Raw genomic sequence first — 60766 nt, 5'->3', positions numbered from 1 at the left:
TAGGAGGTATAGGTCTATTTAAATTGCTTATCTGTTCTTTATTTAATTTTGGCAAGTGATATCTATCCAGAAAATTGTCTATTTCCTTTAAATTTTCCAATTTTGTGGAGTACAGGTTTTCAAAGTATGATCTTATGATTCTCTGGATTTTCCCAGTGTCCGTTGTTAGGATCCCCTTTCATTTCTGATTTTGTTAATTTGCATGTTCACACTCTGTCATTTGGTAAGTTTGGATAAAGGTTTGTCTATCTTGTTGATTTTCTCAAAGAACCAACTCTTTGTTACATTGATTCTTTGTATTGTTTTCCTAGTTTCTACTTTATTGATTTCACCCCTCAATTTGATTATTTCCTAGCATCTACTCCTCCGCGGTGAGTTTGCATCTTTATGTTCTAGGACTTTCAGTTGTGCTGTTAACTCTCTAGTGTGAGTACTTTCCAGTTTCTTCATCTTGGAGGATGTTCCCTGAGACTCACGTGCAGGAATTGTTTTGTAGGTGCATTAAGAGGGCCTGGGATCCCAACCATCAGTTTATCTCCACATATTTACCAATTACAGTTTACTAGACTTGTCTGTTTGCTCTCAAGCGTTTGTTTAATGAAATGTATGGGTTAACCTTCTGTGAATATAAAGACAGACTTTAAGACTTAGGAATTATGCTGGCCTAGGAAAGTGGCTGTGGTAGGTTCTGAAAATTCATCATCTCACTATCCTGGTTCACTAGTGAGGTTTCAATAACTAGGCATGGTTTCCCCCATTGGGTCAGCCTTAAATATAATTATACAATCCCTGGCTGCCAATAAGACATGGATAATACTATTGCACTTTTATTAAGACATGGTTAATACTATTGCACTTTCATTGGTTCTTCCCAGGCTGATCACTGTTTGGGTTCATAAGGTTCTTTATAACTTTTCCATTCCTGTGAAGAGACTTTATGGCCAAAGCAATTTATGAAAGAAAGCATCCTGGGCACTAATATCTACAGATTACAGCCCATACTTTTAATGGCACACAGCATGGCAGTAGACAGACAAGAATAGCAATGAACAGAACCTAAGAGCTTATGTCATTATTTGAAAGATGGAGGAAGAGAGAAAAGTCTATCTTGGAACAGTGTGAGCATTGAAATGTCAAAGTCACCCCAGTAACACACTCTCTCCAACTAGACCACATATTCTCATCCTTCCCAACAATTTGATCCACTGTTAACCAAGCATTCAAATACAGGAGCCTACGGGGGCCATTCTTATTCAAAACACAACATAAATTACAGTTGGGAAGGGCTAGTGATTGATTGCTCTGTCACTTGGTAGCTTGCTCTGTATCTCTCACTATACAAGATGGGCTAAATGAAGGTGGTTTTGACATTAGATTAAGCTCAATTCTTCCAAGTCCTGCCTCCAAATGTGCAATGATTCTAGTAAGTATGACATACCTTTAACCCCAAAGAGATAATTAAAGGAAATAGTAATAGCCTAAATTATTTAGGGGAATTATCTAGAATATTATGAGCAACTCAGATGGAGATTTATCATGCATGGTACTGGTCTCCCCCCTCTTTTTACTTTAAATTAGAAACAAGCTTGTTTTCCATGTCAACCCCAGTTCCCTCTCCCTCCCCTCCTCCACTGTTCCCAACCAACCCCCTATCCCCTACGCTTTCTGCTCCCCAGGGAGGGTAATGCCTTCCATGGGGGATCTTCAAAGTCTGCTGTATCATTTGGAGCAGGGCCTAACTCAAAATTAAACAAAAATTCCAGAATGGTGGCAGGAATTTTTAATCCCAGAGATCCTGATACCAAAGAAAGAAAGCCAGTAATTTGGAGGCTCATGAGGGCCAGAGTACTAGTTCCAGGACAGTCAGTAGAACAAAAAGAACCCTTGTGTCAACCAAGCAAGCAAGCAAGCAAGCAAGCAAAAATAAGTAAACAGCAGCAGAGAATAAATTTAAAAGTAGAACACCTTAACATATTGAACTCTGGTACAAACCTATGCCATTTGGAATTGAATTGCTTGGTAAAAACATGCGCTGGGATTTGGAGACTACTCACTCATTTCATGGAACACGAAGTATTCCCCATCTGCCTTTTCCTTAAAGTTAGCCCCTGAAATTTGTTCTGTACATTCCAATCTCTTGCCCCAGTGAGAGACCCAGGAATAAGCAGAACTGCAACCATAGCAGGAATACCACAGCAGGATGCAGTCCCACACCACTTAGTCACTGGGATGGGACTATCCCTGGCATTAGCCCTAGTTACTGGAAAAACCCTTAACACCTCACCCACAGGGAGAAGCCAATCACAATGGACAAACAACTCCAGGTGCCTTCTGCTGAGACTAAAATGTTGCAACTTCCATGGTCACAAAGTAATCAATCAGATCAGTCCAGATCTCCTAATCTGTGCGCGAGGCAACCACAATCTGTAACTATCATTGTGGAATCCCCGAAGCACCTCCTTGTCTACCCCCATCAAAGCCCTCAGCTCATGCTGCTGAGCGTCTCTCCTGCTCTGCGGCTGCTTCAGACTGACAGGGAGACCAGAGTTAACTCAAAGACTCTGCCTTTGCATCTATTGGGGTGATATTTGGGCACATTTGGGGACTTGCCCAGATCCCTAAGCCCACCTTGACCATCATCCACTGAGTTTTGAGATGGCAACTGACAGGTGACTTTGTGAATCCCTCAGGGAAACTCTGTACTCCGTTTTCTGTTTCTGACTGTTGGAGCTCCCTCTGTGAAGCCTGTTTAAGATCTAGGCAAATGTGATCAAGGATAAGAGGCTTGGAAACCAAGGGATGCCCTAGAATACTGATGGTGAGTCAGGGGGCCCTTCACAGGGGGATTAGATTCCCCCTAGTTCTGACAAGGGACTTTATTCAGACTCTGGATAGTTTGGGGGTATCAGGTTTCAGTGAAAAAGGCACAGATCTTCAGGTCAAAAGTGACATAACTACGTTACCACATACTAAAATTAAATCAAAACAAGATAATCAATTTAAACAGACCTATAACCCCTAAGGAAATAGTAGCAGTCATTAAAAGCCCCTGCTCCAAGAAGGTTTTAGCCCAAAATTCTACCAGAATTTCAAAGAGCTTATACCAATAGTACTGAAATTGTTCCACACGATAGAAAAATTAGAAACATTGCCAAATTCTTTTAATGAGGCCAGAAATACCCTCAAACAAAAGCCACACAGAGACTCAACTGAAATGAGAACTACAGAGAAATATTCAATAAAATACTGAATACATCACATAAATCATCAAGCATGATCTAGTAGGCCTCATCCCAGAGATGTAGGAATGGTTCATCATAGGAAAATCTGTCAATGCTATCCCCCATATGAACCAATTGAAAGAAAATATGATCATCACAACAGATGCTGGAAAAAGCCTTTGCTAAAATCCAACACCTCTCCATGATAAAGGTCTTGGAGAGATCAGGCATACATGGAACTTACCTTAACGTAATGAAAGTAATATATAGAAAATCAAGAACCAACATCAATTTAAATGGAGAGAAACTCAAATGAACTCCACTAAAATCAGGAACAAGACAAGACTCTCCATTCTCTCCACATTTACTCAATATAGTACGTGAAATTCTAGCTAGAGCAATAAGACAACAAAAGGATATCAAGAGGTACAAATTAGAAACTAAGAATTCAAAACTTCATTCTTTGCAGATGATATAATAGTATATTTGACTCCAAAAATTTTACCAGGAGTCTCCTATAGTTTATAAACACTTTCAGAGATGTGGCTGGATGAAAGATTAATTAAAGAAAAAAATCAGTGCTCCTCCTAAATACTAATGATAAGTGGGCTCAGAAAGAAATCAGAGAAACACCACCATTTACAATAGCCTCAAATAATATAAAATATTTGGGGTAACTCTAACCAAACAAGTGAAAGACCTGTATGACAATAGCTTCAAATTTGAAGAAAGAAATTGAGAAAGTTGTCAGAAAATGGAAAGATCTCCCATGCTCTTAGATAGGTTTGTGGCTATTATAAAGGGGGTGTTAGTCTGATTTTTCTCAGCCCATTTATTGTCTACATATAGGAGGGCTATCAATTTTTTTAGTTAATCTTGTATTCTGCCACTTTGCTGAAGGTGTGGAGTTTTTCCATTCACTTATGCAAAATATACAATCTGCAAAAAGTGGAAGTTTGGCTTCTTCCTTTCCAATTTGTATTCCCTTGCTGTCCTTTTGTCATCTTATTGCTCTAGCTAGAACTTAAAGTACAGTATTGAAGAGATATGGAGAGAGTGAACAACCTTTTCTTGTTCCTGATTTTAGAGGAATCGTATTGATTTTTCTCTCCATTTAGTTTGATGTTGGCTGTTGGTTTGCTATATATTGCCTTTATTATGTTTAGGTATTTTTCTGTTATGCCTGTTTTCTCCAAGACCTTTTCCATAAAGGGGTGTTGGATTCTGCTGAAGGCTTTTTCAGCATCTAGTGAGATGATCATATGGTTTTCCTTTTGCAGTTTGTTTATATGGTGGATTACTTTGATGGTTTTTCATGTTGAACCATGAAGCCTACTTGATCATCGTGGATGATTTTCCTGATGTGTTCTTAGATTCATTTTGCCATTATTTTATTGAATATTTTTGCATCAATATTCTTGAGGGAGACTGGTCTGTAATTTTCTTAGTTGTGTCTTTGTGTGATTTGGGTACCCAGATAATTGTATCCTTGTTAAAAAGAGTTTGGCAATGACCCTTCTGTTTCTATTCTGTGGAACAATTTGAGGAGTATTGGCATGAGCTCTTCTTTGAATTTCTCATAGAATTCTGCACTGAAACCATCTGGCCCTGCGTTTTTGTTTTTTTGTTTTTTTGAGTCAGGAGACTTTTGATGACTGCTTCTATATCATTAGGGGTTATAGGTCTATTTAAATCATTTATCTGTTCTTGATTTAATTTTGGTGTTATCTATCCAGAAAATTATCCATTTCCTTTAAATCTTCTAATTTTATAGAGTACAGGTTTTCAAAGAATGACCTGATGATTCTCTGTATTTCCTCAGTGTCCATTGTTATGTCTTCCTTTTCATTTCTGATTTTGTTAATTTGCATATTCTCTCTCTGCCTTTTGGTTTGAAACAAGGTTTTACTATCTTGCTGATTTTCCCCAAGAACCAACTCTTTGTTTCATTGATTCTTTGTATTGTTTTCTTTGTCTCTACTTTACTGATTACAACCCTCACTTTGGTTATTTCCTGGCATCTACTACTCTTGGGTGAGTTTGCTTCTTTTTGTGTAGAAATTTCAGGTGGGATGTTAAGTCTCTAAGTGACATTCAGCAGTTTCTTCATGTGGCACTTAGTGCTATGGACTTTCCTCTTAGCACTGTGTTCAAAGTGTCCCATAAATTTGGGTATGTTGTGCCTTCATTTTCATTGAATTCTAGGAAGTCTTTAATTTCTTTATTTCTTCCTTGACCCAGGAGTCATGCCACTGAGCACTGTTCAGTTTCCATGAGTTTGTAGGGTTTCTGAAATATGTGTTGTTGAATCCTAACTTTAAACCATGGTGATCCAATACAGAGGGTAATTCCAAGTTTTTGTATCTTTTCAGGTTTGCTTTGTTGCTGAGTATGTGGCCGATTTTAGAGAAAGGTCCATGTGACCCTGAGAAGAAGGTGTATTCTTCTGTGTTTGGATGGAATGTTCTATTGATGTCTGTGAAACCCAACTGGGTCATAACTTCTGTTAATTCCTTTGTTAAATTTCTGTATGGTAGTGCTGTCCAGGAGTGAGAGTGGGTTGTTGAAGTCTCCCACTATAAGTGTGTGGGGTTTTATGTGTGATTTGAGTTTTAGTAATGTTTCTTTTACAAATGTGGGTGCCTTTGTATTTGGGGCATTGATGTTCAGAATTGAGAGTTTATCTTGATGGATTTTTCCTGTGATGAATATGAAATGACCTTGTTCATCTCTTTTGATTAATTTTAGCTTGAAGTCTAATGTGTTAGATATTGGGATTACTACACCAGCTTGTTTCTTAGGTCCACTTGATTTGAAAATCTTTTACCAACCCTTTACTCTGAGGTAATGTCTATCTTTGAAGTTAAGGTGTGTTTGTTGTATGCAGCAAAAGGATGGATTCTGTCTTTGTATCCATTCTGATAGTCTGTATCTTTTTATAGGAAAGATAAGACCAATGATATTGACAGCTATTAATGTCCATTGACTGTTGATTCTTGTTTGTTTTGGATTTGGTGGTGATGGTGGTATTGTGTGTGGATTTCCCGTTTTGGCTTTTGGTGAAGTGAGATTATCTATTACCTGTTTTTTTTTTTTAATTTAAAAAAGCTGCATACTTATTTTGCTTTCTGACTATGTGCTTGTGCCTTCAACACTTTCACAACAATATTCTACTCCTCAATGGACACACTTGGAACACATGGAGTCACCATAGGCCCTGCTGACATGCTTCTTTGTCTTAGACAACCTCACAGAAACTTTCAGTTTGACAGCACGAATCCCTCAAAGTCTGCCTGGACACACATGACATGTGGATTTAGGTGCTTTCTCAATCTTCTTGGTATAAAGGTAAACAATCCTGTTGCCAGGGGTTTGAGACATACTAATTTTGTTAGAGGCTGTATTGTAGGAAAGCCTCCATCAGTATGTCAAACGCTGGGCCATTCTGAGTGTCTCTAAGCACCGTCCATGGAAGAGTGGGAAAAAAAAAGTTAACTATGTTTTTATTAGTGTAACTTCCTTGACTTGGAGTTTTCCTTCCAGTACTTCCTGTAGAACTGATTTGTGGATATGTATTTATTAATCTGGTTTTGTCATGGAATGTCTTGTTTTCTCCACTGTATTGATTGAAAGCTTTGCTGGGTATAGTAGTCTGGGCTGGCATTCATGGTCTCTTAGTGTTTGCAGAAATCTCTCCAGGACCTTCTGAGAAGTCAGGTGTAATTTTGATAGGTCTGCCTTTATAGGTTACTTGGTATTTTTCCTTAACTGCTCTAAATATTCTTTCTTTATTCTGTGTGTTAGGATTTTTGATTAAGTAGCAAGGGGACTTTTTACCCAGATTTCGCATTTACAGCATTCCCTCAGTTTGTGTTTTCTTTATTGTTTCTATTTCAGGTTGGGAACTGTTTCAAATGTTTCCTTCATGTGTTTGATTGCTTTTTTTTCTTGGCTTTCCTTAAGAGATTTATGGATTCTTTGTTTTTTTTTGTTTTGTTTTGTTGTTTTTTTTTTTTTTTTTGGTTTGTCTTTTCCTCCATTTTTTTTTCTTCCATTTCTTTAAGGAATTTTCTCATTTCCTCTTTGAGGGCCTCTATCATCTTCACAAAGTTGTTTTTAAGGTCATTCTCTTTTGCTTCATCTGCATTGGGATGTTCAGGTCTTGCTGGTGTAGAATCCCTAGACTCTGTTGGTGTCATATTAGTCTTTTGGTTGTTGAATGTGTTGTCATACTGCAGTCTTCTTATCCATTTTTCCAGGAGGTATAGGTGGGTTCTCTCCGGTTGGTGTAGGTCGGTCCAAGACTCAAATGGTGGCAGTCACTGGATGGTCCGGTCTGTCTCTAGGTCTCTCTGGGGGATTCAGTGGTGGGATGGTATGGGGCTCAAGGATTAGGTAACTCCAATAGGGAAAGGTGGGCAGGAGAAGGCCTGGCATTCACGTCTCTCACAACTATGCCATGCAGTATATGTCTGTGACATCTTATGTGTTTTACTATGGTTTTTGTTGCAGTGATGTATAGTATGACCAAAAGCAACCGAGGCAAAGAAAGGGTTAATTTGACTTATATTTCCTGGTCACAAAGCATCACTGAAGGAAACCATGGCAAGCACTATGGAGGCTCTGGATTAATTAGCATTAAATAACAACCAATCTTTTCATTACTTTGCAATGATAATTTCTTTTGACTGGATTTGGCTCCTCTGAAAGTCCCAAGGTGCTTATGAGTGTCTTTTCTATAGCTGCAAACAAACACAATGGGCAAGGCAACTTTGAAATGGAAATGTTACATTGGAATTGTAGTTACAGAGAGTTGGAGCCTCTGTAACTGCCTGAAACAACTAGAAGCTTGTATGATAATCTACAATCAGGAAGCAGGGAGAATATACTACAAATACTAGTGTTTTTCCAAATATCAAACTTACCTAGAAGAACATGTATTCACCAGAATACCATACCTCTTAGTAATCCTCACTGTGTCCACCAATGGAACCAAGTTTCAAAAAGCTTATTGGGCCATTCTCATGTGGAACATTGCTACAACTGTTTTCCAAGCTACTACCAGAGACAAAGTAAAGGCCAAAGAATAAACAAAGACAGAAAAACAAACCAAAAACCAGTCAGGCATTATTACACATACTGTAGTGATTTTAATCCTTTATAGAGTAAAATATTGAATCAAACAATGTTTCTTTCCACATTAAAATACTGTGTTTGTTAGTTAAGTCTCCTCTATGACAAACATATTATCATTTACTCATTTGTATTTCTGTGTGTGTGTTCAATTGAAAGTGTGGGAGTGACTGTCAGAAGACCTCTTTCAGGGATTGGTTCTCTAGTGCCACCATGTAAGATCCAGAAAGGGAACTGAGAGAATCATGGTTTCTGGCAATAAACCATTACTAGCTGATGCATCTCACGGTCCACTTACATTCATCTCTCATACCTCACGATAGAAGCAATTTGACAAATGCATTGTCACAGTTAATGGTACTGCAAGTTATATATACTACGCTTTTCACTGTGAGATCATTATCCAGGGATGTGGGACACAAAAAATCAGGAATACTATGTTGAAAGTTACAATAACTTCAAACTGAATCTATTTTAAACACTTTGAAGATTTTCCCACATTTATTCCAAACATAAAGGCTTTCACCAGTGAAATACATTTTTGAGTATGATAGGAACTGTTGCTGCTAAAACATTTTGTGAATGCATACCCATGTAAGGTCTGTCTGTAGGATGGATTCTTGAGAACATTCTGGAACCAGGAACTGGTGAAGGCTTTTGCACACTTGCATTATACTTCTTTCCAATGTAAATTCTTACATGAGGGTTACAGAAATTTGAAGTGGCCAAGGCTTTTCCACAATGCTGGCATTGAAAAGGTTGCTCACTAGTGTGGGGTCTTTTATCCTTGATAAAATCACAAAAGCAAAGAAAAAGTTTCTCAAATTCTTACAAGGAAAGACTTTACATCCAGAGTGAATATTTTTACTGGTCTTGTGTCAGTTGGAACTATGGAAGGCTTTTCCAAAAGCTACCTAGCATTAGGCTACTGACTAGAGTGAAGCATTTCATGTCTGCTGTTATCAGAGTGCCTGAAAGCTTTTCTACAATGCTTAAAAGCATAAGACTTCTCTCCGGTGTGACACTTTCCATGTCTGTGATGACTACTGGAGTCACTGAAGGCTTTTCTAAAATGCTTACATGAATAATCCCTCTCTCTGGAGTGAACTTTTTGATACTTGCAAAGATCACTAGACTGAAGGAACTCCCCACACACTTTATATAACAATTGTTTCTCTCCTGTGATTTTTTTCATTCAAGTTAGGATGTGAAAGGGGTAAATGTTTTTACGTAATGTTCTATTTAGTGTGAATCCTTTCATGATTCTTAAGACTACTGGACAGGCTGAAGGCTTTTTCACAATGCTTACATGCATAAGGCTTCTCTCCAGTGTGCCTTCTTTCATGTTTCTCATAACTACTGATGTCACTGAAGGCTTTTCCACAATGCCTGCATGCATAAGGCTTCTGTTCAGTGTGAGTCCTTTCATGATACTTACGGCCATTGTACTGACTGAAGGCTTTTCCACAATACCTGCAAGCATAAGGTTTCAATCCAGTGTGAAGCCTTTCATGATTCTTATGAGTACTGGAGTCCCTGAAGGCTTTTCCGCAATATTTACAAGCATAAGGCTTCTCTCCAGTGTGATTTCTTTCATGTTTCTTATGACTAGTGGAGTCACTGAAGGTTTTTCCACAATGCTTACATGCATAAGGCTTCTCTCCATTGTGAATCCTTTCATGCCTGTTCAGATGACTCGAGGTGGTAAATGCTTTTCCACAGTGTCTACAAGAATAAGGCTTCTCTCCACTATGAATCCTTTCATGTCTGTTCAGACGACTGGAGGTGCTAAAAGCTTTTCCACAATGCCTACAAACATAAGGCTTCTCTCCACTGTGAACCCTTTCATGTCTGTTCAGAAAACTAGAGCAGTTAAATGCTTTTCCACAATGCCTACAAGCATAGGGCTTCTCTCCATTGTGAACCCTTTCATGTCTGTTCAGAAGACTAGAGCAGTTAAACGATTTTCCACAATGCTTACAAGAATAATGCTTCTCTCCACTGTGAATCCTTTCATGTCTGTTCAGATGACTGGCAGTGGTAAATGCTCTTCCACAATGCCTACAAGCATAAGGCTTCTCTCCACTGTGAATCCTTTCATGTCTATTCAGATGACTGGAGGTGATGAAGGCTTTTCCACAATGCCTACAAGCATAAGGCTTCTCTCCAGTGTGAATCCTTTCATGAACATTCAGAGTACTGGAGTAGTTAAAAGTTTTTCCACAATGCCTACAAGCATGTGGTTTCTCGCCACTGTGGATCCTTTCATGAACATTCAGAGCACTGGAGTAGTTAAAAGCTTTTCCACAATGCCTACACGCATAAGGCTTCTCTCCATTGTGAATATTTTCATGTATGTTCAGATGACTGGAGCGGTTAAATGCTTTTCCACAATGTCTACACACATAAGGCTTCTCTCCAGTGTGAGTCCTTTCATGTCTGTTCAGATGACTGGAGTGTGTAAACGTTTTTTGACAGTTCTTACAAACGTAAGGCTTCTCTCCAGTGTGAATCCTTACATGTTTCTTCAGATGACTGAAGCATGTAAAGGTTTTTTCACAATTCTTACAAACATAAGGTTTCTCTTTTGTATGAGTTACTTTATGCTTCTCAAAACATTTTGCATTTTTAAATGTTTTGCCACATTGCCTACTATTGTACCTTTTCTGTCTAATATGACTATTTTCATGGTTGTAAAGGTCACTGGAATCAATGAAGGACTCATCACAGAGCTTGTATACAAACTGTTTCATTTCTTTATGGATTCCTTCATCATTCTGAATATATGTGTTTCCCCTTAAGTCATTGTCATTGAGTGTAACTCCAGTGTGAGTTCTCTCCTGAGGCTGAACCAAGCTGAGACCCCTACAGGCTTCATTATATTCTTGACTCTCACAGGGTTTCTCCTTGGGTGAAATTTCAAGTACCTGAAGTGACTCAGAATGACGGACATCATTCCAATGTTCCTGATGTGAAAAAGCTCGTGCTATAGCTTTCTTCCATACAGACGGTGCCCATGTAGTCTGGGCTCTAATGTACCCAGGTGAGGATGAATGACCTATGATGTTTCTAACACACAATGGGCTTTTCCATACTCTTATTCCAGGATGCATGTGTTTAATGATGATATTCTCAGTAATATGTTCCTGATTTTTATCACAATCATGGTCACATGCATATCCACAGTCTTTATCAATCGCTTGAGTTCTGCAAAAAATGAGAAGAGAATTACTGTAGCCAAGGGAAATGTTGGGGGTTGGCTTTTGTGGACCACTGAAAGTATACTTTCCCAGAGGCAACAGTCACTGTGAAGGACAATATGGACCACATGTAAAGAGCCTGTCATATGTAAAGAAGTAGAGTATTGACTTTATTTCTATTAGAAAGATGAAGGAGTTGTATCACACATTTGGAGGGTAAAATCATTTTTGCTCTTCAGTAGTTCAGTTTTGGTGACCAGCACTCATGTGGAGGGCACACCAGTTCCTGTTACTCATGCTCTCAAGGATCCTTTGCCTTTTAGAAAAATTTTTATCATAAGAGTGGTATACAAACATAGATACATATTTACAAGTAGAAAATAACTAATATGCATAAGAGGATTGAACATGAAGGCTGTTCTGCTGTTAGGAGACAATAAGTACAATCAAATAAGGTGGTGAAACACTGTGGCATTTTGACATGCAAAATTCTAAGACAGTGTTGGTTCATTAGTTATCCACTGCATGCATCTAGGGACATCAGAGAATGGGTTCCCTCAAAGGAGAAAACGACTCAGATTCACTTGTAAATAAGACTGAGGGAGCATTATTACATTCCTGATTGGTGAAGGATGCCCACACTACATTGTGACCTTGGGCAAGAGGGCATGAGCTGTACAGGAAGAGTACCTTCTGGTTACTTTGGTGGAGGCGACACTAACAAGGACACACAACTGAGAGAGGGAAACAGAAAGGAGTCGATGGCTTTTTCAGGTGACATTAGGCTTGATCAGTGATTGAGAAGGTATGCGTCAGCCTCCTGCGTGTGGCATCCCCCTAGACAGGTGGGCAAGGTTTTTATCAGGCAGGCAGCTGAGTCAGGGATGAGGAGCACACTGGTGAACAGCATTTCTCCATCACCTCTGCATCAGTTCCTGCCTACAGGTTCTTCCCAACTTTACTTCCTGTCCTGACTTCCTTTATGATGGGACTGTGACAAGGTTGTGTAAGAAAAAATGTGCTCCACCCCAGAGTTGTTTTTTTTTATTGTCATAGCAAATAATTTTGACGTTTGTGTGTAATAAACCACTGATAAAGCTCTTTCAGAAGTTAATGTTGCATGACACATGTGTGATCTTAATATGTTACAAAGATGAGATACTCAAATACTGAATGGCACAATTCAATGCTCTATTACAGAAATTTATTTAGAGATTATAGTTCACTTTGTTTTCTTTAGACATTTTGATAGGCACTTAGTTGTTCTATGATTTGCAAATATATAAGATCAATTCCTTTCTTTTGAATGTGAATTACCGTGTGTTTCTGATGAGGTGTTTGCAGTCCTCTCCAATATTTTTTTCTACTGCTTTTTCTAGAAGAAAATCCAGAGAAAAGAGTATGACATATTTATATTCAACATAAAAGTATTATACCCTAGCTCGTTTGACATGGTTTTCACACTATATTGCCATATATTCCCTCCAAGAATTCAAATATCAACAGTACACACATACACAAGAAAGAGATATTCTCAGACTAAATAAACAATGAAAAAATGTTGGGATTTTACCTATGAAGATCAGGTTCAAATATGTCTCCTTCATCACATCTCTGTAGAGTTTCTTCTGACTTGAATCCAACAAAGCCCACTCTCCTGAGGTGAAGTTCACAGCCACATCCTCAAAGACCACTTTCTCCTAAGGGTGCACATATCAGGAAAGTTAGTTTGAACTGCCAGACTAATAGGAAACAGAATCATCTAGCATATAATTTCCTGAAACCACGTCTAAATTACCATGTAAATAGGAGTGACTGAAGAATATCTGTGGGATGTTATCTTGATTACTTGATGTAATAAAGGAGACCTATTCTATCAATTACTACTCAACTGCCCTTAGGAAACATCATGACCAAGCAACTATTATAAAAGAAAGCACCTTGGGGGACACTGCTTACACTTTTAGAGGGTTAGTCAATGATTTTCATGGTGGGAAACAGACAGGCATAGACCTGGAACATATTCAAATACACACTCCAACTTGAGAGTCCACATTTTGTGAACTCTGTAAGAGTTGTGATAGTGGAAAAGGAAACCTAAGACATACAATCACCCATTATTCTCTTCATAATTGTGTGCACTGTGGCTAGCAGCTTCACAGGTCTGCATTTGTGAACAGTACATACCCTTCAAAAGTGATATAAAATAATCTCCTGCCTACAGTCAGTTTTCTGGTTCATTTATGACAGATGAATAGCCTAATAGAAGTGATACATATACAGACTGAAGAGACAGCTCAGTGCTTAAGAGCATTCACACTTTGTGAAGCACATGTTAAACTCATGATCAACTCACAATAGAATTATCCCTAGAGGCTACGAGACTTGGTTAAAGCTGTTTGGAGCCTTGTCTTCAGTTATAATGGAAGACCTGGTGGGAAGATGAGGTTAAGACAATGGAACAACAAAGTAGGGATAGAGGGATGGAAATCTCCAAAGACCAGTTCCTGGAGAGCAAGATTATGCTGATGTACAAAGGCAATCTCGATATGCTGACCATGTACATCCTGGATTTATGCCACACAGCAGCTTTGAATGTTTGGGATAGAATTTGAGACGTGGGAAAGGAAATTGAGTCATTTACTAAAGTAATGTGGAGCCCAAAGGAAACTTTTACAGATTTCTTTCAACACCTGACTTCAGGAGAAAATAGAATGATACAAGATTCCAAAGCTAAACGAATAATAATTGAATCTCTGGCTTTTGAAAATGCTAATTCAAATGCAACAGGGTAAATATGCCACTAAAGACATGATTAGCACCCTTGGAGGAATGGATCTGAGATACAATCAGTATTCAATCTCATGACCACGATGATACATTGATAGAAGAGGTGATTTCCAGAGGTTTGAAGAAAAATCAAAATGTCAAGTGTTTCCAATGTGGTAGTCAGAGTCACTTAAAAAAAGGGTTTGTAAGCAGGGCATTTCTAGAAACAATGATTTTCTAAACATAAATTCAAGCAGAATGTGTCTCCCTTCTGGAGTATACAGATGGTGTAGCAAAGGCAGGCATTGTACAAGTGAATATAGGTCAACAAATGACAGTCAAGGTAACCATATGCCATTGGGTAATACCTTGAGGAGCTTCCTCCAGGATGTCATGCAAATTCTATTCAGTAATTTCTTGTAACAGTGGATGAAACTCCTTCACAAACCAATAAAAGAACCTAATACCTATTATAAGAAACTACAGTGCTCTGGATGATGGAAAAGCTATAGAGGAAAGAACAAAATACTCAGCAAACATCTATAAATAAACAAAGACCAAAATTAAAAATACAGATAACTGACATTGTCAGTGAAGGCCTTATAGACATAGATGTAGATGTCACAATTTCACCAGGATCACCAGTATTCACCAGTATCAAGAGGTAAATGTTCACCTTTTAGGGACTGGAACTTTATCTTCAAGTAAAACAGAGTGTGAGGCAGATTGAATGTATAGAGCCAGAAGGACAGAGAAGAAAATTAAAGCCTTATAACGAACTTATGGAGACATAATTTGTTACATCAATGGAATACTCAGATTAACATTCCTCCAGTCTCAGAAACAAACCACATATTAATATATGTTTCTCAGGAAAATATTAGAAGGTATTACAAAGAACTGTCAACGACCATTCAGGTTGTACAAGAATAGGGCACAAAAGCTGCTGATCCTTCAAAGGCACCAACAGCCCTACCATTGAGTGGTTGATGGACAAGCCTGTATGGGTTAAGCAATGACCTTTAACAATAGAGAAACTGCAGGCCTTAGAAGAGAGTCAGCTAAATGCTCAATGTATTGAAGAATTAACCAGCCCTTGAAATTCTCTTGTATTTGTTATTAAAAAGAAATCTGGAAAATGGTAACAGATAAGAACTGTTAATCAGGTGACTCAGGCCATGGGCTCACTACAGTCTGGAATTCTTTTACCTTCTTTATTATCTAAAGGGATGCCTCTTACAGTTATTGATTTAAAAGGTTGTTGTTTTCTTGCTGTACCATTACAAGAAATAATTTGTGTCTATAGTGCCTACTTATAATAATTCTCAGCCTGCTAAGAGATACCAATGGATGATTCTCTCACAAGAAAGTTAAATAGCCTCATGCTGTGCCAATATTTTATAAGTCACCCACTGGAAATAACATACAAGAAATTTCCTCAATCTATAGTTTACCATATATGGACAACATTTTACTAGCTGACTCAAGTGTAGGCAATTTAGAAACAATGTTTAAAGAGGTAAAAAATAAAATTATGTGCTATGGATTACACATTGTTCCTGAAGAAATATTTATTAAGGACATAAAATAGTTGTACAGAAAATTAGACCTCAAAAGGTACAAATTAGGAGAGATCAATTGCTGACTCTTAATGACTTTCAAAGATTGCTGGGAAACGTTTCCCATCTACGGCACATTATTGAGATAAAACTTGATCAACTGATTAATTTAAACCAAACCAGAGATGGTGACAAGGACTTAAATATTCCCAGGGAATTTTCAGCTGAAACAGAGAGAGAATTACCTGTGGTGGAAAAGAAATTACAATATGCACATTTGGATCCTTTTGGGATCCAAAACTTGATTGCATTTTGGTTATTTTACCATCTAAGCATTCTCCTACAGGAATATTAATATAGAGGGAGGATATTAGTTTAGAATGGATATTTTTTTCCTCATAAACAGAATAAAAACTTATGTGGGGAATATCTCTAAGTTGATTCTAAAAGGCAAATTGAGAGTTTGAAAGTTAGCAGGAACAGACCATGTAGAAATTGCAGTACGTTTTACAACTGATAAAATTAACAAATTGTGGGCATAAATTGAACCTTGGCAAACATCTTGAGTAATCTTAGAAGAGATTAACAACAAACATCCCCAAACTAAGAAAATTCAATTTATAAAAAGAAGAAACTGAATCCTTTCTCACATTATATGGGAACACCGGTATGTGGAAACCCTATATTTTATACTGAAGTAAACAAATCAAGAAAGGCAGTTTACAAATTAGAATGCCTCAAAGTGCCTCAAAACCCTAATGATTCTTTCCCAAAGTCAAAATTATATGCTATTCTTATGGAATTAAATGATTTAACAGAAGCCCTCAACATAGTTACTGATTCACAACATGCAGAAAGTTGCTTTGCATATTTAAACTGCTGAATTTATATAATGTGATAGAGGATTGACTTTATTATTTATACAATTAGAATATATATATATATATATGTTTATCACACACATACAATCCCATGTGGGTCTGCCAGGAACTGTAGTTCAAGACAATGAGGAAATTGAGTAGCTCTTGATAGGAAATGTGCCAGAGGTCCAAGAATTTCATGAAAAACATCATAGCAATAACAAAGGTTTAAACGATGATTGTTTTTCATCACTTGGCAACAAGTGGAGGAAGGAAATCCTAAGGAAATATCCTACTTGTTCTTTATACAACCAAACTCCACTACTAGCAGAAAGTAACCCAAAGGATACTCAAAAGAATGAAATCAGGCATATGGATGTGTTTCATTTATAGAATTTAGAACATTAAAATATGTACACCACACCATTTAATCCTATTCAGGATTTCAATGGGCAACTGCTTTGAGTTCTGAAAAGGATGATTCTACAATCACACATTTGCTAGAAGTTATGACCATCATTGGATACCTCTACAAATTAAGACTCACAATGCTCCTTTATTATGTCTCTAGTAAAATGAAACAGTTTTTTTAATTATCACAATATAAAATATATCACAGGTATACCACACATTCCTACAGGTTAAGCATCTGTAGAAAGACCAGATCAATGTCTAACAGATAGGCTAAATAAACAGAAAGGGGTCACAAAGTCCCCCAGAAATAGATTGAATAATGGTTATTAACTTTGAATTCTCTGTATGCTAAAGAGGAAATGAGCAACAGCTGTGGAGAAATACTGGATAAAAGAGCAAAGTATGGAATAAATCAGCCTGTATACTTTATAAAGTTGTGCTGACCTTAAAATGGAAGCCAGGACATGGGTTACATTGGGGATGGGGTTTTGCTTTTCCTTCCGCAGGAGAAAAAATGCTATCGATACCATCAAAATTGATAAAGATTATATTTGAACAGGAGACAACCATTGATTAAGAGGTGAGAGTTCATTAAACAGCATGGCCTTTTGACTCGAACACACCCTCAGGTTACCGAGGGGAGGAAATACACAACAGAGTTTCATTTGAATATTATGTATATTCTCACATCACATGTCTCACATCAACTATATTTCTAACCAATCAGCATAAGCATAATAATCATCTAACAAATAAAAAAGGATCCTAGGGGCCATGGTAAAATATACCACGATCAGATGAGTGTGATGTGGGTACCTCCGTGTTCAGGTTTTGTGTCTTCTTGTTCCTCTTGATCTGCTTGCACAGCAAAGTGTAGTGGCCAACTGGACACCAGGGCTCCGGCTCACTGCTCCGTTTTGATCTGGCACGGGGTCGCTCGGTTGGTTGGTGGAGGAGAGTCTGCTTCGCGGCTCGGACAGCGTCTCACGCTCGGCGCATCTCAGTGCTCTGCTCTGGCGTCCTCCTTTGTGGTTTTTATACGTTTCCTCTGAGCTTTCCTCTATGCTTATCTATCAGCCACACACACATCAACTTATCACTCCTGTTGCCTTCCAAGCGCATCTCTCCCTCCAGACTGTTTACAGCTTCGTTTTCACAGTCTGTTTACATGCTCCTTACACCTTTCAATTGAAACTAACTTTAAAACTAAGAAATACTTTTCATTTGAGTAGATATAACTTGCCATAAGGGAACCTCCCCAAAATTAAGGTTGGAGAAGAGTTTTGATTTTGTCTTTTCAGGAGAATGAAGGCATCCACCTAAGAAATCCACTGGACAAATGAGATGTCTCAAGAAAAGGCACAAATCATCCAGAAAAAAAGTCCCAAAAAATGTAAATTGGCCTATTGATACATCACATCTACAACAAGATAAAATTTCAAACATTTCCTAAATGTTTCTTTCTGCTTTTCTCTACAGACATATAATGCAAATGATCTTTTTGAAGTTCTAGTCCAAGTAAAAATCAAAATTGGCTTTGGCGTGGGAATGTGGCTCTTTCCTTGTCTAACTGCAAGAATGTTTGTTAAAGTAAAATCAAAAATTTCTGTTTATATCAGAACATCCACAGGACATGGGGCAGCAGAAAAACAAAAATCTTTTATTGCTACTAATCTCTTAATCCTTTGGTTCTGTTTTGAGTCTTTGAAGCTTTTCTTGAGGTATAAATATTATCTAAAAATTTATGATTAATACAAATATTTTATAAGTTTGGCATTTTATTAATGGTCATATAGAGTATTAATTCTAGAAAAAAGGCTTCATGTAACATCCTGTACATGATTTTGGCTTCAGTCTTTATTAGGCAACTAGGAACTAATTTTTTGTACTCTGGGTGTACATAACAAATACTGATCCTTTAAACTCTTTAAGATCTGCTGCATATGATATTTAAAATGATTAAATTTTCTGCAGTGAACCATGAACATATGTAACAGTGACCATTGAAGCCTCCAAAAGAAGGATGGGGCCCAATAACAATTCCATCAGGACTACGATAATACGATTAAGCTGAAAAAGTACCACCTAAATATCGGCTTTGACTGCTAACAGATCACAACAATTTCGAGGTGGCTAACTGAGATGATCCAACCTCACAGACTACTTGAGTCAGGACTTGAGACAAGCCCTGCACTTTCCCATTACTCAGAGACTGGACCATACATGATACAGGTACATCTTCAGGACTTGACAATTAATCCAAAGTTTCCTTTTCAGGATCCCCCTAAAGATGCCATCAACCCCAGACAGCAGGAAGTAAATTTAAGAATATGACACCCACATTCCCAAGAGGTGGGGTGGGTGGTTTTTGGTCATTCAAGGAGTTATGGATATTTGTATTTATTTAGGGTGATTGGCTACAAGTTGTTATTGATAATGGTCAGGGGGAAAAAAGTGAATAAAGGAGATTAGACTCAGAGTTCTTGTTTTGAAAAGAAAACAGGTGAATATAGGTATGACAGGATATAAAAGTAGATTATTAAATCTACTCTAAAAAGGGGGAGATACACAAATATAAAAGAGGTACATTACCGGATCTACTTTTTGGGGGGGAAGGGGGTTTGAGACAGGGTTTCTCTGTGACTTTTGGAGGCTGTCCTGGAACTAGCTCTTGTAGACCAGGCTGGTCTCAAACTCACAGAGATCTGCCCACCTCTGCCTCCCGAGTGCTGGGATCAAAGGTGTGCGCCACCACCGCCCGGCTGGATCTACTTTTAAACTAAAAAAAGCAACTACCAATTTTAAATATTTTACATCGGCTTGGATTATTTGTATATTGATACAAAATTGAGATTATTTTTGTTAGAACATACTATACTTGCATTTCTTTTTTTTTTTTTTTTTTTTTTTTTTTGGATTTCGAGACAGGGTTTCTCTGTATTGTTTTGTAGGCTGTCCTGGAACTTGCTCGGTAGACCAAGCTGGCCTCGAACTCACAGAGATCTGCCCACCTCTGCCTCCTGAGTGCTGGGATTAAAGGTGTGTGCCACCAACGCCTGGCTTATACGTGCATTTCTAAAATTGTTGATGGTATTATACCGATGCATTTCCTTTAAGAATGTCATGCAAATTTTAGCCCCTGAAAGTTACTATCACCAACTATTTAGGATAATAAGCAAATACAGGTTAGGAATTATTCACCTATTAAAATCAAACTAGTAGTCATATTAAATATGTTTTCAAGGTCAAACAGATCTATTTTAGATAGTAAGGTCATCTTTAATTACTTCAAAGATCTACAGAATATGGCATTTAAGATGTTTCAACAGTATAGGTTCTTTTCTTTTTTATGACAATGACACATGTTTGCTCCTGGCAGCGCCAGTCTACTTCAGAGAAGAAGATAGCATTAGAAAAACTCCACATGGAGACGACTTTCTTTGTGACAAAGGTTAGCCACTGAGAAAGAAAATGTGTTTAACTCAACTGCTGACAGTGTGCTGGGCCAACTGGACAGGGAGGACACAGAAGGAAGGACTGCCAAATTCTGCCAAGACACGTAGGACAGCCCTTAAGAATATTCTGCTTCATAGAAAAGTCTGTCAGATATGCAGGGCCTTTAGGCTGAAGATGGACGCCCCCCACTGCAGAAGTTCTGTTCAGGCAGCTGGCTGTTTCTGTCATTTCTCACATTTTTTGGAAGTAGCTTGTCTGCACTTCTGGCTTACTCAAGTAATATTATTTCCTTCTTGGGTCTCTGATGGATTTGAAGATTTCATAGTTGTAGTTATATTTTCCTTCTTACCAGACTCAAAAAACATTCACAAAAAAGGTAAAGTATATATAATTGAGAGACATAAACTGGGCATGGTGGCAGGCATTCCTAATTTATGCAGTCCTGAGACAGAGGAGGAAGACCATTCAATTGGGGGCTAGCCTGGTCCAGAGAAAGTTCAAGGACAGCCAATTCCAAAGAAATCCTGCCTCAAAAAACCAAACCAGACAACAAGCAACCAATAAAATCATTCAGTAAAAAGGAAAAAGCAAACACCTTAATACATTATTATGGCATTCTGGAATGAGCCTATTCTATTTTGGATTTCACTGCATTGTAAAACAACATACTCTGAAATTTTAGGGGCACTCACTCCCTTCCTGGCACACACAGTATCCCCCACCTTTTCCACAAAGTGGTGGCTTAAGTCGCTCTGTACGTCCCAAACTCATACCCTAAAGGACAAATTCAGGACTTTAAAGTAGGAGCAGACTCAGGAAGACTCAAGCACAGGAACCGCACACAGGGCTTGATAGGAAACAGCAATGACAGGGGAGGAGGCACAAGTCCATGTCTCCCCCACACTTCATCTTTCATTGTGTCTATTTACTGCCAAGAAATAAAACACACCACCAATGGGATACACTTCCTCAATGGATGGATAAAATAGACAGGAGTGCTTCTCTGAGGATTCAGAGTTATAAAAATCAACCCTTGACTTTGATACGGTTTTCTTTGCCTCCATTCACTAGATTAAGTACTCCCAATTACCAGGATCCCTCTGACTGCTAAGACAGAACCCACAATGGTCATTCAAGTGATGATGCAGAGACAGGAAATGATTAACCTTGGGACTTCATCATGCCCGCTATTGCTTCCAGGGTCATGAACTAATTCCTTCAACACCATAATATTCACTACAGCAATAATGTCACTCACATGTACAATAAGACTTGTATATCTTTTTCTTGAGTATATGCTTTTGTTGCATGTATATCCAGTCACCACATGTGTTCTTGGTGTCCCAGGAGACTAAAAGATGGTATTGTATCCCTGGAGATGGACTCACACACTATTATAAGCCACCATGCGGTGCTGTATGGGATACCAAAATAAGAAGAAATTCCTAACAAGTTAATAGGAGACCAAAACAGGAAAAAATATACCTTGTATGTTAAGAGTTCTGCTTACAGTTAAGCAAGTTAAGAAGAAGTTTGCTAACTGTTGCGTGTTGCATGAGTCAGTCGAAGCAAGAGGTCATACCAAGATGAATTTTTTCTGCCTGTGCAGCAGCAGGAAGTTCCAGCCTCTGGTGAACTGAACTTCCAGTAGTCAGATGAAGGAATATTTATTGATCATCCCATGCAGTTTCTTTGGGGGATAAACTATTTCCTGATCTCCTTTATATGTGTTTCTGGAGGAAAGCATCATGGCCCTGCTACTTTAGTCTTTTATCCTGACATTGGCAGTTCATGAGAATCCAAGGGGTCCAGAAACAGTGAGCAAAGTCATGCAAAGGCTGTGAAACTGCTTCAGAAAAGCAGCTCTATAAGCACAGAGAGCAACCACTGATTTCCACCAAGATTCCTTCCAAGTTTAAGCACTTCTAGAACACAACTACTCTGTTCTAATATTTACCCTTGATACAGTGACTCTCAAGATCCTACAACAAAGATCCTGTTTGTCCTGTGTTAAGTCCTTGCAAGCTAAGGCTTCTTATTGCAGCCAAGACGATCCTGTGGTCCTGTGTTAAATACTAGTCAAAGAATAAGTTCCTGTTTGTCCCATGTTAAGTCCTTGCTAAATATGTTTTCTATTTAATTAAGAATACGTTCCTGTTTCTTAGGTGTGATGTTATTTGCCTGTAATACCATTCACTTGATGTATATCTGTGGTGATATTTTTTATGATTTAATAATACTTACCTCATGGTTCAGAATGCAAAGCTAGCCACAAGCCCTAGAAGCCAGGCAGTGGTAGCACACACTTTTAATCCCAGGACCGGGAAGACAATGGCTCACAGATCTCTATTAGTTCAAGTCCACCCAGAGCTACATGAAATTGATCCAGTCTAAAAGAGAAAGAGCTCACACAAGGGTGATCTCACACTTGGGATCAGACGCCTTTAATTCCAGCACTAGGGAGGTGGAGACAGGAGTGATACGGCTGAGCAGAGAGACACGAGGAAGAAGCAAAGTCAGTCTCAGGCAATAACACTCCAGCCATGTTGAGGAGAGGTGGAAGTCTAGGATTGCAGTCTAAGGTTTAATCATTAATCAGCCTTTTAGCCTGAGGTAGACAGGCCTTTAATCCCAGCACTTGGGAGGCAGAGGCACGTGGATCTCAGTGAGTTCTATGCCATCCTAGTGTACAAGGGAATTCCAGGACAGGCTCCAAAGCTACACAGGGAAAGCCCATGTCCAAAAACAAGCAAACAAAAAAGTAGCGCCAACCTGAGGTAGAGAGTGGTAAGAGGTACAGGGCAGCTGCTTTACTTTTATCTTCAGTTTGAAGTTGAACCCAAGTATCTGTCTCTGGGTTTATTATTCATGTCACACGTATCCTTGCAGTTGCTCCTTTCCTTGTCATTGTATCCTCCTAACAATGTGTGACCTCCATTCCTCTAGGCCCTCTGCATACCATAGCTCTCCAATAAGAGGGGCTTCAAGAGGCCAGCAGAGGCTGCTCTCTCAACAATTCCAGGTGTGAGGCAGCTGACTGGCAATCCCTTTAATAATACAATCGTGGACTTGGTGTTTTCTCCTCCCAAGTCTCAGGTTTTATACTGGAAATCCACCCTGCTCCTCTGGAAGAGAATCCTGTGCTGAGAACGGCTGAGTCGTCTCTCCATATCTTATTCACACTATTCATTTAACAGAGGTAGAGAGTAAAATTCACCAGTATTTTCCTCAGTAGTCTATCAAATTGGGCCTGTAATCATGCATTTAATTGATGTGCCTAATATTAGAGGGACTGTTTTGACAAATCTCAGTCAGGATATGAGTGACTGCTCTCTAAGCTAAGCAACCTCCATCTTGTGGAGTTCCAAAGTGCCCCCTTGCAGAAGATTATCACAGGTGAGCGTGTTATGCATTTACAACCCAAAAGGCAGTGATGGAGACAGGCAAACGATTTTCACCTGAGGGTCTAGCTGGTCTGGGGAGGAGAAAGAGTATATGGAGGTAGTGAAGAACAAAGACGGTCTGTGGAGAGTCTTTCTGTAGCCACAGGGAAGCTCTCATCCCTGTGCACTTGGCTGAGAGAAGTGTGACCAACTCTCTATAAATAATCCCTATCCTATATGGCTTAAAGAATAGAATCAACACTGGAATCCTCAGAGGGAACCGTGACAGAATCCGGCCTCAGTTTGTTTTTGGGACATTTGGAGGAATTGCTTGACATCTCTCCTTCAGCAAGAACATTATTAACACTCGGTTTGTTCACAGGTAGTTTGCTGACAGGATGTGTTACCCAGAATGTCGTATTCTGCCACCACAACAGCAATAAGTTAAGACATCGCTCTTCTTTGGGATAGAAAAGCAAACATTTTCCTGAACAAGATGCATGGGAACCACCATGCTTAACGTGACAGTGGGACATCAGCTACAACTGCACAAAATGGACATCAAAAACCAGACATTTCCTGGGGAAATTGGTAGAATACAAAATTCAGTTCCCTTAGAAGACAGTCAGGTGTGACAGCACACATCTATGGTTTCAGAAATTACAGTTTGTGCAAGAAGGACTGCATTCCAGAAACCCTATGTGAAATGGAGACCTCAGTGGGAAGCTCCTTCCTCCAGTGACTCCACATGGAAACAAGTGTCAGGACTGATCCCCAGCACTTGAGCAGGGTCTGAAAGGAGCAGATCACCCAGTGTGACAGGTAAGTACCTGGCTTGTCACAACAGCTGGGCATCTCACTTCCTGCTGTAGGGTCCCAGTCTGTTGCTGTTGTTTACTGAAATGCAGATTGGAGGATTTCTAATTCCCTTTGAATACTTCCTTTCCCAAGGGTCATCCAGAAGTGTGATCGTTACTTTCCCTGAGTCTGTGTACTTTCTCTAGTGTGCATTGTTGACGATATCCACCTTTACTCCATTGTGGCCAAGAGGGATGCAAGCTATGTCCCTCTCCCTTTATTTGCTGATACTTACTTTGGGTCTTAGTACATGGTCAGTTTTCAAAAAAGATAAATTCATCTTCTGAGAAGAATGTGATCTCTAGCATCCTTTAAAATGGTCTCTAGACTCCTATAGGGCTCATTCATATAAGATATTGTCAATTCTAATGATAGTTCTGTTTATGTCCAAATGGCACATCATTTGGTGAAACTGAGGGTACTGAATACTCCTATATTATTGAGATTTTTTTCTGTAAATTTTGACACTTTGATCATGTCAGTCAAAAATTTGGGCAGAAGGAGTTGTGTCCTTAAGAAGGGCGGCCCCAGCAGGGCGTTGTTGTCCACCTCTAATCCCAGCATTAGGAGGCAGAAGCAGGAGGATCTCCGACTTTGAAGCCACCCAAGTGCAGAGCTAATTACAGGATAGCCAGGGCCACAAACACACACAAAAACTATCTCAAAAATGCAAAATGCAAAGAAAAAAAAAAGGGCCAAGCCTAGCTAAGAAGATACTGGCAACTGATGGCTTTGGGGTAGGGGTCATTTTATTCATGAAAATAGCCACTAGTGAAACCCCATATATATCTGAATAACACTAAGTGAGCTCAGTGGGGAAGAAGAATAAGAATAAGAATAAGAAGAGGAAGAAGAAGAAGAAGAAGAAGAGGAAGAGGAAGAGGAAGAGGAAGAGGAGGAAGAGGAGGAAGAGGAGGAGGAGAAATAGGAGGAGGAACAGGAGGAGGAAGAGGAGGAGGAAGAGGAGGAGGAAGAGGAGGTGGTGGCGGCGGCAGCAGTGGCAGAGGACAAGGATGAGGAAGAGGACAAGGCCAAGGAGGAGGACGAGGAGGAGGCAGTGGCAGCAGCCACAGCAGCTGGGTGGTGGTGGTGCATGCCTTTAATCCCAGCACTCAGGAGGCAGGAAGATCTCTGTCAGTTCAAGGCCAGCCTGGTCTACAGTAATAGCTCCAAGATAGCTAGGGCTGTTACACAGGGAACCTCTGTGTTGAAAACAACAACAAAACACATGACATGAGAAGTTGGGTGTGTTAGGGGTGTAAGGGGGAGACAGAATTAAAATACATCCCTTACATGTATGAATCCCCAACAATAAATGTATATCTAAAAGGTTTCTTGGTCTTCAATAACAAAACAATAAACAATGTTTTCAAGGCTAGGATACTGGTAAGCATGTTAAATGCATGCTATGTACCTGAAGACCTCCAATATCTTCAAGTGTGAATACTTACCGTTGATGGAGGTATAAAGTGCTACAGTTACCAAGCTAATCAGTGTGATCTTGCCTCAGAAAGAAAAATCTGGAAATGCCTCACCAAGATAGTCCTTTGGGCTTGTACGGAACACACTCGAAACACCACAACAGATGCATGCACACACGTGGTCACAGATGCTCTACTCCCAGAAAAAAGGCTTAGCCGGGATGGCCAGCAGCTGATGCCCACATGATGGAGAGGCAGCTCATAAATACAATGATTCCCACTCAGCAATGGAAAAATATCATATGAAGATTCCAGGGAATGGGTGTAGCTGGGAATACTGAATCAGGTAACCAAAGCCCACAAAGTCAATCACAGCCAGTTTCTCTTACACCTAGGTTCCTTCTTCATTTGTTTCGAAACTGGAGCGAGCATCTGAATAGACCAAAGAGAGGAAAGGACCCATGAGACCTGTGTGAGGAGGAGTGGACGTCCAGGGAGAGTAGAATGCAGGCAGCAGGCGAGAGAGGCGAGCGAACTGAGGGATGGAATGTACAAAACAGGAATGGGAAAGAGAATGGAGCTGGTTGGAGTATCAAAGTTTGGGGTTTCCCTCAGCTCTACGGTGACTTCCAAGTCCGCCTGGAACACAAAGGCACCCATCTCAAAAAAACACAACAGAAACAGAAACAAAAAACTGGATGTGGTCAAGGAAGCCTTTAATCCTAAAATAGACGGGGCAAAAGTGGGTGTGATCTCTGAGACCCACAGAGCAAGTTCCAGGGATACACAGGGAAACCTTGCAGCCAAACCAATAAAAATGTAATCACAATAAATTAAACATTAAACATGCCTTAAAATCAACGGTAATAAATACTATGAATGCACTGCAGATTCAAGTCAATTTTCAAATAAAGAACATTTTTTCCAGCAAACAGAAAGAATACCTGTCCTTCTCTCATATTAACTTTCTGAAGCTTTCCCATTGGTAAGAAACTATACTACCAGATGGGCGGTGGTGGAGCACGCCTTTAATCCCAGCACTTGGGAGACTAAGACAGGCGGATCTCCGAGTTTGAGACCAGCTTGGTTACAGGGCAGGCTCCAAAGCCACAGAGAAACCTTGTCTCAACCCCCGCCCCCCACTGAAGACTGAAGGAAAGAGATGAAATGTTAGTATTTTTCCAAAGAAATCACACGTTACAGAATTCATACTCCCAATCCCTTCTACTTAAATCAGCCTACAGTAAAACAAGCAGCAGCAACAGAAGTACAATTTCAATTACAGGAAGCCCTCTTGCAAGTCTCTTTTACACTCAGCAAAGTTTAGAAAACTTTGCAAAATTCCAATTTTGACCAATGCCCCAAAATTACTGTAAACAAATAAAATATGATGCAATTGAAATTTCTTCCTTTCTTGAGACTGGAAATTTTGAACAACTGTAATTGGGAAAAGAAGAAAAAATTGCTCCACATCACCTTTTGAAAAAAAGAAACGAGGGAGGGAGATTGAGACATATGTAAAACCATATTGGGCCGGGAGTTGGTGGCGCACACCTTTGATCCCAGCACTCCGGAGGCAGAGGCAGGTGGATCTCTGTGAGTTCTAGACCAGCCTGGTCTACAAGAGCTAGTTCCAGAACAGTCTCCAAAGTCACAGAGAAACCCTGTCTCAAAACAAACAAACACAAAAACAAAAACATATTGGATGGGGGAAACTTTTCTAACCCCAGCAGTCACAGGACTCAACTCCGAGGGACACCAGCTGGGGCAAGGGAGCGGAGGACAGAGGAAGTAAATCAAAGGTGATGAGGGGACTCGATCTACTTGAGCACAAACAGAAGTAGGAGAAGGGAAACTGCACAGAGCACGTGAGACCCTTCACAGCACAGTCTGCACTCAGCGGCATCAACCCAGCAGCTCCTTAGAATCTGGGCAGGGGCAGTTTCATGGCAAGGAGTCACCCAAGGATGTGGAGGGCAGAAGAGTCGGGGACACTCGGCTCAAGACTGCCTGAGGGGTGCACACTTCAGGTGCACCTGGGGATGGCCACTAATCAACCACTGGGTCACCTATCACCAGGAAAATCTTTAGTCGGGGACTCTGCATACCCCCAAAGCAGCTAATGTCCCAATGCTGCCACACAGGAATCCAGAAGCCCAAGGTACAGTGATCATTCTGTGCTTCTGATGTTTCCAGCTGTCCTGACAGCTGCCCTGAGAACACACAGTCACACAAATCTGTCCCCTCTGTACCACAAGGCCTAAGAAGGCAGCAGGGGCAGCATGGTGTGACTACCATGATACTGATCACAAGGTTTATTCCCTTTAGTACTAAGGTCTCTGAATGACTAACAGTTCTCACTCTGCCTCCTCTGCCTTGACTAAGGAAACATTGTAGGGAAGTGCTGGTGTAAACCGGTACAGCCAGCACACTTGAGGAAGCTGCTCTTCTGAGAATCCAAAGCCATTCGGGGCTACTCAGTACTCCCCCTTTCCACCAAGACACTGATGTCAGTTTGCTCTGTACATTCTAAACACATGCCACAGTGGGAAAAAAAGAACTTTAAGGTAGGAGATGGCTCCAAGTGGCTTTGAACACAGGAACTTGGTATAGGGCTGGGTAGGAAACCTCAAGGATCAGAGATGAAGCAATAGCCCATTGCTCAGATCTATTTGTGAACTCATCTTTCACAAGGCAGAATAGCCAAGAATAAGAAAACAAATAACAGTACAATTTTGTCTAGGGTTTAGAGAGATGGTGCTCTACTCAAGAGTGTTGGCTGCTCTTAGAATCAAACCATGTGGTTCAAAGTGCCTGTCAGTTCACATCCACGGGGTCTAAAACCTTTCTTGGGCCACCACTGGAACTAACACTCTTAGGTGACATAACATAGACATAACTGAAAGCTAGGCACATTCATGACAGCAAATGCCTATATAAAAATCTTAGATCTCATACTAGTAACTTGGCAACGTACCTGGAACAAAAACGGAAAATAAACTCACTCAAAAAGAATAAATGGCAAGATATAATCAAACTGTATATTTTCTGTTGCTTCTGTTTTGATGCTGTCCAGTTTTAATTTACGATTCAAATAGAAAGCATCTACTATTTATGGTAGGAATCTTTCTTTTTTGAGTTCTTAAAAATAATTTCTGTGCCTTTGACCTTGGATTTCTTTTCGTATTCCATTCCTATTATTGTATTTCCATACTGTTCCAGATTTCATGGATGTTTTGTGCCCAGAGTTCTTTTTTTTTAAATAACTTATTCACCTTTTATTTTACATGCATTGGCATCAGATCCCCTGGAACTGGAGTTACAGACAATTGTGAGCTGCCATGTGGGTGCTGGGAACTGAACTCGGGTCCATCAGGAAGAGTAAGCAGTGCTCTTAGCCACTGAGCTGTCTCTCCAGCCCCAGTGCCCAGAGTTTTTAGAGTTAACAATTGCTTTGACCTACATATCCATTTCTTCTATTGTGTCTTCAGTGAATAAGATTATCTCTTTCTTGTCTTTTATTCTCTTGGTGAGTCTTGTCTCTGAGGTAAGGTCTGAGTTCCTAATTAGTCATTTCCATATTTATTTTTGTGTAGCTTTTCTTTATTGATTCTATTTCCATTTTCATGTCTTAAACTATTTTATTCATTTTCTTCTGCTAGTTTTTCTTTTCATAGATTTTTCAAAGGCTTTTCTTATCTCATTTTAAAGGATCTATATCAATAAGGGCTATTTTAAGGTCGTTTTCTTATGCTTCAGCCCTGTTTCACTGGTTAGGACCTGCTGTGGTGGGATGGGTGTGTTATATTGGAGACACATTGTCTTGGCTGTTATTGTTGTTGTTATTGTTTTTTTTTCACTAGAGTCTAAACAACTTGGTTTGGGAAAATTGTAATTCTGGGAGCTGATACTGGTCTTGTGTTTGTTGGGTGGGTGTGCTGTTCCTTGGTTTCTGTTGTCCTCTCTGGTTCTTAGCATTCTGTGGTGGCTATGTTTTCCCTGGTCTGAAATGCCTCTGGGATACATCATCCATTGGGATTTCCAGGGAAAGTACTTCTAGGCATTGGGAGTTGGAACTTGTGAATGGAGAAGTGACAGAAGGGGGGAAGGAAGTGCTGGGGGCACAGGGGGAGGAGAGCAGGGTGCCCTCCAGGATCCGCTCCATTTCCTTAGAAACAGTGCACTAGTGAGGAGAGGCCACAGCAGGAAGTCTGCTGTAGAGCCGGGCAGCAGGATGGGAGGTTGGAAGATAGAAGTTAGAGGTGAAGATGCTCTTTGCCTGCCTGCTTAGCTGCTCAAATGATCTGCATGATGAGGTCCTGCAGTTGAGTTTTGTGCAAGGTGAGAGGTAGGATTCTAGCTTCACTAGTCTGCACTTTGAAATTACATTAAGATTCTATCTCTTCCAGGTCAACATGGCCTTCAGAAGAAATGCAAATGCCAACAGACAGTGGCATAGATGTGGGTACCAGGGAATTTTTGTACCCTGCTGCTGAGAATGCATAATGTAGCCTTTCTGAAAATCAGTCTGTAGGTTTCTCCACAAACTAGAAATAAGGTTGAGGGGTTGACTGCAATGGTTAAGAGAAAAGGCTACTCTTGAAGAGGACCCAGCACCTACATGAGACCTCACAACTATCTGGAACTCTGTTTCTCTAGGATGCAACACCCACATTTGGCCTCCAAGAACTCAGCAAATAAGAGGTACATGAATGTACATGGAGATGCAACACTCAGACACTTAAAAACAAATTTTTAAAAAGCTTGAATTAGACTTACCATATGACCTATTTATATCACTTTTTGGCATATATGAAGAGAATTCTATATCATATTATAAAGATAATTACATATACATGTTCATTGCAGCTCTATAGACAATAACTATGAAATAGAATCAACCTAGGTATCCATCAACTTATGAATAGATAATGAAAATGTGATCACACACACACACAATTTTGTATTACTGTACTGAATATAAAAAAGCGAAACCATAAAAATTTCAGGAAGAAGAATGTAGCTAGAAAAATTCTAATGAGTGGGATCACCCATGGCCAAAAGTGGAAATACTGAATGGCCTTTCTCATATATGGTTTAGTTTCAAATGTTTGGTTAATGTGTGGTTTTAACACCAAGTACATGCAGAAGAAGGAGCTAGAAAGGCTGTGGATTGGGCAGATGTATGGCTGTGTGTGTGTCGGGGAGGGGGGATGATATGGTAAGATGAAGGTAGAGAAGGGAATATTAGACACAGAGGTTTCAAGCAGGTAATGGAATGACAGGTAATGCAGAGGCCAGAAGAAGGCTTAAACAAAATGAAGTGCTCAGGAAGAAGTTACTTGGGAATCTATGGTCTTGTTACCAACCTTGATCAGATGAGCTTCTTATTGTAACAGTGGTAGTTTACACAGAGAAACACTACTGTTTCAATTATGAAAATAAGCGGCTGTGATACCCAACCCTCAAAGCTCAGTAAACACTGAAAAAGGCGACTGGAGGATGGGGAACACTGCAAAATGCCGTGCCATGCTTGACACGGCTGTTGCCTACATGTATTCACAATGCTGCGATTAAGCTCCCAAGAGCTGCATGACATCCTAGCACTGCAATCTCCCAGAATGCACTCAGGTGTGCTTTGAAGCTTCATCCCTTACTGAAATCCTAGTTTTAGTTGATGGCTCCTAGGGGAAGGAGAGTATTTTCTTTCTTTTATTTCAAGACAGGGTTTCCCTGTGTAACAGCTCTGACTGTCCAACTGACAAAGAACCCCGTCTCTGCTTCCTGAGTGCTGAGATTAAAAGCAGACATCACCACTGCTCAGTAAGAATTGCTTTTATTTGCTTAATTTTCTTCCTTTAGGAGTGTTTTAAATTATAGGTGTGTGTGTGTGTGTGTGTGTGTGTGTGTGTGTGTGTGTGTGTGTGTGTGTGTATACCACTTACATACAGGCACTATCAGAAGACAAGGTCAGATCCAGAGGCTGCATGCACAGGTGTGGGTTAGATGCCAACCTGGAGCAACATTCTTTATAGTTGAGTCATCTCTTGAAACCCTTAAGCTGTCCTTTAAAAGAGGCATTTATGTATTTCCATTTTAACTTATGAAAATATTAAATGTGCTGTTTTCTAAATAATTTACCCAGAGATCCAAAATCTGAACATACAAATAATCCAAATACACTTCAAATATGCTGCTTCATATGCAATGTAAGTATTTAACTCTTCAAGTTTGTCTTTTTTTATATGCAATTATTTTATCTATCATTAGCTGGAATTATCTAGTATACTGCTAATATCCCCTTCAAATTGAGCAGGAATTTACACTAAAATACAGAGAGAACTGAAATATATACACTATTTTTGTGCCATCTGAAAGTTCCAGTAACACAAAAGGATGTAATATTAACATTCAATACAGAATAACACTGAATTATGAATAACATTGCTCTGCTCCCATAAAGGTTAGGGTGAGTCCCCTGGAGAAGGGGAAAGGAACAAGAGCTCCTGAACAAATTGGGGGGGGGTAAGAGAAAAAGGAGGGGAGAAGAGAAGGGAGAGAGAGCATGAGGGATCAGGAAGATTGAGTCGGGGGATGAATAGAGGACAGTGAGAAAAAAAAAGACACCTTAATAGAGGGAGCCATTGCAGGTTTAAAGAGAAATCTGGCACTAGGGAAATATCTAGAGATCCACAAAGATGACTCCAACTAAGAATCTAAGCAATAGTGAAGAGGCTACCCTAAATGCCCTTCCCCGATAATGACACTGGTGACTACCTTAAGTGCCACTCTGAGCCTTCATCCAGTAGCTGACAGAAGCAGAAGTAGAACTCCACAGCTGAGCACTGAGCCAAACTCCAGGAATCCAGTTGTAGAGAGGGAAGAGCGATGAGCAAAGGGGTCAAGACCATGCTGGAGAAACCCACACAAACAGCTGACCTGAGCAAGTGGGAGCTCACAGACCCCGTCTGACCACTGGGGAACCAGCATAGGACGGAACCAGGCCCATTGAATGTGGGTTTCAGTAAGGAGGCCGGGGCAGTCTATGGTGCCTCTGGCAGTGGAAGCAGTCAGTATTTATCCTTAGCCCACAAATGAACTTTGGGAGCACATTCCTCCATAGAGGGATACTCTCTCAGCCTAGATACATGGGGGAAGACCTAGGCCCTGCCTAAAATGATGTGACAGTCATTAATGATCTTCCATGGAAGGCCTCACTCTCCCTATGGAGTGGATGGGGAGTAGGATAGGGGGTCAGAGGGCAGCATGGGAGGATGGGAAGGAGAGGGAACTGGGATTGATATGTAAAATAGGATTGTTTCTAATTTAAATTTCATAAATAAATAAATGAAAGACTGGGGTGAAACACAAAAATCAGTGACAAAATGGCATTCAGAGTAACGTGAGAAGAATCACTTAGAAATAAGTCCGAGCAAGTGGGTAAAATAGGGTGACAATGACAACCTAAGTGGTAAAGCATTTGAATAGTCATACCCATGAATGGCCAGGGATAACACTGTATAAACATAATTCTATTTGATAGAGTGCCTTCGTTGCAAGCACAGAATTCCTGTGAGATTTCAGCCTGCCTTGCTCAACCATTATGGGTCAGTCAGAAGAGGGGTGTCTGTGGAGACAGGCTGTCTCCCCTGGAGAAATAACTTCAGGAAGGAAGTTATAGCCCAGGAAGCTGCATCAACTTCCTCATTTCCAAGCCCCTTCCAGGGCGCTACAAAGGGTCCCAGGTAGCTTTCTCCCATTGCACAGCAGGAAAATCAGTGTCGTTTACTGTCTGTAATAATGACCAGTGCTGTCTGTTGAAATCAGATTCTGGCCTCTTTCTAGCCTCTTGTCTCTTCACTCTGCACCCTGAAATTTAACACTACTGAAAATACTAATATATTTTTCACCAAATAATTTCCTCCAGAAATAAAGAATTAAGTAGTAATTAAGTAACTCCTCATGCAATTTCTTCTAATTGGAGGAACAGCCTAGTGTAAAACAAACAAATAAACAGCAATTCAATCCCAAGCCCATGATCCCCTTCACAGAGATTACCAAGGACAAAGCTGACATAGCTTTGCAAAAATCCCAACTTTTACCTCAGAAACAGCGCAAAAAAAAAAAAAAAATCATATTGCCTTCCTCTGACTGTGAGTTTTGTTCCACTCTTACAGAGGGAACAACCCAGTCTTCTCCAACCATCCTTCTTAAAAGGAGAGACTACAGACACAAACACAGACACACATACACAAACACACACTCCCAATATGAGGAGTTGGGAACTGGGGGACTAAAGATAAAGCCCGTGTTTAACTTACGCCAGGTTTGGCTTTTGGTTCCGTTCTAAGAAAAACATAAAATCACAGGTTAACGTGAGGAAAAATCCCCAGCAGCACAGATGTACCTGAAGGGAGACCAGCAAGGTGGCACACACCACCCAGGTGCCTTCACACCACAGTCTGGACTGAGTGTCGCCCACCCAGCAGTACTGCAAGTTCTGCAGAGGTGCCGGTTCCCGGTGCCTCTTCACCCCAAGAAGAAAGTGGCCTGGGACAAACTGTTTCCCCGGGACAGAACAGGAGCGGAGGCCTAGTGCACAGCTGCCTGTTCTGCACACAATCCCAGTGCTTTGGGAAGGACAGAGCCAGCGCAGGACGTCAAGGCACACACTGCACCTCAGACGGAGAACATCAAGGTCCCAGCAGCACAGCCTCAGCAATGTCACAAACGCACGACACACAATTCCAAGAGCCCAGGACACACTCATCCTTTCCTGCTTCTGACGGAGCAAAGTGTGCTTCCTAAGAGCCTAAAATCAGCAGAAGGGAATGTCTTACGGGACCAACACCACACACTTCACTATCTACATAGGATTCAAACCCAAGGGCAATGATGGGGCTTCCTGAATATCTAAGCGCCTCAATGGACATTTGATGAAGAGAAGTAACAGCATTCTTGATTGATGAAAGAGATATAAGGCCTGGATATTCCTAATTCAAGATCCTTAGGCCAAATCCAATACATTCGGAGTAGAAGGAATCCCTAGGTCTGTCCTGACACCGGAACAGAAGATGGCCTGATAGGCAAACGTAAGAGTTTGGTATGATGGAAAGATATTACAGGCTTCAGCCTAGCCATTTTCAAAAGCCATTTATTAAAATATTATTTAGCAGTTGTGTGACACTTGGCTAATGCTTGGCAGTGAAAGATTTTTAAATAAACTGAAGATTTCATTTGTTCATTAGAAATCAAACACATCTAGTAGAATTTATTATCATAATATTTGGGGAAATTTTAAAGATTATTAATTACTTGAACTCTGAAATCACAGGGCTAAGTCATTTTATTAATCTTTACATTTTAAGAATCTCAGTGAAACTGCACCATTGTAGAGAAGCCATTCTGTCCTGAAAAAAAGGACATTTTAGACTTCTTGTAGATGCAGAGCTGAGGTGATGACTAACCAAATAAGATATTGACTAATGCTTCATCTAACTTTTATAAACAGAAGCTTTTTTTTTTTTTTTTTTTTTTTGGTTTTTCGAGACAGGGTTTCTCTGTATTGTTTTGGAGGCTATCCTGGAACTAGCTCTGTAGACCAGGCTGGCCTCGAACTCACAGAGATCCGCCTGCCTCTGCCTCCTGAGTGCTGGGATTAGGCGTGTGCCACCAACGCCCGGCATAAACAGAAGCTTTAATTACACTAGGAGCTAAAAGAAGTTTAGGCCAACCTGGAAGTTTTAATTAATATGAGCTCTTGATTATAAGCTAATTGTACAATGGGAAAAACATAAAAACAGAGGCACATGTAAACAATACATATTTGCATAGGTAAAATGAAGATCATTTCAAAGACAGTAATACTTGATCAGTTTTCCATTTTAGTCTAGGCTGTTGATTAGCACTTATTTTGTATTTTGCTAGCATTAGCAATCTAAAGTAGAAAACCATGGAGGGAAAAGACACAGAGCCTAAGCTCATTACAGAAAGACTTTGAACAGGCTGAACAGACTCCAAAATCTTGGTATTTCAATTAATTTTTTTCCTTTAGTTTAAATTGGACAGGATCAGAACTTTGAAAACCTTGTCATTAAAGAGGAAGGCGCAGACATCAGGTTTACTTTTTAATGTTATAAGTTAAAATTTATCTTAGAAACACAAAATAATAATTATTGTTATTTTACTACTTAAGAGCACATCCAATTTCATTAAGTGAGAAACTGATTTCTTATTAACTAAATCCATGTTACATAAACTATAACTGTCTATGTTAAATGCTAACACTGTAGTTTTATAGGAAGGTGGATGGATAAAGGCACAAGGGAAAGAACAGTATTCTCATTGAGTAAGAGCTCAGCTGCACAAAGATGTCCTATAATAGTTGTATCAAAGTCTAAAATGCCCAAAACACTTATGACTGTATGGGTCAAGACTCGAGGGAGAAAACGATGGATCCTTGTAAGGGCAAGTAATTTTAGCCGCTTTATTGTGCACAGACTTTCACTTTGGATTCGATCCTCGAGAAAGAACTTCCATGAGCCACAAAATTAGTTGCTAAAGAGAAATTTACTCTACAAGGAAGCTTAATTAAGATAAAGAAATAGGGTGGGAGGTTTAATGAAAACAAAGGAATAGAGTGGGAAGCCCCTAAGAGAGGAGACTTCACCTGGGATTTACCACTAAGTGTTCTTCATACAGCACCGAATACTACACGGGAATACACATCATCACCTGTAGTCATCACGGACACAAGCTTCATACAGCACCAAATACTACATGGGAATACACATCATCACCTGTAGTCATCATGGACACCAACTTCATACAGTACCGGCATACTACTTGGGAATACACATCATCACCAGTAGTCATCACAGACAACAGCTTCATACAGCACCAAATACTACATAGGAATACACATCATCACCAGTAGTCATTACTGGAACAAGCTTTCCATTGTCTGACTGCATGCTTCTGCTGGGCTGAAACAGCAGCAGCTGGACGCATTCTGGGGCAAACTTTTAAGCCTCATGAAGAAAGGCAGTCCATTGCCCAGTCCTCGGCAGTCATCCAGGTACACGTTCCAGCATGCACGACCACTCCCAGACACTGGCCAGATGTCAAGGTTGTGAAGAGTGTCCGCATGTCTCTATCTCAATTAAAACAACAAACCACTCTCGGTTCTCGATCCTGAGAACTGGCCAGGCTCTCAAAACAGAGAAGAGGAGTCATCTCCAATTCATGTCTTAGACTGTGCAGAGCCTTAACACAAGCCTCTCCATTTTAAAATTACTTTCCTAACAATCCTCCAGAAAGCCACTCCTAGCTATGAAGTTATGGGCAACTGACGATGGGGGGGGGGTCACTTTCCATCCAGAATATGGCCACTTGTATGTTGCTCAGGCTCCAGTCCATGACCACACACACTGGACAGAACTCAGTGGGTTATAAACAACAAAAACAAAACACACAGAAAATTAAAAGTCAGGTGTGCCGGGGGTATAAGGGCTAGATCCGTTTAAAACACGTCACTTATGTTCAGGAAATAGCCAATAATAAAAATACATTTTTCAAGGGTTTGATTGGGTTTTTAGTAACGAAACAATGAAAAGGTTGTCCACGAGGCTGGAATATGGGTGAACAGGTGAAAGCTTGTCATGAAAGCCTGAAGACCTCAAACCTTACCAAATGCGCGTGGAGGAGTGAATACTTACCTTTAGAGGAAGTTTAAAAACTGCTGACGTTAACAAGCAAACCAGGGCGAGCTTGCATCACAAAGAGAAAAACAGAAACACTACTTCATCCAGCTATTCATCCTCCGAACTAATCACTATAATGAAAAGAGCTCACACACTACAAGAGATAAATGCATAGTCGAGAACTTTGCTTCTCTAGTCCAGCCAGCTATAAAAAAGAATCAGCCTAGATGTCCCTCAGTTGATTTTCAGAAAATGGAGATGTGGCACATAAACACACTGGAATTTGAATCTGCAATGTAGAAGCCTGAAGTGAAACTTTCAGGCAAATGTATATAATTCAAGCCCACAAGGTCAAATTCTGCTTCTCGTATGTATGGATACTCTCTTTGAACTCGTACCCATCTGTTCCCAGACTCAACTGAATGTCCGTAGACACCATGGAGAAGACAGGTTCCAGGAGATTTGGGGGAAGGTGGCATGCTTCCAGTATAGTACAATGCATGTGACATGCAAACAAAGTGGTAAATACACTAGGACTTGAAAGGAAAACAACAACAAACAAACAAACAAACACAAGCACCTGAAAGAGAAGAGGAGCAAGTTGGATTATCAAAGTTTGGGACTGGATTAGCCTCAGCTACACAGTGGTGCAAGCCTGTAATCCCAAAGGAAGGTGATCTATGTGTCCAAAGCTAGCCTGGTCAACACAGCGAGCAAAAGGGCTACACAGGGAAACCTCTGTCGCCAAAAACAAGAGAGAAATGACAATATATTAAATACTAAGTATGAATTAAAATAAATTGAAAATCAAAGTAACTACAGGCACAAGCGTAATAAACATAAACGTCCGGCACACTTAAGTCACCCCAGGGTAGTCTGGTCACTATCACCACCCCGGCAGCACAAGGACTCACCTAAGAGAGCTTCACCAGGTCACAAGACTAGGGGACGCGGCTGTCTGCCAGGGGCACACTTCAAGACCACGTGGGCATAGGCACTGCTGGGCCACACTCGGCCAGGGAAAACTTCTCGTAGCTCCTAAGGAGCTGGTGTCCGCCACCGCCACCCGGGATTCCAAGAGCCCAAGGCGCACTCACCATTTCTGTTTCTCATGTGTCTAGATGTCGCCCAAAGATGCCTGCAGTCAGGAGAACACACAGTCGCCCAAACAAGTCCTCACAAGAATCCCCTTACCCTAAGCGAACCGGGAGGGGAGGGGGAGAAAAAAAAAAAGAAAACAAACAAACGTTTCCAGGAAGCGCACTATGAATATCCGTGCTCCTCATTGGACAGTTCATTCCTTTTAGTAATGCTGTTCCTGATTGACTCCGCCCTGTCAGCCTACAGGATCAAAACATTTGGGGAAAGTTCAAATGAAGTCGCCACGTAATGACAGTACACTTGAGAAGGCCAACTAATATGAATTCAAAGCCATTCAGGGCGACTCAAAATGAAACACGGAAGCCGGACAGGGTGGCAGGCATTTTTAATCACTCCGGTCCTGAGACGAAGGAGGAAGATCTCTAAACTGGAGGTTAGCCTAGACCAGACAACTAGTTCCAGGGCAGCCAGTACTACACAAAGAAATCGTGTCTCGAAATAATGAAAACAGACAAGCAAAATAAAAAACAAAAGCAACACAAAGACAAATTTTTAAAAGCAGCATATCATCCTAGCACTCTGGAATAAAGGAACTCTGTTTTGGGATTTCACTACATTGTAAAACAACGTGCTCTGAGATTTTGAGTGCATTTGCTTCCTACCTCGCATATTTACTATTCCCCATCTGCCTTTTCCACAACAGTAGCGCCTTAAGTTTGCTCGGTGCATTCCAATCTCTTTCTCCAAAGGAGAAACTAAACAACAGCAACCAAAACCACAGGACTTGAGGGTAGGAGCAGGTGCCACATAGGTTCAAGCGCAGGAACCACAGTCAGTGCTTCACAGAAATCCCCAAGGATTAGTGATGAAGCGAAATCCCATGACTTTCTCACATCTTATGTTTAAATGTATTCCTTTCCTGCCAAGAAAATTAAAACCCACCAATAAAGGAATACAGGTCCTACACAGATGCCTGAAATAGACATAAAAAGAATCACTTGAAGTTCGGAAACGGTTTTCTATCCCTTATCAACTTGACACATAAATTCATCAGTCTAAAAGCAATAACCTTAGCAGGACACGATGGTGCATACCTTTAATCCCAGCCCTTAGGAAGCAGAAACAGGCAGATCTCTGAGCTGGGACCTGCCTGGCCCACAGAGTGAGTTCCAGGACAGCCCCCAAAGGTACACAGAGAAACTCTGTCTTGAAAACCAAAAAAGAAAGAAAGAAAGAGAAAAACTTATCGTTTCCCATGGCCTTGAAGAAAGCCTCCATTCACTAGAGTAAATACTTCCAATTATCAGGATCACTCTGCTAAGACAGAACCTACAAGGCTCATTCTCAAGTGACAACAGAAAGACACAAATGCTTTAACACTGTGACCTCATCATGCCTGCTATTGCTTTCTGGGCCATGAAATAATTCCTTCAACACCATGACATTCACCAACCTAATAACGTCACTCACATGCACATTGGGGTTTATTTATTTCACTTCATGAGTATGGTTGTTTTTGTTGCATGTACATCCGTATACCTCATGTGTGCTTGGTGCCCTGGGTGGCCAGAAGACAGCGTTGTATTCCCTGAAACTGTAGTCTCCGACTGTTGTGAACCACCATACCGGTGCTGGTAAATGTCATGCTTAGCTTGATGCAAGCTATGTTACACAGCATGTTGTATTCTATTAGAGTAAGAGAAAACAGGTTAAGGCACATTTTCACCGGGATTCGTAAACCAACCTTTTCCCAGACCAAGATCCACAGAAACGACCATACTTTGAGCAGCAATGTGACAGTATGTAGTATTAAAAGAAGAAAAAAAGCCCCAAATCCCTAATGTCTCCCGTGGAAACTGATAGGTTATAAAATTCAGATGTCTCAGACGAAAGCCAGGCATGATACCAAACATCTACAGTTTCAGAAGTCAGGAAGCAGAAGGACTGCATTCCAGAAAAGCCTAGCCCATCCATTCACTTCCAGAATAACCTAAACTCCATGGTGAGACCCTATCTGTAATGCAGACCTCAGTGGGAACCTCCTTTCTAGCGTGACTCCCATATGGAAACAAGTGTCGGGGACTGATCCCCAGATTTGAGAAGTGTCTTAAAAGGAGCACATCACCTGGGCAGGTAGATTTCCATTTATTCAAGACAAACATGTTCTACAGAGTGAGTTTCAGAACAGCCAGTGCTACCCAAAGAAGCCCTGTCTTGATAAAACAAAAAAATAGTAAACAAGAGCAATAATAAAAATAGTAAAGCAGTTCAATTGGTCAATATTGTTAATAATTTCAAAGACACAAATATTCATTTTATTGATTCTTTGTATTGTTTTTGTTATTGTTGTGGTCTCTGTGTGGTTAATTTTCTTTTTTCTGTTCTTTCTTTCTTTCTTTCTTTCTTTCTTTTTTTTTTTTTTTTGAGACGTTTCTCTGTGTAACCACCCTGGCTGCCCTGGAACTCACTCTGTAGACCAGGCTGGTCTCGAACTCACAGAAATCCTCATACCTCTGCTTCCTGAGTGCTGGGATTAAAGGTGTGCTCCACCACCCTCCAGCTTGTCATTGTTTTTCTAAGGCCTTCAGGTCCATTATTGCTATTCATCTGAGATAGCTCAAATGTTTTGTTGTTTTGGTACTTAATTCTATAAACTATCTTTCTAGCACTGCCACCATTATGTCCCATGGATTTTTATGACTTGTGGATTATTTTGTTCAGTTGCCAGCACTAATTAATATATAATGTTTTTACTTTCATGTTTTTATTATTTGTTGAGAGTTACTTTATGATCCTATATGTCCCATGGGCTATTCAGAGGAATATATATATATATATATATATGTGTGTGTGTGTGTGTGTGTGTATTATATATGTATGTATATGTATTACATTCGAGTAGACTGTCCTGAAGACATACATTAGGTCCATTTTTTTTTTTTTTTGAGACAGGGTTTCTCTGTATTGTTTTGAAGGTTGTCCCGGAACTAGCTCCGTAGACCAGGCTGGCCTGGAAGTCACAGCGATCCGCCTCCCTCTGCCTCCCGAGTCCATTTGTTTTATGATGCTATTTAACTACAGTGTTTCTTTTTGTTCAGATCTTTCCCAGATTCTCATTGCAATGCAAACCAATTGAAATGCAACTCATTCAAAAAGTGAGCCTTTTAATCAATTAATGCTACCTCTCCTTCCTTCTATAGTCATCTCTTTAGTACCTGTCCTCGATTTCCTCTCTTCCTTTCACAGGAAGTGCATCTGTGATGATAAGGTTTAATGACACATTTTAGTAGATTGCGCCCTGGAGAAAGTATTTGTGCACTGGATCGCATACGTTGACTGTGATAGTTTACACTGATAGTTTGACTGTGGAAAACCTAGTCCTCTTGTGAATGTTAAGGTGCTGGAGGAGAGGTTTCTGAGCTACAGAAGCCACAGGAAGCTCCCCGGTTAACTTATTTGGTATCTGTCTCATCACCAAGAAATGTTCCTCTGTGACACTTCCTGTGCGGCATGGCGTGTGATCTTGAGTCCTGAGACTTTGTTTACCCTCGATATTGTAGGTTATCTTCTTGACCTTGGACAAAGTAAGGTCTCTGTCTCCTGAATCCTTTGTAGACTATTGTTTCCGGGTAATTCTATTTTATACATTCATTCAATAAGCGCATTCATCACAAATTCCTTCATTGACACATCGAGTCCTAGTTCTTCGTACTGTACTTTCACTGACCCGGGGTCCTTCCTGTTATGGTCATGGATTTTCTTTAGAGCACCGAATCTGGGATGTCCAGAGTCAACCTGTGGCATTATTTTATGTAGAGTAAACAGTAGGAGCCCACTGAGAGCACTAGAAAATCCCAGAGGGTGTTCCCTTTAAATGCAATTATCCCTCAGGTTTACTCTAAAGGGAACACCTGAGTTATGACTGGGTGTTGCTTTTATCAATCATTTTTATTTGCTTCCGTGAAGGGAAAGGACGTAGGTCCTGCTACTCATGAATAAGAAGGCGGGTCCAGCAGCTTTCTCCAATCAGGGACGCTGTTGCTTCCTGACTGGAGCTGTCAAATGAGGAACAAGAATGTTCTGGGGTTTCCGCCCCTGGCTCCATTTTTGAATCCCGTGTAGCTTTTGTGAGGTGTCTGACAGCTGGTTTCCCTCCGTGTCACCTATTCTGGCGGCAGGCCCCTCAGAGAGGACCCCTGCGTGCGTCCGAAGCGAGAAATGGTGAGTGCGCTCTGGCTCTGGGAGTCATGGGCGGCGGCCTTGGTACAGCCTGGCGCCGCCGATCGGACGGTCCCCTGGCGCTGTGCTGCAGCCCGAGGTGGAGTCTGACACCCGGCAGCCGGCAGTGGGGAGGCCCCTCCTGTACTGTCGCCGTAAGAGTGCTTCATCGCAGTCCCCAACCTGCCATGGGGAATCCGCGATGAACCTGCGCCTCTGCAGACAATGCCGAGCTGGCGGGTTGGTGACGCTGAGTCCGGGCTGAGCTGTGAAGGGACGTGGGGGGTGAGCGCTGGTGCCTGTCCGCCCCTGCACACTCGCCTTTGATCTGTTTCATTGTTGCCTGTGATCTCTTTGGGGTTGCATTGGTTTTGCTCTATGTCTCCAAGCCTAAGGGGTCTGTAAAGTGAGTTTATTTTTGTTTTGTTTTATTTTCCACTTTTCGGTTTTTCTGTCCTGGAGCTCCACGCGTAGCTGTGGATAACCTTGAACTTGTGATCCTCCTTCGTTCACATCCCAAGTTTTGGGGTTGCAAGGCATGAGTCGCCACACTTGCTTTGATGTGGTGCTGGGGAGGAAAGCGAGGGAGGGAGTGCCTCCCTATAGTAAGCAAACACTCTGCCAAGTGAGCCACACCCTCAACCCTGCTATACCATTTTTAAAGTGGCTCATTTTCTCCCCCAAATTCTGACGGGAAGATTCCACGGTCTGCTTAGGTTCCTGAGCGTCAGGTGTGTCATTGATGGCTTAGCATAACCCGCTTTTGTGGCAAACACTGAATGGGTACTAATTAGATTATTGGGGATTTTTTTTTCCGAGACAGCGTTTTACTATGTAGCTTTTGCTGATCTGGAACTTGCTGTGTGGACAAGGCTGTTCTTGCACTGACCAAGATCAGCCTGCCTCTGCCTCCCGGGTGCTAGAGTTAAAGGTGGATGCACAACACCCAGCCTTGGGATATAAAATGCCCAAGGATATTATCATGATTCTCCGAATTTTAGGGTGTCTATTGTAATGCCTCCTTTCCCATCTCTAATTTTTTAACGGGGGGGGGTCTTTTCTCTCCTTTAATTTGGCTAAGGGCTTATCAATCATGTCTCTCTTTTTAAACACCAACTCTTAATTCTGTCGATCCTATTTATTTATTTCTTTTTAGTTTGTTTTACATATGAGTGAGTTTTGCCAGCAAAAAAAGGGGGTTATGCAGCATGTTTGTCAGGTGGACAGAGTCAGAAGGAAGCACTAGGCACCCCCACCCCACAGTAAATGGAGTTGGGCTGGTTCTGACCCGCTGTGTTGGGCCTGAGAAATGAAGTCAGAGCCCGTGCAAAAGCAGCGCATGCTCTTCTGTGCCATCTCTCCACCTTGGTGGGGTTTTGTTGTTGTTTTCTTTCCACTTTTGTTTTATTAATTTCAGCCTTGACCTTTGATGCTTCTTCCATTTAGTGATTTGGAGTTTGGTTTCTTGTTTGCCAATACCTAAGGTCCCTTTTTACATTGTTCATCTGAGATCTGTTTTTTTTTTTTTTTTTGGAAAAATATATTTCATTTTGCTCAAGGGTGTGTGTGTGTGTAGAGAGAGAGAGAGAGAGAGAGAGAGAGAGAGAGAGAGAGAGAGAGAGAGAGAGAGAGAGAGAGAGAGAGAGAGCGCATATGCCAGGATGTTTGTGGAGGGCAGTAGAAAACTTGCTGGAGATGGGGAGGGGTCCTCACCTGTGGCGAGCAGGATGGGAGGGGACAAGTGAGCTTCTGCTACCTGGTAGGCTCACGTCTGAGCAGAAAAGAGCCCTGATCCCACACTTCCAACTTGCAGGCCTAAGGGACTCTACTGCCTGAGGACACGTCACAGGTCCAGAGTTTTCTTTGGGACATTAGGGGGACTCAAGGTATGAGTGTGAGGTAAATGGCATGGTGTGTGTGTGTGGGGGGGGGGTCGTCACAGTCTTAGACAAGAGTCCTTTGAGCCAGAGGTAGTGCAGAAAGATCCACTGTACTCTGTGACATGGTAGGAATTGGGTGGACCAGGGTAGACAGGGTACCATAATGTGGTTAATACTATTCTTAAGTCATTCTCCTTATCATTGAGACCCAGGGGCAACCCCCCAAACATCAGGAGGTATCAGAGGCAGTAGGAGGGAGGATCCCAGGCTCTGAGCTCCAACATTAGGGGCCCCTAGCGCTCTTCTAGGATGGGCAGCTCGTGATATGGAGGTTTTCCTGACCAGCACAGAGAACAGCAGCGTCAAATTAGGTCATTTTCAGTACGCTGTGCTCTGAGACCCCCAGAGTGAAGAATTAGGAGTGGGGAGAAGAAGTTCCTCTTGGCTGATTTTTGTGTTGTTGTTGTCTTTGTGATTTTGTTTGGTTCGGTTAGTTTTGTTTTGTTTTTTAGGACATGGTGTCACTGTGTATCTCTGGCTGCCCTGGAGCTCAGCTCTGTAGACCAGGCTGGCCTCGAGCTCAGAGATCCTCCTGCCCCTGCCTCCCAAGTGCTGAGATTAAAGGTGTGCACCACCACTGACCAGCCATTCTTGTATGATTTTGTTAACATAGGAAAATGAAGGGGAGGGGAAAAACATAGGAAAATTAGTTATAAATGTTCCTCTTAGTACTGTCTTCATTGTGTTTTCTCACATTGTGTCTTCATTTTCACTTAATTCCAGGAAGGACTCGATCACCTTTATTTCCTCAACGACACACTCATCACTCAATAGTGTGTTATTTAACCTCTCTAAGTTTGTAGACTTTCTGTAATTCCTCTTGCTATTGGCTTCGGTCTTACTGCATTGTGATCAGATAGAATACAAGACATCATTTCAGGCTCCCTCTATTTGTTGAAATTTGCTTTGTATCCTCACATTGAGACTTTCCATTAGTTGCTTAGAACTGTGTGTATTCTCTTGTGTTTGAGTGGAATATTCTTTGTGTGTTTACTTGGTTCCTTTGTTTTATGGTGTTGTTCATTCTGTTTGTTTATTGGCCTTTTGATACTCAGTCTCAATTACATAACTCCACCTGGCATGCTATGTAGACCAGCGTGGCCTAAAATTCATGGAGATCTACCTGCCTCTGCCTTCTGAGTGCTGGGATTAGAGGCATGCCCTACCACAGCTCACCTCATTGGGTGATTTAATTACAGATTTTTTTATCTAGTTCATTAGTTGACTGGTAAGTTGGGTATTGAAGTCATTGAGTATTACTACACTTGAATTAATCTGTGACTTTATATGTAGTTATGTGTGGCATTCTACTGGAGATACGACCAACCATCTTTTCAAGCCAGACAGGAAAGCAACAATAGACTAAAGTATGGTTACTACCAAAACTCAGCTTGTTGAACTAATGAGTTTTATTGGGGGTGATTACAGAAATATAAGTTAAGAGTTACTTACAGGGTCAGAAATGAATCAAAGACAGATGCATCACCAAGCCACCCTTAGCATGGGTGACAGCTCAAGAATGCTGGTCACCCAGAGAACCTTGCACAGCCTGTAGGCAGCTCAGCAGCTCAACTGGTTTGATCCTTTTCCAAGCAGGTTGGTTACTCTCTGCGTTTTCCAGGCTGCTCTGCTTGTAAAAAGAAACCAAAGTGAATCCATTTTGAATAGAACTTCCATTTTGACTAAAGGTCAAATAAAGTTTAACTTTCCAAGACATTCCTGGGTAACTGACATCCTGGTTAGCAAATTGAGGCATGAATGATGGGCAAGCTGCCCACCCACAGGAGTAAAACAACTACTGAGAAGAAATGTTCCTGGGAAAGCTCCTGATCCCTGAATGCTGATTGATTAAAAATGTACCTGTAACTTGGCACAGATATTTGTGGGTTTTGTGCTTAAAATCCCTGTAACATTCTGCTACAGGGTCACAGTTCAGCTCCCAAGTCTGTTCTGCTTCCCTGATTGGTCAATATCAGCTTGATTACAGTAAACACTAGTTTTCTGCATTAACTTGGTGTTTGAATTATGTTGCATCCAAGCAGACTCCATAACATGTTTGTCTGAGCCTCTCTAGGCAGCTCATCTTGTCTGAGAGACTTCTAGTTAGCTCACTTTGTCTGAAAATGTCTCTCTTTTTGAGACAGTGTCTCACTGTGTAGCTCTGACTGTCCTGAAACTCGTTATGTTGACTAGAATGGCCTCCATCCACCTGCTTCTGCCTCCCATCTGCTAGGATTAAAGACATGCACCACTATGTCTGACCATTAATAGCTCTTACTGTTAATGTCTTAATTCCTGCCAGGCAGTGGTGGCACCCACTTTTAATCCCAGCACTTGGGAATCAGAGACAAGCAGATCTTTGGGTTTGAGGCCAGCCTGATCTACATAATAGATCCAGGACAGCCAGGGCTACACAGAGAAACTATGTCTCAGGGGGAAAAAAAATCTTAGTTCCTACCTTACCGTCAAGGATGGATACCATCTTAGGGTAAAAGAATTTAAACTTGTCTTCCACACAGAGGATATAGCTGTTGTTTATGTGATAAAATAGACTCAAAACTAGTCAAAAGAGATAGTGTCATTTCATACTTGCTATAAGAATAATTCACCAAGAGGGAATTACAATACTAAACACACACACCAAACACAGGTACACCCAATTTTGTAAAAGACATCACTAGATTTAAAATTAGAAGTAATGAATGACTTCAGTAACCTGCTCTTATCAGCTGACTACTTCATCTAGACCAAACAACTAAACTAGGAAGCATTATATCGTAAATCAATGGATCTAGTAGACATGTACTAGAACAATCCAGCCAAACACTAAAGAATACACAATCTTCTCAGGATCCTATGGAACTTTTCCTCAAACTCAACCATATCAGGACACAAAGAGAATCTCTACAAATATAGAGAAATTATATTCTGTTTGACCAAACGGACTAAAGGTGATTGTTTTCAGCAATGGAACTACAAAAACATTACAGACTCATAGAAACAGAACAACATACCACTAAATAAACAAAGAACAAATGAAGAAAGAAAACTTTAATTTCCTAAATTTAAATGAAAGAAAAATAAAACCACAGTATAACCAAGTCTATGGGATAGAATGAAGGCAGTTTTAAGGGTAGTTGATAATACTGGTTGGCTATGTTAAAAAACAAAACTGTTACACCACAAATTGTTAAATTAATGACACACCCAAAGTCCTTGAAAAAAATAAGAAAAAAAGTCTTCACATTTTCCTCCCTTGGAGCCAGTCTTTCTTTTCCTTTCTCCTTTGAGACAAAATTTTGTGGCCCAGTCTGGCCTCAAACGAATGATCCCCCTGCTTTAGTCTCATGACTATCAAGATTGCAGGTATGCGTTGCCATGCTTGGCATAACCACCTCTAATTGTAGGCTTATTGGTAGCAAAGCTTAAAACTTAACAGGCACACTGAGAGTCTTTTTCTATGCTCATCACCTTTTCGCATCACAAGGCCTTACTCCCTGTGAGAAGTATGAGGTCACAGCAGTGTAGCCAGCATATGCAATGACAGAAGTGATAGGAACATTAGAGAGTGTCAGAAGGTACATGAATTTCAAGTGTGGAATCTGCAGACATGTTGGGAGGTTCCATCCCGCAGCGTCAGAACACAGCCCACTGAAAATGACCTACTTTGCTGCTGCTATCTTTAGTGCTATTAGTCTGAGGTCTTTCCCAGTCTCTCCCTTCAGTAATCTTCCTAAAACATCCAAACTGTGGAGTTGAACATGGTCGGCTCACCAATTACTGCTTGGGCTTTGAAAGGGAGGATTTAACTGTTCAGGGGTAGAGCATGAAGAGGATTCTGTAATTTTACTCACTGTATTTTGCTCACTGCGCATGTCCTTTTCCATTGTGCATCTGAGTTTAATCATATGCCTTACTAAGAAACAAAATGGTAAAAAGACTTTCCTTAGGTATTAATTTTGAGAACACAGTTTGCCTTATGTTACTTGTGCCCCAAAGTAGCTCGTAACTTTCAGGCCATTTTTCATTGTTACCAGATGTGTTTCGAAATGTAATTGGATAGATATAAGGGATTAATAAGGTGTTACCAGAGGGACTAACACATTGCCATGTTTTAAAGCATCAAACCTGAGAGTGGGTGTGGTCCAGGGTAATCAAAGAATACTCACAGGATGCTGGGTGCATTGTTCAGAGGGGCCAGGGTGCAAAACCCAAGTAACGTCTCAGGCTGCTTAGCTTGTCCTGCGCTTGCCTGCCTGCCTCACTGTTGTCCCAGTGCCTAGAAGTAACCTCATAGCAGTCACCGCTGCTTTCTCATCATGTCATGTCTAAAGCTGTAAGCTTGCTTCCGCTCTTCATTTACCTAAGTACTTCATTGTTTCCAAATGCAAGTTCCTTTACACTCCTGGGCCCAGGGCCCAGTTCTTAATGTAGATAGCAAAGTAATGGTCCCCATCTCAGTTCCAGACTGAGTCCTTGTTTTCCTCTGAACCTTTCTGAGCTGTGCCTCGTCTCTAAGTATTTCTTTCATCATTTTTGTCTTTAGAACATCTACCAAAACGATCCATTGAGATTTGCGTACTCTAGTATGCTGATTGCTGATTCTCCCTCTCTCTCTCTCTCTCTCTCTCTCTCTCTCTCTCTCTCTCTCTCTCTCTCTCTCTCTCTCTCTCTCTCTCTCTCTCCCTCCCTCCCTCTCTCTCTCTCTCTCTCTCTCTCCCCCCTCTCTCTCCCTCTCTGTCTCTCTGTCTCTCTCTCTGTCTCTCTCTTTCTCTGTGTGTGTGTGTCTGTCTGTCTGTCTTGCCTTAAGAAAAACAATTCTTCTACCTCTCACAAGAAAAAACAAAAAGTTGAACATGTCCAGAGAACCTGACCAGTTTTATCGCCTCTCTTCTTTGTGTCTGTTCCTGTCTGTGATAAACTACTCTGAGAAAAATGACTTAAGGCAGAAAAAGTTTATTTCGTCTCCTGGTTGAAGGTTTCAATAATAAATCGTGATGGAAACCTTAAAGCAGTAGTGTGGAACAGATCGTGAAATCACAGTCAAGAATAGAGTGATGAGTGGCTGTATGTTCCTCAGCCTCCTTCTTCCTCTCATGTAATGCTGCGCACAAGTCAAAAAATGATTTCTTTGGGTTTACTTCTAGAGAAAACATTGAAGAGGACTACCAGAACCTCAGGAGAAATCTGGGGTACTTTATACTCGAGAGAGGAATTTACATCAAACATTTGGGGATGATGGGACAGCTGAGAACCTAGTAAATTATCCATTAATTCGTGTAATCACTTTAGTTTCTCATGTTAACCTTTATCTGTATAACCACTTAGAAGTGTCTTCAGAAGCATATGTCCTAGATGATTCTGCATCTGATCACCCTGGCAGTTAAAACCACCCATCCTAATATGTGCACTGTTTTAGGAGCCCGTTACCTTTGAGGATGTGGCTGTGAACTTCACCCTAGGAGAGTGGGCTTTGTTGGACTCTTACCAAAAGGAGCTCTACAGAGATGTGATGAAGGAGACCTTTATGAACCTGCTCTCCATAGGTAAACACTATGCTTCCTTAGCTTATTCGTAGACAGTTGTTTCCTGCTTATGTGTATAGTGATTTGGGGTTTGAAATATTGAAAGGGAACATGTGGTGAATTTAATGTGTCTGGTCTCATAAGATTTAGAATATAATAAATTTTTATAATGGTGACTGTGTCATAATGATTTCTTTGGATTTACTTCTAGAGAAAACACAAGAAGAAAACATTGAAGAGGACTACCAGAATCTCAGGAGAAATCTGGGGTAATTTATACTCGAGAGAGAAATTTACATCAAACATTTGGGAATGATAGGACAGCTGAGAACCTAGTAAATTATCTAACTATATAGAAGTATAAATTAATTCTAAGATATGTTTATAAAACTCCATTGGATGCAGCCATTCAGAATTTGAACATCCTGTCTCTGTAATTTCTGAATGTCATCAAAATGTGATGCTACATTTATCTATGTAAGAAAATTTTCAGCGGTCCATTACATAAAAAGCCATCTCATTCTAGCTGGGCGTTGGTGGTGCATGCCTTTAATCCCAGCACTTGGGAGGCAGAGGCAGGCGGATCTCTGTAAGTTCAAGGCCAGCCTGGTCTACAGAGAGAGTTCCAGGACAGCCTCCAAAACAATACAGAGAAACCCTGTCTTGAAAATAAAAAAAAAAAAGTCACCTCATTCTCAGAAGTATTTGATGTATATTTTTATGGTGTTTTCCTTAGAGCTTTATATATAAGACCTGTTTTGTTGTTATCTCGGTTTTATAATTATTTGGTTTTTTTTAATGTATGCTTTGTTTGCATGTATGTTTGTATACCACATTCATGTAGTACTTTTGGAGGCCAGAAGAGGGCAGAAGATTCCCCATCCCCTGGGATTGTAGTTAACAGACAGTGGTGAACCACCATGTGGTGGAGTTGCTGGGAATCAAACATATTTTGATTTAGTCCTCTTTAACTTATGAGTCACCTCACTAACCTCAGGATAGCTGTTTTTAATTTCCTTTTTATTGCCAAGATAAACACCAGGACAAAAGACAACGTTAGATAACAAGGGCTTATTCTGGGTCCTGTCCTGTCTATATCACAGTCCCTTATCATGGATGTTGAGGCAGGAACCCATGCTGGTCAGGGACCTGAAGCCTGGTACCGTAACAGGGATTATAGAAGAACACTATTTACTGGGTTGCTCCTTAAGATTTACTCAGCTTCATTTCTTAGAGAACTCAGGCCCATGTGCTCATAGGTGGTACCCACAGTAGGCTAGGCCCTCACACATCAATTATTACTCAAGAAAATACCCCCACAGACTTGCCTATAGGCAAATCTAATGGAACCATTTTCTCAATTGAGACTCCCTCTTCTCAAATGACTGTAGCTTGTGTCAAGTTGGAAAAAAAAAAAAACCTAAGCAGCACAACTGACTCCTTGTCATCATGACATACAGATTCGCCATGATCACACAGTACCTTTTCCTTTCTTAATTGCCCTCATGATCTCATGGTAATATTGTAATATAAATCAGAGCATAACTTTAGGAATCCCATTTTTTTTTTCCAAGACAGGGTTTCTCTGTATTGTTTTGGAGCCTCGCCTAGAGCTCACTCTGTAGACCAGGCTGTCCTCGAACTCACAGAGATCCTCCTGCCTCTGCCTCACAAGTGCTGAGATTAAAGGTATGCACCACCAACACCCAGCAGTGACCTCTCCTGGCCTTCCACCGTACCCTGCCTCAGCTTCTCTCCATGACCCCTTCATTCCCGTAGTTCTTGTGATGCCTAAGTCAATACCACCTGACAGAATCTTACACACTACAATCTTTTGCTGACTGAAATCTCTGACGATTTCACCTCAATGCTGGTTGTTTATCTAGCTGATTCTTCAGCCCCAGCCGACCAGAAAGCATAGTCTCTTAAACACACTATCTCTTAAACCACCGGGTTAGAGTCTTTGGGGTTCTCTTAAGCATCCCTTTGCGAGTTTGCTTGGATGTTATAGCATGGGAGCACAGCTACCTCATATACCCTTAGCATAAGACCGGCTTTCCTCTATTCGGGGAAGGTCATCCTCTTTGACAAAGCACACAGCTTTAGCAGGGATACTCTTGGAGATGTGAGGGTGAAAGGGGACACCCCCTCACCAGCCACATCAACCAAATCAAACCTGGTTATCAAGGGGGTGATGTGAGTTGCAGCCAGGTCACCCTCAGACTTCCTTTAGAAACTTAACAAGGCAGGCTTTCATTGTCTGCATTGCTCATTGTTATAGTCTAAGCTGCCAAAACAGATCATTAAACTTTGAGCACTCTCTGGCCTTTCCGGTTGAAAGTTCTAATCTAAGCTCCAACACAGTCCTTCCAAAAATAATATGGTCAGATCTGAACAGCAATACCTGATGGACGTGGTACCAATTTCTCTTTTAGTTTGCTTTATAGTCCTGTGGTAAATACCATGACCAAAAGCATCTTGGGAAGGCAAGGGTTTATTTTGGCTATCTATCAATGTCAATGTCTATCTATCATCAAGGGAAGCCAGGCCAAGAGCATAAGCTTGGCAGGTACCTGGAAGCAGAGACCATGGAGGAGCACGGCTTACTGGGTGCTTGCTAGCTTTTATACAACCCAGGCCCACTTGCCCAGCGGAGGCACCAATCACAGTAAGCTAGGCCCTCCCAAATAACTTATTAGTCAAGAAAGCACCCCTATAGTGTTACCTACAGGCCAATCTGATGGAGCCATTGTCTCATTTGAAGTTCCAGCTTCTCAGGTGGCTCTATCTTGTGTCATGTTGATAAAAATCTAACAGCACATGTTATATATTTCAAATGGCTAAGTGGAGTCATATTTCCTAATGTCATGTGATTGTTATTTTATACGAACACCAGGACCTTGGCTGAAAATTCTCTCCTTTTATGTTCATAAGTCATTTTAGTTTATGTGTATGCTTGGTTTCATGTGAGTGTATGCCACACGTGCATGAGAAGGATTTATAGAGCCAGATGAGGGCTATAGGTTCCTTCAAGCTGAAACCATATGCCACTGTGAACCCACCCACAGGGATGCTGGACTTTGGTCTTCTGGAAGAGGAAGAAGTGCAAACAGTGTGGAAAAACACTTAGATATTTGTCATGCTTTCAAAAACTTCTCTCCATATTCTCCATCCACAGCCCAGATTCTGCTCTGTAACTATAACTCTAGTGGACCACTGAAGTCAGTCACCAACAATTTCTTTGCCTGATAAAAGATATACCAGCACTAATAGCTTCTCATGCACCAAAGTATTCATTATTTATTGGAAACACCTTTTATACACTCAAGAGTTCACACTGAGCCAGGCGTTGGTGGCGCACGCCTTTAATCCCAGCACTTGGGAGGCAGAGGCAGGCGGATCTCTGTGAGTTCGAGGCCAGCCTGGTCTACAAAGTGAGTTCCAGGACAGCCTCCAAAGCCACAGAGAAACCCTGTCTCGAAAAACCAAAAAAAAAAAAAAAAAAAAAAAATAGAGTTCACACTGCAGAGCAATCTTACTAATGTAAACATTATGAAAATGCCTTCACTATTTCCAATTCCAGTAATGTTCTTCTTGTCTTTTTTTTTTTTCCAGAACTCAGGTGGTTGAGAAAGATGGTGAATATGAACATGAGAATCAGTGTGAAGAAACCCAGCAACAGATTCCAGCACATATTGTTAATGAGGACATGCTTCCTGCTGTAACATTATATGAAAGCAGTTTGTGTGTAAGAAACGTCATTGATAATTTACCCTCAGATGTTCATCTCAGTGATCAAACTAAAGAGAAACTACCTGAGTGTAAGGAACCTGTGGAGAATGCTTTTAAACATGAGAAATGTTGGGAAGACGTGGGTCATTCTGGGTCATTTCAGGTACATGAAAGTTCTAGAGAGCAATCCTATGAAAGTCAATGCACTCCAGCTTGTGGGAGTCTCCATTATGATCAGCATCAGGAGAGAACTTACACTGGAAATAAGCACAATGAGAATGCCTTTACAAACTCTACCAATGGACAGACAGATGAAAGAGTCTATGCTGAAGTAAAACCATTCGTGTGTAAACAGTGTGGAGAAGCCTTTGTTAATTCAAATCACCTTATCAGTCATGAGCGAATTCATATTGTAGAGAAGTGTTATATTTGCAAACAGTGTGGAAAAACATTTAGATATTTGTCATGCTTTCAAAAACATGAAAGAATTCACAGTGGAGAGCCTTATGCCTGTGAGCAATGTGGGAAAGGATTTATTCAGTTGAAAAACCTTCTCATGCACCAAAGAGTTCACACTGGAGAGAATTCTTATGAATGTAAACATTGTGAAAAAGTCTTCACTATTTCCAATGCTGATCACGTTCATGAAAAAAATCACTGTGGAGAGAAGCCTTATTCATGTAAGCATTGTGGAAAAGCTTTCACTAGTCCCGATGATTATAATAGTTGTGAAAGGATTCACACTGGAGAGAATCCCTTTGTATGTAAAAAATGTGGGAAAGCATTCAAACGTTTGGGTCATTTTATGAATCACGAAAGAATTCACACTGGAGAGAAGCCGTATGCATGTAAACATTGTGGAAAATCCTTCACCAGTTCCAGTGACCGTAATAGTCATGAAAGAATACATACTGGAGAGAAACCCTTTGTATGTAAAACATGTGGGAAAGCATTCAGTCGCTCTGATTATCTAATCAGCCATAGAAGGATACACACTGGAGAGAAGCCTTATGCATGTAAGTATTGTGGAAAGCCCTTTGCCACTTCCAGTGACAGAAACAGCCATGAAAGAATTCATACCGGTAAGAGGTCCTTTCTATGTAAAAAGTGTGGGAAAGTATTCATTCTTTCTGGTGATCTAATCAAGCATGAAAGAATTCACACTGGAGAGAAGCCTTATGCATGCAAACATTGTGGAAAAGCCTTCACCACTTCAAGTGCCCGTAACAGTCATGAAAGAATTCATACTGGAGAGAAGCCTTATACGTGTAAACATTGCACAAAAACTTTTGCCACTTCCAGTACCCGTAACAGTCATGAAAAAACTCACACTGCAGAGAAGCATTTTGCATGTGACCCTTGTGGAAAAACCTTCAACAGTCAGAGTTCCTATTACACTCATAAAAAAATTCATTCTATGAAAGAGAAACTTTACATATGTAAACACTGTGGGAAAGAATTCACCTATTGTGGAAATTTCCTCAAGCACGAAAGAATTCATGCTATAGAATCCTTGTCCATGTGAGCAATCTGTGACAACATCTGTGTCCTACATACCATCACAAACCCATACAAAGTTTCATAATGAAGAACTTGCTCAACTAGAAACAGCATGGCATTCTGTGTGGTCAACTTACCTTTATTGCGAGGTAGGAAAAAAAGCATTTAGATGACCATGAGATGGCTCAGTTAGTAGAAGTTCTTTTGGGCAGCCTGGTCTCAGTTTTAACCATGGAAGTCATGTGGTAAAAATAGGGAACCAATTCCCAAATGTTGTCTTCCGAGTCCCACATGCACACCATTGAATGTGTGTGTGTGTGTGTGTGTGTGTGTGTGTGTGCACAAATGAAGTAAATAAATGTAGCACTAAAGCAAAGTGTGAAGTGAAAAGAAACACACATGACCAGCAACATTGTAATATTAGCCCTAATATATAAGCAAAATCAGGATGAAATACGCTTTAATGCTGTCTGTTTATTACAGCAAAATAGGACATTTGAATACCACTTGGGACTTTTAAGGTGAACTTGTTGCAACCAAATGAAAATTTAATGAAAAATAAAATAAAACTATGTGACTTTCATTTGAAATAAAGCTTGTAAAACATTTTCATGTAGTTAAATATTACAAAGAGAATTTAAGTTTGTGTAGCATATTTTAAAAATAATATGAAAGAATACAATAAAATGTTAGCATTTTGATCTTTGGTCCATTTGTATACAAGACTTTTGTGTTTGCCTTTTTGTTTTTAGTCTTGGAGGAAAGATTTGTGTAATAATGTTGACATAATTTTCTGGTCTGCCATTCCTGTCACTTGATGGACAGGCTTCGAAAAAGGATGTTCCAACAATAGCCAGCATTTAAAGAAGTTGGTTGCAGCCTGGAGAAATGGCTCAGTGATTAACAGCATTTGCTTGTTTTCCAGGAGCCTTAACTTGGTTTCCAGCATGTGTATTAGGTGACATTCAATGAACTTTAGCTTCAGTTCTAGAGGTTCTGAATACAATTCTGGTCCTCTCCAGGTACTTGTACAATCATGTGTATACACAAATAAGAAATCTGGGGAAAAAGAAAAGAAAAGGAAATGGTGCTTCTAAGAGACGACTCAGTAGCTCAGAGCACCGACTTCTCTTTCAGGGTTTTCAGTGTCTGTGGGTGAAATAGATAAGTTATTGTTTCTTATTGTAATATTTTCTGTGTCCCTTACATAGCAAACTCTGTTTTCAAAAAACCTATTAGTTCATTGGTAATTACATTTACATGAAAAAAATCTAAATACCTTTTTGTTTTTGGCTTTTTGAGACAGGGTTTCTCTGTGTAGCCCTATTTGTCTCAAAACTCCCTCTGTAGGCTAGATTGGCCTGGAAGTCACAGAGAACCACCTGCCTCTGCCTCCCAAGTGCTAGGATTAAAGGTGTGGGTCATCACTGCCTGGCCCGAGTGACATTTATATAGATTGTTTTGAATTCGTTATATTATTTGTGTGTGTGAGTGTGTGTCTGTTTCTGTGTGAGTATATGCACATGCATCCAAGTGTCCAGGGTCTGAAGAGAGTGTGGGACCTCCTGAAACTAGTGTCAGATATAGTTTTGGTGCCCTATGATGAGTGCTAGGAGTCAAACTTTAGTCCTTGGTAAAAACAACAAGAACCTTTCATTTTTGTGCTATCTCTCCAGCCCCTATATTTACATAGAGTCTGTGTGTGTGTTTTTAATATTTCTGTGTACTTCAATGATTATATTTTTAAAAGCAGCTTTTTTTTTTTTTTTTTTTTTGGTTTTTACGAGACAGGGTTTCTCTGTATTGTTTTGGAGGCTGTCGGTCCAGCCTGGCCTCGAACTCACAGAGATCCGCCTGCCTCTGCCTCCCGAGTGCTGGGATTAAAGGCGTGCGCCACCAACGCCTGGCAGTTTCCTGTATTTCTATAATAAGTTTTAGTGTTTTAAATTCCCAGTTCCCCTCTTTCGTCTTCTTCCTTCTGTTCCTTCAGTACTTCTCAACAGACACACTCTTTAATTTCTGAGTATGAACATGAGAATTTACAAGACATTTTAACATGACTATTTATCAAGATAATAGTATTACATAACCTGCCCAGCCACAGGCTCTTGATGAGGTTTCAGGAATCAAGACTGGAGAAATAACTATGCATCTAAGAGTATTTAACTAATCTTCCAAAGTCTTCCAGTTCACTATGCAGCACCCGTGTTTGGTACTTCCAATGATCCCTAACTTCCAGGAATTAAAGACTATCATTTGGACTCTAAAGGCAACTAGAAACACATAGCATACACTCAGACACATATAAAATATGATTGCGTTCCTGTTTGTGTAGCTGGTCAAAAGGCCAAGAAACAAAGGCTGGCTCATCATGACTTTCCTCCCAGTATTTTACGATAGATTTTGCCCAGTGGGTTATTTTATCTCGCTGAATACACAGCTCATCCTTTCCCAGCAACTTGCATAGCAAGTTCTCCTCATTTGAAAGCTGTCTGGAGGGAAACAGCTTCCAGCTCATCTCCTGCTTGATTTCTCAATGTCTTGTGACTAAAATGGATACTTTCTTCAGCCATAGGATTTTACCATCAGGTTCTGTTTAGCAATCCTGAGCAATGATATTAACCTACATTTTAAAGGAGACCCTGGGTCCTCGTTGAGCAACAAATGGTGAGGAAGTGTCATAAACTCAGCATTGGATTCTCATGTGGCTTTGGAGAGATGCGTTGTCCATCAATGGAGAAAATGTCAATTCAAACTTTTTGTTATAACTAAGTTATAAAATACCTGTCTATGTTTTCCCTCTGAGTAGCCTGTCTTATTTGTCCCTCTTCTGTATCCCTTCTTTCCCTCATCTGCTTACACCTTCCTATTCCTCAGCTTTGCCCCATCTCCATAGTTATGTCTAAGGTGTTCTGCTATCCACGCTTCCTCTAATGGTCCCTTTCTGTCTTTATGATCTTCGTGAGCACTTTTTTATTCTTTTCATTTTTCATACCAACCCCAGGTCTGCCTCCCTCCCATTCTCCCACTCCCCATCCCTCATCCTACCCCATCCCCCCACTCAGAGTCCCTTGGAGAGTTAGCAAAGCCTAGCATATCAAGTTAAGGCAGGACCAAACCCCTCCCAGCTGTGTCAAGGCTGAGTAAGGAGTCCCAACATAAAGAACATAAGCCGGTTCATGCATTGGATTAAGTCCTGGTTCCCTTGCCAGGGGTCTGTCCTCCCCACCCCCACAGATCAAGCCGCATAACTATCACCCACATTCAGAGGGTCTAGTTTGGTCCAATGCAGGTTCCCCAGCTGTCAGTCCAGAGTCTGTGAGCTCCCACTGTCTGGGGTCAGCTGTCTCTGGTTTTCCCAATCATGATCTTGATCCCTCTTGTTCATATGATCCCTCCTCCCTTGCCTCAACTCTAGGAGCCCAGCCCAGTACTTGGCTGTGGATTACTGCATCTGCTCCCATCAGTTACATCATTTCTTAAATGGACGGCAGAATACAATTCAGTATTGATAGCTTCTTCAGTGCCTGTTTGTAGAATTAATTATGAGACCCAGATTGCATAATAATGCCCTCCAGGACTTGGTCATGTGTGTCAGCTCTTCTATCAATAGTGAAAATCTAATAAAGCTTTTGGTAACATTTAAACAATAAAATTGCAATGTAATCCAGCAATACCAACCAATATATCAAAAGGACTATAGCAAACAACAGATAGAATTGAACTTCCATGTTCCTTCTACTAGAAGATAAAATTTTCCTATAACAATGTATTGAAGATGATATCTTTTTTCAATTTGTGCATTCAGCTATTTTTATTTTTAAGAAAAATCATCTTGGTGTATTTGGGTGGACTTAGGTTTTAATTCTCTAATTTTTTTAAATGAAACTTTTCAGTGTTATTAGTCCTCCATATCACTGAGACTACAGACTCTTAACTCCTTTTACTATTATCCAAAGTCTAGTTCACTTTTGGTCCTCACCAGTTGAGGCCTTTGTGTAGCCTATAGTTCTTTCTGTTTTTGTGTTCTAAAGGCCTTTTTCTTCTCATAGACGCCATTCATCTTGGTGATTCATTTATAATCCCAGGATATAGGAAGCTGAGACAAGATGACCGCCTCAAGTTTGAGTTGATTCTTGGCTACAGTGAGAACATGTCTCCCAACGAGAAGCAAGCCCAGAGTGGTGGCTTACTGCTCCAGCCAAGACATGTACTATTTCAAATTTTAATGAGGAGACTGATTACCTTTGTCTCTTCCTGATCCTAATGGGAATGCTTTGAGGTTTTTTTTTTCACTTAGCATGAATCAGCTATAATTCTGTCGTATAGCCTTTATCAAATGTTTCTTTAGTTAGTTAGTTTGTTTTTTGAGACAGGTTTCTCCGTATTGTTTTGGAGGCTGTCCTGGAACTCACTCTGTAGACCAGGCTGGACTCGAACTCACAGAGATCCGCCTGCCTCTGCCTCCGCGGAGTGCTGGGATTAAAGGTGTGAGCCACCAATGCCCGGTTTATCAAATGTTTATATCCCTTTCCAAGTTTTTGGTCATGAAGGGAAACTGAATTATTTTAAAATGGTTTGTGTGTGTGTGTGTGTATGTATGTATGTGTGCAGTTGTTACCATGTTGTATAATCATTGTCCCTGACAATTTATGGAAATACTTTTACTCATTAATGTATATAGTACCATCTTTACATGCCAGGAATGAAGACAGATTGAACAAGGTAAAGGATTATTATGGTTTGTTCATGAGTTCTATTTATAAGTAAGGGT

The 60766-nt window shown here is 40.7% G+C and overlaps 2 protein-coding genes and 1 pseudogene across 3 annotated transcripts; 1 reads left to right on the top strand and 2 right to left on the bottom strand.

Moving 5' to 3' along the window:
* Nucleotides 1-6059: 6059 nt before the first annotated feature.
* LOC106022061 lies at nucleotides 6060-6819 on the bottom strand (annotated as a pseudogene).
* A 1529-nt stretch (nucleotides 6820-8348) lies between these two features.
* Nucleotides 8349-39269, bottom strand: LOC101829824 (zinc finger protein 883). Of its 2 annotated transcripts, XM_040737930.1 has the most exons (5): nucleotides 39074-39269; nucleotides 17973-18226; nucleotides 13128-13254; nucleotides 12872-12929; nucleotides 8349-11561 (listed from the first exon to the last, which is right to left on the bottom strand). In XM_040737930.1, the coding sequence occupies exons 3-5, from the start codon at nucleotides 13159-13161 to the stop codon at nucleotides 9593-9595; spliced, it is 2061 nt and encodes a 686-aa protein (XP_040593864.1). In that variant the 5' UTR covers nucleotides 13162-13254; nucleotides 17973-18226; nucleotides 39074-39269; the 3' UTR covers nucleotides 8349-9592. The 2 variants fall into 2 exon arrangements, with proteins under 2 accessions (XP_040593864.1, XP_012976859.1); XM_013121405.3 differs by lacking the exon at nucleotides 17973-18226 and having other exon boundaries at nucleotides 39074-39268.
* A 3885-nt stretch (nucleotides 39270-43154) lies between these two features.
* Nucleotides 43155-56352, top strand: LOC101829551 (zinc finger protein 883). Its single transcript, XM_013121477.3, has 4 exons — nucleotides 43155-43298; nucleotides 50655-50781; nucleotides 50972-51029; nucleotides 54376-56352. Exons 1-4 carry the CDS (start codon nucleotides 43296-43298, stop codon nucleotides 56015-56017), a joined length of 1830 nt encoding a protein of 609 aa, XP_012976931.2. The 5' UTR covers nucleotides 43155-43295; the 3' UTR covers nucleotides 56018-56352.
* The last annotated feature ends 4414 nt before the right edge of the window (nucleotides 56353-60766 follow it).

This window comes from Mesocricetus auratus, unplaced genomic scaffold (genome assembly GCF_017639785.1).
Source record: "Mesocricetus auratus isolate SY011 unplaced genomic scaffold, BCM_Maur_2.0 Super-Scaffold_100676, whole genome shotgun sequence".
Lineage (NCBI taxonomy): Eukaryota > Metazoa > Chordata > Mammalia > Rodentia > Cricetidae > Mesocricetus > Mesocricetus auratus.
Note: the sequence above shows the minus strand (reverse complement) of the source record. Positions and strands in the feature narration are given on the sequence as shown.

Coding starts and splice junctions, on each gene's coding strand:
- LOC101829824 (XM_013121405.3), bottom strand. Junction 12,930..13,127: donor TTTGAACCTGATCTTCATAG/GTAAAATCCCAA, acceptor ATTTTCTTCTAG/AAAAAGCAGTAGAAAAAAAT. Junction 11,562..12,871: donor CACCTCATCAGAAACACACG/GTAATTCACATT, acceptor CATTTTTTGCAG/AACTCAAGCGATTGATAAAG.
- LOC101829551 (XM_013121477.3), top strand. Junction 50,782..50,971: donor TATGAACCTGCTCTCCATAG/GTAAACACTATG, acceptor ATTTACTTCTAG/AGAAAACACAAGAAGAAAAC. Junction 51,030..54,375: donor AATCTCAGGAGAAATCTGGG/GTAATTTATACT, acceptor TTTTTTTTCCAG/AACTCAGGTGGTTGAGAAAG.